The sequence below is a fragment of the Pipra filicauda genome, unplaced genomic scaffold, assembly GCF_003945595.2.
Source record: "Pipra filicauda isolate LSUMZ 115617 unplaced genomic scaffold, ASM394559v2 scaffold108_size2327098_pilon, whole genome shotgun sequence".
NCBI lineage: Eukaryota > Metazoa > Chordata > Aves > Passeriformes > Pipridae > Pipra > Pipra filicauda.
The window spans coordinates 1,126,831-1,193,791 of NW_024103529.1; the positions used below are offsets into that span (position 1 = coordinate 1,126,831).

A 66,961-nucleotide genomic window follows, 5' to 3' on the forward strand; every position below is an offset into this window, starting at 1 on the left:
AATGCAATAGGTGGGAGTGTAAAATAAAAGGGTATTGACTTTGCAGCAAGGACCAGGTAGTAATTACTGCAAGAGAAGTGTTGTGTCCACCTTGTGCCTTCCTTATGGCATAGACCTGTTCTTGATGCCTGTCCCAGGTCATCTTTGCCTTTCAAGCACATAAGAACAGAGCAAAGTCCATTAAAGCATTTGGAAAAACTGAGTTTTTAGGGAACGTCTATTCTGATTCCTTTCTATGAAGCATAATCCCTAAATTAGTACAAAATTACTCCCTGTCCAAAAATTCCCCAATAGCTGATTAAGTGTGGTTTGGACTTACAGGCCCCAAAGCATCCCAGCAGAAAGTTGAGTTGTGGCTCATGTCATTCCTCCACATGAGAACAGTGCAGTCTCTGACCAGGGAACGTCGCAGCACAATCACCTTGATAATAAAGGAAACCCATTAACAATGAGAGTGGTGGCCTCCCTTAAAATGCATGAAAAGCTTTAGTTTCTGGTCAGTAGCAGCCAAGCACTCCTGAAAGGACAGAAAACTTCAGGTTTGCCTTTCAGCATCCCAGTGGGATAGAAGGGCAGGGACAGTGTGCATGGGCAGAGCCCACCAGAGGGAAATTTGCCTGCACCAAGCAGAGTTGCGCACTTCTGCTCAAACCCTGCCTGTCTGTAAGAGTCAGTGACACTGTCTGGACTACAGGAACTGAACTATGCCATCTCAGTCACCCAGCTGAAATGTCTGCTTCATGAGTGCATCAAAGGTTTTGGGTCATCCACGTGAACCTGGGTTTTATCTTGTTTATCCAGGCTAGTGACTCCAGTGGAATAGCTCAGGATTTACTGTTGTATGAGAGCGGGTAGATGGCTGACAGTTTTCAACATCCCAGTTGTTTTGGCACATGATTTAAGCACTCGGTGTTCTTGGATTCTCCTTCTACTGGATTTATTGGAAATTAGGATAGATACCATGAATCATAAAAAAGGATTTAATTAAGATGCCTCTTTTCTATCACAGGGAACCATTCCCTACTTTTCAGGTCTTTAACCAACTTGATTTCTGGGTCTGGAGTAACCTCACTCCTCTCATTTCCCTTTAGCAGCTTCTCCCCAGCCTCAGGACATGTGTGCTGTATTATCATGAATTATCAAACACATCTGAGGGGTGTGGGAGTGTTATTTGACTCACACAGCAACTAGATATGGGCTTCTGTGGCTGAACCTTGCTTCTCTGTGACTCTTCGGGCAGAGGAAAATGGAGTAGAGAGATTTAGAAATGGGGCTCTGGGAGGGGAGGTGCCCAGCTATACACCCCCCTGCCAGTGTCCAGCTCCTCTCTTCTGACTTCAGATGTTCATATCCATCAGTAGCAGAACAAGCAGCAGATAACACCTGGGGAAAAGTGCCCTGTATTTTCTCTTTGCTCTCACATGTGATGTGGCAATGCTGTGAGATTTAACAGTTACAGCAAATCGCAACTCAAGGCCTCCAGCTGAAAAGAGCTACCTCAAATTGCTGTATTTTAGAGTGAAAAGCATGAAATACATCTTTTCTCCCTTTGTTGATCGAAGTGCACTTTTAAATAGTAGCAGTTCTGCACTTTACGTAACTGTTTCCTGCCACAGTTAGCTTTCCAGAATCTGACTGAAGTGTTCCCTGCTGCTACAGTTAACTTGCTGATAACTTACTGCTGTTTATTTACAAACACAATGTGCAGGCATCCTTTTTTGTACCCTCCACCCCCACCTGTTTCTTTTTCTGGAGGGTGTTTTTGCCACATGCAGTCCCTGTCCTCATGCAACCTTCCTGTGAGCAGCGCTGCCAGCTTGGGTGGGCTACCAAGGAAACACCGAGAATTTGTTGGACTTGAAAAGAAAGCAAACAGACTGCGAATTTGTTAGAGGATACAGGTGGTTTTGATCGGCTGAGTGGAGTCTGTGCCGGAAACATTACGGCTCCTGAGGCTCCCGGGGGACTTCACCAGACAGGGCTCTACAGCAACACTGATGACTCATGGGCAGAAACTCACCTCTGAGCGAATGGCAGTGAGGAAAAAGTGACCAAGCCAAAAATGACTAGCAGAGAAATGAAGCCTCCAGAGCAGGGCTGCTCTGACAGTCTGCTAACACACTTAGCTCTAGCAGCTGTCACTACAGTCAGCGATGCGACTGGTTGCATAACTGGTGGGAAAGTAAATCTAGATATAGCTGTAAACTTGTGGCAGCCCAGCCAAAAACTCGGCAGCCTCTGGGACTTGCTATCCAATGGTTTTGTTGTAGAAAGCTGGATGGTCAGTGATAAGTCTTGAGTGGATGGCCACAGAGAGTTTTATTAGGAGCTCAATACACAGTAAAATTTCCAGCTAAGAAAAGCATCTTCTTTGGGAAGATGCAGTGTTGAATGGAGAAATCATACCACAAAGATCTTTCTGCCTTCCTGTGCTTGTTAATGGGAATCTGTTTAGATGAACTAAAGACTTGAGACTGCAAAAACTACATAAGAACATATGAGAAAAATGCTCAAGAAACCTGCTCAGCACTTTCATCTTGAGGATGTGTCTGGAAAATAGAAGTCCTGGGTGCTGTGACCTCTTGAAACCTTCATGATCTATTCTAACCTACATAGAGTAAATTTCCCAATAATACAATTATCCGTCTGGACAGATTCATGGGTTTAATTCTGGACACGTGCAACATGAATTTGAAAACAGTTCTGCGCAAACAGGATACTCTTTCTTTGTATGAAACATTAGCTACTGGGTCACATCTCTTCCTCTGGAATCAGCAGCTGGAAAATATTAGATGAGTCACAAGAATCAGAGAGGTCTGAAAAGCAGGACACACTAAGTGACATACAGGGTGAAGGTTTTAAACCCACAGCTTGAAACACTAAGTCAGAGCCTTCAGAGCAGGACTAGAGTTAAGCTGCTCTGAAATGTTAGAGATTGGCTGGTGTGATCAGGCTAAGATACTCAGGCAGTATCAGGGATGACAAGGTAGAAATGAATGCACAAAAAGCATGAGCATCCTTTTCTGACTTTTTTTTCCCCAGGCAGTGCTGATTTTGCAGTTACTCTGCTTCCTGAGATGATTTACACCAGCTTACACAGCACTTTGAGCTCTGGCCATACCCTGACAGAGAGGTGGTAGCTCTGGATGCACTCACAAAATAGTTCAGAGGGATAGGTGTAGGCAGGCAGGATTGTCAGTATACTAGTAGGATACCTAAAGATTTTAGGTTATGTTTACATGCAGTTAAACTATAAATGCAAGATGTATTTTCTTCTTTTTTTCATTTTTTTTTTCAATGCAGCATAAGTAGGCAGGTTTTGAGTATCCAAATACTGGACTCTTTCTTCAAAATGATGCAAACTACAGCATGTCTGCTTTGTTTTCTCCTGTTCCCCTACTTAGTCTGGGATTAGAGACACAGGGTCTGACTGTGGTGGCCCTTGTCTGAACTTTTCCAGGCATGTCCTTCGTTCACAAGCAGAGGCAGTGACAGGGTCTGGAGGCCCAAGCTGGGCTAAGCAGGCATCCTGATGACCCCACAGCTGGCCAAAAGTCTCATATCCCACTGTGTCTTTTTCCAGTGGGGCTGCCTGCCTACTGCCTCTCCTGCAGCTTCTCATTCACAGAATGTGGTGAAAAAAGCCCATCAACAGTGTCTCATAAAGTCAAGTTTGCTTCCTGTATGTTTTCAGTAGGGTATTTCAGAATTCTGCATCTGTAAAGGAAAATAGCTATTGCAAACTGGAATGTGATGCTCATGTATTCTCTCTGCAAACCCTGCATCTCTGGAACTCTAGCTCAAACAGGCAAGATTTCCGACTTTCTTATTTTTCCTTAATTGCTTACTATATTGCTCTCCATCTTTCTTTCTTTTTCTTTTTTCTTTTTCCTCCTGGTCTTTCGTTTCTCTGAACTGGAATGTAACTTACCTGTGTTTTTGTGGATGCAGCAGCAAAGTCCATGTAAGTTCCTGTATTTCTGTCTCTTACTTCACCAGAACTCAAAATGAATCTTAGAAAACAGAGATATGAGGAGCCACAAAAAGGAGTCTCATGCCTTAGCACACAGACCATAGCCCCCTTGGACTCAGCCTTGAGCGAGTGGGAAATGAAAGTCTTGTGTGCATGGTTTTGCAAATGTGTGGGGCCACATTTCTCTGCATTTATCAGGGAAGATTTTAAGGAGCTATAGAAAGACAGAAATTCCTGATTCTAGACTATCATTATTTCAGGAGAGGATCGTCTGGCTTTGAGTTACAGGTAATGCACATTATAACAGCACCAGCATGCTCTGAAAGGTCTCAGAAGATGAACACTGACAGCCTCTCCCTTGGCCACTCTCTGAGCACATTCCTAGCCTTCCACTTTTGAAAGTATTTTCCAAATATCTAGGTAATGCCACAACCGTTTTATGACTCTGAAGTCCATCTTGCTGTACTTGTATGAAAGGCAATTTTTTAGCTTCACTTTGAACTAAACCAACTTGTTTCTTTCAGTCACTGCCCATCCACCATATTCTCTGCCATTGCTCACATCACACTTGCTGCTTTCCCCCGTACTCTTGCCACTGTGCACCCATCTTCCCTGAGCTTGGGTGCCCTAGTCTTATTCCAGCTGTAGCCTTGCCAATGCTGAATAGTACTAAACTATTAGCTCACTTGACTTGCTGGTTATACTCCAGATTATTCCAGTATCACGCTTACTTTTTTATTCACAGAAACATGATGCTGTTGAGACAGATCTGGATTAATTTAATGCCATTTAACTTTCTATTTAATTATATTTAAATGGAAATTTAAATGGAATCTGGCATTAACGTATTATTGATTTAAAAATTTTGTGATTCTTTTCAATATGTTTTATATGCAACTATACAGAATGTAGCTAACTTCCACTGAATAAAATTACTAATATGAACAAGTGCTCACCAGTAACAAGTTAGTTCCTAATCGGTGAGTTTATCTGTGTAGCTGAAAATGCTTTATGAAAACAAGTATCAATTATTATTTCTATTTTGTAGAATTTATCTTCAGAGGTTTTTTTTCTTGCTTGATTTGCTGAGGGACAAATACTGCTTTGCCAGATACTCCATGATATGTTATTCCATGGTTTGCAGTTAGAGCTAGTGTTTCATGAATCAATCTACTTGACCATCATGCTTTAGAAATACTCCCACTAGCCTTTCTATTGCACAAATGGTTATTTAATGAGATGGGTAAAAAGGTAGCTTTTCATGGTGTTCCACAAAAATTGTCTTGGAGACACATTCACTGCTTTTGTTTCCCAATGCTTTTAATCAACTTTCCAAATCCAGAAAGCCTTCCAATCAACCTGGGAAGCACCAACCTGCTCCATTCCCCAACCTTGCAAGGCAAGGAAATAGGTGTATTAAATCCTAGAGGCACTCCCTGAAACACCCATACCTTTTTTTTTTTAGGCATAATCACTGTAACTCTTTCTCTTGTAGCTGATGCTGATGCTGCATATGTGCCACATCCACTATTGCTGATGCAAATTATATACCATCTTAGCTTATTCAGGGAGCCACTGTTAATCATAATCTACATTAAATCATCTTTGTCAAATTTTAGTCTCTAGAGTGTTAGCATATTAAAAGCTGTTTTATCCATAAGATGTCCTTTGTGTTTATAATTAACAAAAAGACCTGCTATTTGTGGTATTCAAAAATGCCTTATCAGTTCTTTTAGTTTCATCAAACACCCTAACCCACAGATCATTATGTCTTATTAAAATGTGTCGTGTTGCTGTCAAGATTAAAAATCAGTGCCAAAGGTCAAACAATCATTATTTGAACAGCTGCAAGTTCCAAAGAACCATGACCCTTTTAAATATTTCAGATTTAAAAGGGGTTTTTTGGGTAGCAACTTTAAATACATAGTAATAACAATAGAATTGTGATCTAAAAGCCTTTTAATAACCTCTCATATGTCTTTTTGAAATGGTTCACTTACCTCCCAAAGCTAGTAGCCCACAGGTTAAAAAATAAGATCAATTAATCAATTAGACATTGCTCTGTTAAGTGTCGGGGTTGACAGCAGGTCTGTCAGCAGCCTGGCACTTATCGACGAAGCGATTGACATTGACCAGATTACAGTATACCCCTGAAAGGAAAAGAACACACAGCATGCAGAGGTATGTGGGCAACTTTCAGACAGGAAGAAGATGGAAGACAGAAATGGACTTCCTGTACTTTCTGCAAATCAGGATGACTTGACAAAACCTGTGTTTACTATTTTGCAACTAATCCTGGTGTGTGTATACATAAAAGTACCAACAGCAGGTTGACATGTGGATGGCCTGATGGCCTGATTTATGTGTACCAATAGCAGGATGACGTGTATAGCCTGATGTATGTTTACATGAAAGGCATCAATAGAAAGCTGACATATGTGATGTGTGAAAAGTATAAATGTTTGCAACCTGTTACAGTAAAGTGATTACAGCCTTCTTGTAATCCTGTCCCTGCTTTGAAAGAAGATTCTATGTCTCTCTACCCATCCCGACTTTAACAGCGACACTTAACTGTTTCTCATCATTTACATATCCTTATCGATGTATGCATATAGGTATATTGTTAGTACGAATACAGATATACTACAGATAGATGAAACTGCTTTGTAACCAGAGTTAGCTCTAGTCCAAATTCACTGCTGTCTGTTGTGTTTCCTACAGAGATATCAGTGGCCATTTGGATCAGATGCTGTATGTGCATGGTCAGTATTCTGTGATACAGTCAAACTAATTGAACCAAACTCAATCCCTGTGTAAATTCACTCGATGGGATAGACAGTCAGAGCACATAGAATTGCACTTGTTTGGTCTCATGACTGGAAAATTTCAGGGCCAGATCTACATCTGGTATTAATTGGTAGCTCATTGCTTGTGTTTGTTTTTTTTTTTAATGCCACTGTACCTGTTTTCTGTGCTATAATGAAACCAGTATATGTTCTAAACCTTAGAAATGTGTGTGTTACTTTTCCACCAATAAAAGTATTTTTAAGAGAGGGCTGTACCAACATTATTTTAAACTGTATTACATACACCAGGAAAATGACCTTTTAATCCAGTTTATCAGAGGTGGAAAATGAAACATATTGTGTTTGCCACACACAGCCCCACAGTGTCTTCCTAGGATTACTAAAATGGCATCAAGTGTCACATCTGACCCAACCTCTCCACAGTCTTGAAGACAAAGTATATGACTACCATTGTCCAGCAAGATATCATTTCCCAGATCCAGGTTTGGCATTCAGGCCACCTTAATAGCTACAGCTTAGCATAGCTACAAAAGGAATCACCTTTTACTTCACCACATATTCCTGAAACAAATCTCAGAAGGCAGATGAAGAACAGATGCAAACCATCAGAAAAGGAGCCCTCCCTTTATTGCAATAAGGAAACAAAGACATCACAGCTACCCTTACAGCTTGCGTATTTATTGAACAAATCCTACTAAAATAGCTAAAATACATTGGGTACTTATAGTGCATTATTAAAGATCACATTGTTACAAAAGCCTGCATTTTCAGCAGTACACAACAACTATACATAAATGCCACGACTGCTGAATATTACTTCTTGCTCTATATACAGCACAACAGACGTATCTAATCTACTGGAAAATAAAAGGTATAAGGAAAGGGATACAGAAGGTGGGGAAGGGAAAGAAATCTAGGAAGTGCAGTGCATGCATTGGTATTTAACAGTCAGAAGCTAAGACAGTTCAGAACAAGGCCTGCCCTGTAAAAGGAAGAGCTAAAAGACAGAATTATATAAAAAATTAAGGTGGGCTTTCAGACTGTGTCTAACACAACAACACTCCATGAGTAGATGGTACTGCTTAGTTTTGTGGTTTGTGTTATTTTGTATTGATAGTAGTCTGGGAGCAAGAACAAAAATGTAAAGTCCACATGTTGACAGGACTGTGGAAATGTACCCTTCCCCTTTAGGACTTCTCCTCCCAGAAATTTGCTGTATTTTTCTTACTATATCCCCTATTTTTTGGATTTGAAGAGGACATTAAAACTTGTCCCTTCTTTTTAAAAGGCTTGTAAGAAAAAAAGACAAAAATCAAGAGACTTTGAGAAGTTGGTGGAAAATTATTGCTCGTCTTTCTCCATAAGGTGGACAGGAGTCAGAAAGGAGATTTTATGTAAATTACAGTTTTGTGATTGCTCCCACTGTAACTGCATGTTTGTGAGTGGACACTGATAGGGAATCAGTTCCTCACTTGTATGCTATAAGTAGTTACTCACCTACAGCACTGAATAAGAAAGCCACACTGAAGACACAAGTAAACAAGTCAGTCCAGTCTAAAGAACAACATTCAGAAAAACAAAGTACCAACACCTTCTCAGAACATGGAAATAAAAAATAACTCCATCAGAGCTACCTTGCCAAGGAGCATATTTAAAGTCCAAAATAGCACCATTCATCAGTGTCTCAAATCCCGTGGCAGCATCACGATCACTTACCACAAGGAAACCATGAGTTTCATACTACTTCTATACATCAAAAGAGTACATGGATAAAATATAGAGATATACAGACAATCAATGAAAATAAACTACTAGGCTTGTTACATCTAAATGAAAAAAGGGGGACTCTCAGCCTCTGCAAGAAGCAGTTCAGGTTGGTGGAAATGGAGAGAGCTGTTAACCAGTTTCATGTGAGCTGTGGAGTTTGAGTAGTGGAAGACATTGTTGTGGTAGAACCAGGCCTGAGGGCCCACCTGTAATGTTTGTAAACATGGATTCACAGTGTGAAATTCTGAGAGCTTTCGCTTGAGTTAGAATGTTAAAAACTAGTTTTTATGGTACACATTTGTCCACTGTTATTCTCTAAAGCAAGGCTCAGAGTCCCATAGTTTCTTCTTACACTTGATGATTTACACAAAAACAATCCCCAAGATATGACACCATGACCTCATCAAACCCATACACCATATGTAATACGAATGGAGAAATAATGTTTAATAAGAGTAGAGGTAATTGATTTTGGTGAAGTGGCATCCATAGCCATTTGCTGGAACCAGGCACTCCCCTTTCACCTCACTTTTCTTGCGATTCACTTCCTTCGAGATGGGGAGATTCCCCTGTGGAGATGAAAAACTGGTATTAGCTGTGCTTCACAGAAGTCTGTTTGGTGGAGTCCCCCCTTCTCCTACCCTAAGGTTTACATAATTCCCCAGCTTTAGTTGAGAATTAAACATCTACCAAGCATGACTGAATCACCTATAAATACTGATGTTATGGAGAGCAAAGGATTGCTTGAAAACCAGGCAATTCTTGCACCATCTGAGAAAAACATGTCACTTGAGGATGAATGAGTGTGTCCTAGCAGCCAAAATGCAAGGGTTGAGCCAGGAACCACCCTCCACTGCTGAACTGGAGAATCTGGACATCTATTGCAGCTTGGGAGGCCTCAGCAATCCAAGAAAAGTCACTGGGAAAGAAGCTGTGGAGCAACAACCCCTTCTTGCAGGTCATCCTTACAATACTCCTTGGAATTACTTTTGCCCAACCAAGCCATTTCTATGCCCTTAATAACAGCTGAGGCAGCTTAGGTCTAAACCTGCACCAGCAGGTGCTGTGTGTGCAGGAGTTCTGGCACACAGCTGTGGCTGAAAATGAGCAATTATCCGTTCCGCACATGTGAAGCACAGAAGGCAGACACAGGGTCTCAATGCCATAATGTAAAACTCAGAGCCATGAATCGACAGATGGCAGGCACCAAGCTCCTTTGGAAATATGGCTCAATACCAACCAGTGTAACCAAAACTTTAATGTTAATGGTATTATCTACCAATATATTCATTTGTTTGCTTGTTTTTTTTGAGCTCCAAGTTCCCTTTTATGGATCCACTTGATCTCCAACTTGACCTCCAACCTAAAAACGCATCTTATTTATGAAAGACCATCTTAAGTGAACTTTTTACAGCTTAGACCTCTTATCTTTAAAAACCTTACTACTTAAGCAGCTAACATATACTAATAAGTCACCTCCCTATATTAATCCATTGAAAAGAGCACACTAAGGACCCTGCAGTGTGTTTCGTGTTCTGGACAAGTAAGAAGATGATGGGCCATATAAGCCAGCTGCCTCAGACAGACCTTGTTTAACAATACATATTAATTGTGAATATTCAGTCAAGCATTTAAATATATATTTCAATTTAAGCCTTAGAATGAAGCCTAAAGGCCAAGCATGTGCCTAAAGTACTTTGCTGATGTTATGCCACTATGGGTTCTGAAACAAAAAGAATTTGTTTAACTAGTAATATATTGTAAGTATGGAAAAATAAATTGGTGGGTTTTGTGTTTAAGAGATTAGAATTGTAAAGGTGTTTTATTGCTCATATGGCTTTGGACATGTCTGTGACATAAGCAGAATGCTTCTCTTTGTTAAAGAAATTGTTTTCTTCAGGTTCCATTTTTTCTGATCTGAGAGTTGTAAATTTATGAATTTTTTTGAACCCATGGCAGTTCCACAACTACCAGTAAAGTGCAATTTTCAGCAATTTTCCTTTCCTGGCTCTTCAAAGTCAGAATTTTTGCTGGGATGTCCATACTTGCTACATTTATTGTGCTGGGAATTAAGTCACCCCATGGCTCTCCCACTGCCTTTATCACAGTTTACAGGATAAATTCTGCATTTAGGTAGAAGAAATCCTCATGGAGTTCTGCACTGCACACGGTCAGGAGCAGTTTTCAGGTTGAACACAGAGCAAAATCCCTTGCTCTCGGTGACCTCTTCCTTTGGGGCATCCAGAAATGGAGAAAAAGAGCAGACTTTGTATTGCATATGTCAGTACATATGGAGAAGGACTCTGATAGCCAGGGAAAGTAGTAGGAGTAGAAATATACTTTTGCTGGAACCAAACTGGGGACTTTATAAGAATTTCAAAATGAGAAAATACCATTTAAATTTTAGTGACTGCACAAACATGTTTTCTCACAGGACTCTTCCATCCTCGTGATAATATTTTTACTTTTTTTTTAAATAAATTTGCTACTTATGCATCACTTACAGGATGTGAGAAGAAAACTAGAAACTTACAGATGCAAACAGGCGCACAGACCAAAGGTCCGGGCAAATTTCCAAAAGCATTGTGTTGGGCAGTTCCTTTTCAGCTGTAAAAACAATCTCAGTCCTGAAATTTTGCCATATAATCATGAGATAAGAAGTCCCATATGACTCTCTTAGGTCTAGAAATAAATTGTCTTTAAGAACTGTATCCTTTTACCTTTGTTGGTTGCATGAAAATAATAATTTTTAAAAAACACATCAACACTTTTATTTCAAATAATAGTTTTAAAAAATCTATTAATTTTACTTTATTCTTTTAGCAGTTGAGGTCTTTTGACATTGAGTAGGTAAAACTGTTCAGCTGAAGGACTGAAAACTTTGTGCAGTTTTCTTCAACAATTTATCCTAATTAATTTTATAGAACAAATGAAAAAAAATTTCTAAAGACATACAGATTCTGTCAAAGTTGATACTCTACTGGAAGCTGGATTGTGTGCAACTAATATTCAAGTTACTTTTGAAGGTCAGTTGTGAATTAAAATTTGGAGCTGGTTCTAAAAGCTGGTCCCTGTATAAGCACATGTCAAATATCTTTTGAAGAATTATATAAGGGGTAGAAAAAAACCACACTGTATTAAAAAGCAAGAATCCAATGATTATAAGGGGAAAAAGTATATAATACCTTTTGAATAGTTGAGAAACTCTTATCTGTTTACATAAACTTTTATTTTAATCTATGTACAGCACAAAACTGCAGCTATTCAGAAATCCTATATAATGCAGCATTGCTACTAACTATGCTGCACATAATTCACAGCTTCATTACTGTGTTTCAGGAGTAACTTTAATGATGAATGAGAACTTAGTAAAGCTGCTAATTTGAAATTTTGAATAAAACCCATCTAGTTAGCACACAGCTGATTCACAAAGTTAGCAAATTCACTTGATGCAAGTATGACCATATACAGCAAATACTCTGGCATTGCTATCAGCCTATTCAGCTGAACTTTTGGAATACTGTGGCTGTTAAGAGTGGCAGTACTGCCATATATGTTAGTTTGAAGACTGGCATGCTGGCACATGAGTCTGAAAATAGCAGACTGCAAATAGTCTAGCAATAAATTTTAGAATTTCCTTTACAGAGAAAAAGTACAGAAAGTACAGTGTTATCCAGATGCAATAACAGCAGAGTTCTGTTAACAGGGAGCTGAAGTCTAGCTAATAACTTAAACTTAATCAAAACAATTTTCCATGTGCTCTCTTCAGTTTACCACGTGATCTCTTCTTTACTTACTTGCTTCTTTTTTTTTCCCACCCCACAGATCTTGAGTCAGTAATGAAAGGGAATATGAAAATAAAACATGTACATTCTGTGGTTCTGAGTAACTGCTATACTTTTGCTATGCAGATTTCATATCATATCCAGTTTCACATTTATGAAGCCAGCAATGGTAACAGAATAAAAGCTTATGAATCCTGTCAGATCTAAAGATGTGACAAGTCACATCTTCTGCCTGTATGTTGGGGTACTCCTTGTCAAACTCAGATGAAACCTGCCATGCTTTGTATGCTTGTTACTTAACAGGTAAAGCACAAGCAAAAAACTTAACAAAAGATAAACAACACCACATGGTTCTTCCTCCTGCATTGTCACTGACATTTTCATCTGCATTGCTAAGAGAGAATTGCAAAAATTAAGCATTCAAAACTCAGATGTCAAGCCTGTAAAATCATGAGACAGGCTCAAGAAATATGAGCTCTTGAAAATTATGTTTTCCTTCTGGTGTGTAGCCAGCACAAGTCCATGTTTTCTGTAAGCCTGAAGGCTAAAAACATAATTTTAAAATGAAAGCTGAAATCTTCAGTTAACTGCCTGGAACAAGGAGCCAAGGCTTTAAGAAAAACAGAGTAACATAAGACTCATGATGAAATCATGAGAGCTGGCTACTTTCTCAAAGCAGTCATAAAATGAAATCCATTGAAGTTGCAATTTAATTTTTTTTCAGAAAACTTTCATCTTAGGAAACTGTTTGTTATATGAAAGAAATTACATAAATAACTTTACCTTTGGAAATCCCCCATCCCCTCCACTGGTTGGAAAGATTTTCTGGCTTACCCAAGTCATTGACCTTGGTTGATAAACCTGTAGTGACATAAATATATACAAGATCTTACTAACAAAGAGACATTCATTAAACGCAGTAAAGTTGTGTTCATATGACAGATCACACTACTAAAACCAAGTTTAATGTTAGTTGAGCTTGGCCCAGAGACCTAGCCATGTTTAACGCTTAGTACATATTTTTTGTAACCACAACAACATCTGTCCCTAGAGCATTACAACTCTACTGTTTATGACAATCTGCATTCAAAAGGCTGTTTGGAAAAAAAAAAAGTGTACAGGATGCAATGTTTTAAATATCTTTAAAACTTCTGTATAAGAGGATGTCCATACTTTTAAACTTACTGAGGATATTGTGAGACAACATGCCCATTCTCTTCTTCCAGAAGTCGCTGGTAAAAGGCTATTTAATGAAGTTCATTACCTTTGCTGATGACTGCAGCAGACAAGAGCAACACACCTTTGATAATCCTTTCACAATGAACTGTGAACTAGAACTTTCTAAGATCATTGAAGAAGCTATAATTCTATGTTAGCACCCTGGATTTTGCATGTTAAAAAAAAATCCAACAAATTATAAGATACATACAATAAAATAGCTGGGAGCAGGATTCAATGTCTATAGAAAAATTTTCCTATGGACAGTGGGTAAGATCCAAAGCTGTCTACTGACTACAGTGGGAGATAAGAGTGAATAAATGCTAAGCTAATGCACCTCAACTTCAGGATGAAGATCAAAACATCCTTCATCTTGGTCTCATGAAACACTGAAGTGGTGAACTACAAGTTACATACAATACTGAAGATCTTGAATTTATTTTCCTCCCGGTTCTTTCTCGTGGGCCTTTGGCATTTGGTGAATTGAACTCTTTCTGCACAATATCTGGATGTCTAACTGTCAATATTTTGAGCTGACTATTAAAAATTACACCATTCAAATTTGTTTGCACTTTAGGAATCAAAACTTGTATTGTCACTTAAATAACTGGTGGACCAGTTTTACTCACCTGCTTACTGCTGTACATATAATGAAACAAGAGGAATGATTTTATATCTGTGGAGATGTAAATTCACTATAAGTTGGCACAACTGGACTAGTTGTAGCTTAGAAAAATAATCAGAAGATTATTTAAATCATCTTTCCAACAGAACGTGCTGAATTCTACTGCTGAAAACAGAGATGGGCACAGAGCCCAAGGCAATACCTGCTTTCAGACATTCTCCCATGATTTTCTGCAGTACAAACCACAGTGCTTTCTCCCAGTTAAAGCAACAGATTTGATTTCATACCCTAGTTTTCAAGCCAGTTAAGCTCTCTGGGTATGTCTGACATAAAATAATTAATACATAGGACAGGGCACTCTGTGAATTCATCAGTTAATGTTCCCACTGAATATTTGAAACACTTGCATAAAAGACACCAAGTAACCTCTGAGTTCTCTAGTAGCTATTTATAACGGCTGATTACCCATTCTGCAAATATGTCTTGGTTTTATTGTGTAGTGGTATTTTTTGTGCAAAAACTCATGGTGGGAAGTAGCAATAGGAGTTCAGCTCTACCACAGGACATGCATGTTCAAACCAGCAAAATATACAAAAATGTATATAGGAGGACAGAATAAGCGTCAGAATACAGTATTAGTCATTATGATGGATATGACCTTTTCTATTTTCCATGGAGCCTGAGATATACTTAGATTAGTCCATAGGCCATGTTAACCCTTTTAATAATTTAGTAGGAATAGAATGAGCACTTGAAGTCAAATGACAAAATAAAAATCCTCAACCTAAACTAATAAAACTTAGAGGAACTGCAGTTTAAGGGTGGGAATGGGACAGGAGGGAAAAGCTGTAAATTGTAAGATAAACTCACAATTATGCTCCAGGGTTAAAAAAACCAAGCACCAAAACCAAACACCACAAACAAAATACCCTACACAATCCCCTGGTTACCTCTCACAGAAATTTTTTGTAAAGAAAAAAAAACATAATGTCCCATTTTCTTAATATTTCTTCAAAACAATTACTGTGGCCCATACTGGTAGATAATAATCACATGGATATATTCCGCATGCAGTAATTGTTCTGCTATGAGTGTACCAAAGTTGTGAATGGACAGCCAAAGAACTTTAAGTATCTGACTTGGGAGCAATGCTGAAAGAGAATCATGGTTTGGATCCTGACTTAGTGGAGGAAGATTCTGGAATGAAAAAAAAAATGCTGGTATAGAAAAGTCTACTTAAAACTTACTACAATCCGCCAGGAAAAAGAAAATGAAATAAAAACCAAACCATGAGGTCTTGCTGTGCTAGATGCTTTATAAATGCAGAAACTACTTAGATGTTCAAATATACTGAAAACTGGGGTGTTAGAAAAACACAGCAAGAACATTTAGTTAATTACAGCAGCTCAAAACAACTGATAATAATGTTGCAAGATGAGCTATAGGGAGAGGAGAAAGTGCAAAGCAATGTTCCATTACAGAGTAGGATGTAAGGGTTACAATATTCCAGCTGTTAGCATAAAGCAAACACTTCTAAATAAATGTTTCCATTGATACACACCAAATTGTCATTTCTTAGTACTTCCTGTGTGATTATTATGCAACTTCAGGCTTGGCTTAAAAAACCAAAACTGTCATGATTCAGAACAGAATTACTGAGCTTTAGGAGGGACTGAAAACTGAAGTTACTGCAAGTCTACGCAATGTATAAGAGTCACACTGTGACTCATATTGATGGCCTCAGTATTTGATAATCATTAATTAAAAAGTTAAGCTAGTAAACTTCATCCATAAATTATCAGAGTGGATCATCCCTAAATGTCTGACTAACAGTGTTACCCTGCTGGGATCCTGCCTTCCTGGCAGAACATGTGATATGCAAAACCATTCGCTCACAGTTGGAGAAGTTGAGGGAAAAACCCCACTGATCTGGGAAGAGCTGTTTGAGACTGTTCTACAGCAGCATGCAATTCTGCCTGGAACATTGAGGCCAACTTGAAATTGCGAATGATCTATTAAGATTATATTTTCAATTCTGTGGCCTCCAGTCTCTTGAAAGGATATAAATTATAAAATTTAGTGTTAAAGAAAAAGCAAAAGGGGAGCAAAATAAATGCTCAGTCTATTTATGAGCTCTTACAGCATCCAGGCTCCAGAACTACTTACTGATACTTTTTCTTTCAGAAACAGAAGGATCTCCAGAGTCATCTTTTCTCTTTTACCCAACAGATTGAGAAACTCTTGCTATTGCAAAGACTCTGTTTTACCAACATTTCAAAAATTCAATTCCTGTTCTTCCATGTTAAATATGTCCTATTAAAGAGCAACAGTAGGGGAGCACAGTCTTTTGCCCAGCTTTAAAACAGACACACAAAATAATTTAACATAGCTGGACTAAATATACTGTATCAGTCACATAAAAGTGCTGAAATTAATTTCTTGGTACTCACTCTTCATTCCTAGTCAGTAAGAGCGTCTTTCAAACATTCACATAGATTCATCAAGAGGGGAAAAAAAACAGATTTACAGCATGCTAAACTTAGTAAAAAGAGCATTCTCCTAATAACATTCCCGAAGTTTTTATAGTTATGAAACAATTAAGAAAGCCACTGGAATTACTTTTTCTATATTTCCCACTCATCCCCCCTGGTGGACCACAGCAGAATTCCTGTTCTCAAGTCTCATTCAAGGCTTGCAGTGGTATTGAACTGCAGACAAAGTTTCTTAACTAAAAGTTTATTAAAGACCAACTGCTCTGAGCAGATCAGCAACCAGCTTTTGCGAAGTTTCAGATAACTTCTTTGTCATATAAACCAATTTTTGGGGGCAGGGGGAGGGGGAAAATGAAAACAAAAAGGAAATTATGACAAGTAAACTAGAAATTCATAATTCCAAATAAAAGGTAATCTCTAGTAGTTCTGCAGTAGCTTGTAGGAAAAAAAAAAAAAAAAAAAAAAAAAAACACCCAAAAAAACCCAAACCTATAAGGAAAGGATTTCCTGTATGGATTAGCAGTCTAACAGCAGACACAGAAGGAACAGGGGACTAAAACAAGAGGCATGTGTGGAAAAGAAGGAAAGAAAGAGGTGTGCTCTTTCTATCTGCAGCACTAAAATGACACTTGTGCAGCTGTGAGAACTGTTGCCCTGTGTCTGTAGTGCCTAATCCGGAACAGAGAGAGGCCATCCTCTTTTACACAGTTCTCCTAAGGATGGGTTGCATAGCCAGAAAGGAATGCTACTCCTCCTTTCTGTACCTGTATTTCTTTCAAGTAGTTAATGGATTTTTGCACCACCATTGCTCTGTGTTGCAATGACACAAATCAATGAAATTGAGCTAGTCAAGGAACATTTGTAAATTATTTCCTTTGTGGCTGGTCTCAGTATCACTGAAAGTGTCCAGAAGATTTTCTTTCCAAATTAAGACACTATGTAATTTCTTTTTTGAAAAATTGTAACATAGTTGCCTGTGAAGTTTAAGCAGTTATAACTTTGCCTTTTTTTAAAAAAAAGTTTCTTTTTTACCAGCTGGTTAGAGCTGTAAATCTACTTTCCCCAGCACATCCTACCATGAAGTTCTCAATTCCCACAAATGCCTCCCACTGCAGTAAAAAGTTCTCTTTGTAACCAAGGTCCCACAATCACAATCTAAATGCATAAACAGACAATCTTACTGCATCATGGCTTGAACACCAAATCAATAGTTTTGTTAATGAAAACCTCACTAATTAATTTTAAACAAAACTGAAAGGAATTCTTTTGCTAGAATCAATGCCTTGCTTCTAGTGCTCCCATCTTCAGTAGTTTATTTTTAACACTGCTAGGAGAACATTATGAAAGCATATAATATAAATGTCCACATGTTCCAAACCTAGCACACAAGATTTAATACCTACAGCTGAATGGTTGCTGCTTCTTGAGAGTTTAGTTGGGTGGCAGTGAGCTCCTAGATACTTTTTATTATCTGAACTTTCTGCAGAGGGTAATGATAAGATCACATCAAGAGTGCTCATCATTACTCCTTGTTTCAAAGAGTCCTTGAAGTTTTGATGAACCTTTGCTGTATTGAAGAAGCTGCACACACGATCAAATGGGATAATGCTATTGTGATAAGCTGACTGAAAAAGGCTCAGTGAGGAAGCTTTCCCTGTTGAAACATCAAAAACCACAACCTGCCCAAGTTAAAATGCAAGTTAAATACCTTAGTTTAATTAGTTAGAAATGCTGTGGTTTAACAGGTGTGAGGATTGTCAATTTTGCGAACTTGTTAGCTTTTTTGACTGGCTCTGCACCAAAAGTGTGAACCTGTGGTAGACGTGCAGTGGCAGTTACCCCAAATAATCTGATTTCATGTTTTCAATACACTGGCAGAGCAGCAAGTTTTTCTGTCATCCCTGTTTTCCAAATCAGCGTCATGAACATTAAAAAATCAATGGGTGAAAAAAAAAAATTAATTTACAAGTATTTCAGTTGGTTAATTCCAGAGTAAAGAAAGTTATATAAATGGTTTGAGAGAACTGATGAAGAATTATATGATGATTCTCCATCTGGATGGGATTGTTCCAAGTGTCCCACCTTTTTGGTGAGACTTTACCTGTCATTACAGTGATAATTAATACTTGGCATCAGCAGAATGTGACAGGACAACTGTACACCTGAATTTGCCTTTGACTTCTCTGCATCAGCATCCTCTGATGTCTTTGCCTTTTCATGGGGAAAATATTAGTGCTACTTTTTATTCCTCCCCATTTGATGACTCAAACTCACAACCACATAGAGATGAAAAGACCTAAATGAGACAAGTATGCTTTTCCTTGCATCCCCCTCTCCACACTGCACATGAATTATAAAGTTTATTCATTAGGGGTTTTTTTGCAATCCTTGTTCATCACTTCTGCAATTTTTGTCAATTTCACAGAATAGAGTGTCATTTGCTTCTTCCCTACACAGCATAAGGAAGTGACCTTGAAGGTAGTTTTTCTAGATTTTAATGAAAAAACTTCTCATTTAAACCGGTCTTCATCTATCATTTATTTCATTGTTCTTAAGGTCTCTATTTTTCCATTTACACTGTAGTGTCCTACCTTGGGTCATCTGTATCATCTTCTTCGAAGAATTCACTCCTGTCCTCATCCATCTTATACAAGTTGCATCTTTTATATATGTACTTAGAGCATCCCATGACATAAAAAAGAAAATTGTCTGAGGGACTGTGCAAAATTTTCTAAATCATGCTTCTAAGACTAATGGGCTCTACTGCTGCAGAGTCCCTTGCTGCAGGAAAGGATGTTGGGTAGACAGTTTAGAACTCTGAACTTTGGTGTTCAGAGCAAGCACATTTTCCACATCTCTTACATGACCACTGGTCTGCAAAACTGGGTGAGTATGCTGTTGAGGAGGGGGACAACACAAGCTGATCAAGCTTGTGTGTAGAGTCAGCAGACTTCTGCCCAATTCTTTACCTGGTAAGAATCCTAAAATGAAATTTTAGCTGTCTTCTGGCATACATGATTGAATGAGATTAATTATAGAAAACACTTTCTAATTTTCCCTGGAGAGGAATCCATCCCACACTACCTGAACGTACTGCAATTTTTAGGCAGAGAGATCAATTTGCAATAGTCAGGATGAATCTGGCTTCTGTGCTACAAGTGCTGTCATTCTGCTTTTTTATTTCATTAATATACAAAAATCATTGCAAAGCACTGTTAATGTTTATCATGCATGCAAAGAATAAGAGAAAAAAATCAAATGTTATATTGTGAACACTGTCATAAATGCTCCTCTAAATTCTGACTGAATTGATGAATTTTAAAGATACTGATTACCAGAGTATTGCACTCCTTGGAAGAGAAAGAAATGCATTTATTTCAGAACAAAAATAATAAATAAATTTATACTATATGGAAAGTTCCATGAAGCAATAAAATGGCTGCAAATCACTTTATTCCTCCGGTAAATTTCAGTGCATGTACTCTGAGATCATAAAACATCACAGAAATTATAATAAGCAAATGAGAGCCCTCCAGAAAACTGAACTCAGAGCCCAGTACAACCCATCATATTTCATCTGTTTGCCTCTGTACTACAGTGGTCCTCTTTGTTGTTTCACTTAACATTCAACACACAGTAAAACAACAATAACAAACCTGAGAATTAAAACAATGTTCAAGTTCTCAGTCAATTGCATAGGAGTTTGTAATTTGCTCTTCAAGGGCAATAAGGTAGAGTTTAATTAGTAACTATTTGCATCTACACCTAATGGTGACTGCAGAACAAGATGCATGAGCAAGTCTCTTGCTATAAAATCAGGTGAACACACAGCATGGGAGCAAAATGCTGGACCAAAGGCTGCATAGTTAAATTTTTCAGTAGTTTTGTATTCAACATTGACAAATTACTTGAGCAACAGAGGAGGAAGAAAAAGAACATGGTCACAGGCCGAGCAAAAGGTTCATTTAGTCCAGTCTCCTCACTCCATTGAGTTTTAATCTTAATAGAAAGACCACAAAAAAGGCCATTAGGTAATCATGAAGAAAGAATAAGAACAGTCAGGCCAGAATAGTGCTTCTCCTGTGTGCCCTCTCAGACCTAGCCCTGTGGTTTTGGGGTACACAAAATGTATACACCAAGCAGACTCAGAAGTGTTTCCTTTTTTAATTTCCTATAAATTTTCTAAATTAATGGCCTGAATACTGTAGCTTACAGAAGACTCAATAGACTGTTTTGGACTGAAACTGCTTTTCTCACACATACCAGAAAGATAACCAGCAATCCAACAAGTGATGCTGTTCCCCAAGCAGTGGCAAGCTCACTGCCTCTGCCTCTGAGATGCCAGCCCCTTGACCAAGCAGCATGTTTCAGGCCAGCGTTAGGAGCCCCAGCAGTATTCTTGGAAATGGGAGACAGAATCACATTGTACAGCCAGTACTTACCTCATTAAAAGGGTTGTAATGACCACAGATGATTGTAACCAGTGCTTGAAAGCATTATGGCACATTTACCTGAAGTCTCCATATTATCAGCCTCTAGTACCATCTAATGGAACTAAGTGCTATTCCAGATACAAAACTACAAAGTGTATCGTGCGCACTGTAGGCTGAAAGTAACAAAATGTCTGTGGATTCTAGGACTCGTATAACAGAAACACACAGGGAAAGAACTTTTGCTGCCAAGTATTCTTTCTGGGGTTTTCCAAGTTGCCTTATATAATTACTTAGCTGAGAAATTAAGGGTAAGGACACAAACCAACATTTCCACAGGATTTTCTTTTGCCAGCAGGAATAGAGTTATGTAAACTCATATTCTTTTATGACAGAGATTTAGGTACAGTCATGTGAAAATGAAGAAGGAAAATTTGTTCCTCTCTAACCTGGCCTTTCTGACTAACTCTGTGGTGCCAATGTGTGCCTTCTAAACATCAGTGCTGGAAGAGTTCAGTTCTTTCTGACAATGTACATATTAAGCCAAGGCTTAAAACACACAAATTTCTTATTACTTTTTTCAACTTGGTCCCACATAAATATGCTAAGCTAGTACACAGACAATCAGATTAGTGTTAACAAAATTGATCCACAGACGCTTCTTCCTGTAGGATGAGCAAATCCTACTTATTCTGAGGGTGTGGGTGGTCTTGTGTGTTTTTGTTCTGTTTTGTTTTGTTTTTTCTTTTTTGTTTGTTTGGTTTTGGTTTTGTTGTTTTTCGGTTTGAGAGGTTTTTTTAATGCAGTATTTACAGAAGGAAACATCAGGAATCCTCCCAGCAACATGTACATAGGGATTCATTCAGTAATGCTGCTGTGAATTTGCCAGATCAGAAGTGCAAATTGAATTGCATGTAACACTCAAACAGTGACTCATACTATCATTCTACTTTAAACATTTGAAAATAACATTTTTGCATCTTTCTAGATCACACCCTTAACCAATGTGGTTTAATGAGGTGAAAAAATATTTGAAATAAAACCAAAATACAAATAGTTAAAATATTTTTTATTAAAATATCCTGTGATGGCCTTAGATCCCAAGTCTTAAAAATCAATGTCGTAACTGTAGTGTTACAAGGTATATATACTAGTTCTTATTTCTGATTTTCCAAGATTTCAGCCTTTGAGAAAAGAGTTAGTAAAGCTTTTTCCTGGATCTAGTATTATGCAAACCTCCCATTCCATGTGTCAACACAGTTCTGTTCAGATAAAGTACGCTGGGGCATAGTTATAAAATTTTAGCACCCAGTGTGTAAATGTTTGTGACTGAGTAGAAACATGTATATACAAGTTTTTTGTCTTTTAATGTACATATGAGCTGTACCACAGAACTATCCCTACTATCTATAGCTTTGGGCAAATATTACTTCTTTTTAAGCCCTTCTTTTCTACTCATAATCAACTAAAATTGTGTTTCCTGCTCAGTTGAACAGGTGACTTGATAGAAGTTTTGCAAAAATCATTTTGTATTTCTGCTTATAAATTTTGTAAGCTGGAAAGCTTTAATTCTCCTAAACTTTTCAAGAATCAAGTAACACTGAGCACACTGTACACAATGTATTCTTCATACACAATACATAAGCATAATAAAAAAGCACAATATACACATTCAGATGGCCAAAACTGCTAGCTTTCACCCCCAATCAAATTTTCTCAACCAAATTCTACCCATGTTACACATGAACAGAAGAGGGTCTGATACAGTTCTACAGGTCGTGTGTAGCTCTGAACTACCATAAAAGAGATTCCAGTTCCTGTGCCAGGTTTGGTAATAATCAACAAAGTATGAGTTTTTTGACACCAGACCAAGAGCTGCATTTGTCCAGTGTGTGCCGTGTGTGTCTAGAGACATAATGTCTCATTCTAGTATCTTGCTCTCTTTAATTTTTTTTCCTCAGAGCATATAAAAGGTTCCAAATAATGCCTCTGCCAGGCCGATTCTAGGCTCCATTCTCCACAGATAACCCTAGAGTTATGAAGAGCTGTTCTAACCAAGGTGGAATCATTTCACAGGCACAGAAATTTACGAAATGTAAAAGACATCTGCATGTAACTCCCTGGAAAAAAGGTTTATAATGACTAAACTGGGATGAAATCTTAAACATAGACTTTCTTTCATAAATATCTTCATCTAACTTAAATTTTATTATGAATTTCCCTGTAAACCCTCTACCCCCTTCTGAAAAAAAATAAATTAATGGAATTATGATTCTTTTCAACCAAATGCAGGTTGTCACTTCTTTCTCTCTGACTTAATGAAGAAGAGCTTTTCTCCCAACTGTTTTCACTCTGAAAGGTCACCATCCCATATTTCTCTTTTTTCCACAAGTAAAACTATAAAATGCAGAGAATGTAAACGACAGAATAACCTCAGAACAGATGCAGTTCAGGCAAGGATATACTACGGGAAGCATTCGGCCCAAATGACCTACTTCTGGGGCCTTTTTGCTTTGGGATGACACAGCTGTACTGCACAACACCTAGCCTGGAGATTCCAGATCATTGGTGACTAAGAAAAAAGTCATCTAATGGTAATCATCTAATGGTGGTAAGTCAGAATTAAATTAATGATCTGCTCTAGGTTATCTTTTGTTTATTTTCATGTGGGTCAAAATTAAATTATTAAGGATCTGTTGACTGATACGCATTTTTATTAGTATTGTCGGTTTAAATTCCTTAGCACCTGCAAGGCAAACCCTCAAAACTGAACCTGAAATCCAGAAGTGAACCACAATGTGAGATGAAAAAACCACACCCGAGTGCTTTAGAAGCAAACAGACTCCTTCGTTAAGTGATGGTATGATTTCTTTCTTTAAAAAAAATCATTTACCATTAATAAATAACCAAAAAACCCCACCACAAACAGTAACCTGTCCCTGGTTTTGCTAAGAGCCTTCTTTGAGGTCAGAGAAAACTGGAATTAAGACTTCCTTACTCTCTGAAAAGTTCCTTTATTTCAATGGTTGGATCACTCAGGGAAGAAAAAATTTTTAAAACTATTCTTTTTTCTTCTTTTTTAGTTAGAGTCTGTTTTTCCACTTTAAATAGCACTCAATTTTTAGTTTATATTTTATGTCATTCAGCACTTCCCATGAAGGTGGTGTACAGAAATTCTAGCATTTCAGATGGAAATAGCACTTAAACACCTCAGGATTTCACGCATTGCACATAAATATAAAAGACTCTCCCTTAAGGTAGACACTTATGGAAATACATGCACAGGTTAGAACAGATCCTCAAATGGCAGGTGTTCTTGTGTAGGATGGCTCAAAATGTCCATGAATTAATATTATAAGAAGGCGAGAAAGTACAGTCTTCTGCCTATTTCTCTTTAAATTCAAGATGTTGTTATTATACAGCTCCAAGAAAGATTGATTAATTAACCAGGTATGAGGAAATTCTAATTCCAAGTCTAGAAAAAGAAGCAGCATTGGAAACTAGTCTGTTAAATTATTTGCTTTTACTTGTAAACTGTTTAAGAACCATTTTTTGGAAAAAGAACATTAAGAAACAGTAAGACTGAAGTTAAACCAAGAATTCATTTGTTCTCACTTACCAAGTTCATTAGAGTCCTATACTCCCAATTTTAACTGTAAGCTTAACTAAATAATTAATGATCTTCCAGTTTAGCAAAGAAATAAGTAAGCCATTTCCCCCCATTTTTAGAGGTTTATCGCAGTCTGGTGACTCCAACAGCTGAATTTTCACTGACCAGTGAGAGTAGAACAGAGCCTTTGCATATGCTGTGATATCAAAAACAAAGTTAACACTTTTACCATTACATCTTTCAGCACAGAGAGTGTTGATATGTGAAGAAGAATATTTTCTGCAAATTAGTGTGGCTAGGGAGATATTTGCAATTAATACAAGAAAGATGCCAAAGACAAGTGTGTTCATTGCTGCAAGAAAACTATGTCAGTGGTCTGGTTTAGAATTACGTTCAGTGTTAGTGTGCCGGAAGTGAAGAAAAGGGAAAAAGAGGTGGTGGTAGGAGAAGAGATTCTGCCTAGTATCACATCTTAAGTAACCTTGCAATTTGGGGCAAAACCTAACCTTTCTTACATTTTAATTCTGATCACAAAAAGAAGTTGAACTAGGCCTTTTCTTGACAAATAAAAAACTTTTAGAAACAGCTAAATGAGATTTTTATTTATGTTACACTGCAAAACAAACAATAGGACTAGACAGGTGGGTAATGACATTTTATTTTTTGCATTTGGATAGCTCTAATTTGTATTTTATGTTCTAGTCCAGAGACTGGTTTAACAAAACTTATTTCATTGACTACTACAGGAACCTTGCTAGATTTATAGAACCATCTGCTGGTAAAAATCAGCAGCTATTTTACGCCTAACTAGATTTAAAATAATCTTTTGTTCCATAGATAGGCATATATTACGCATAGCAGCCTGCATAGCATCTAAAAATGTGGGCTGATTGTCACCTTGGTGTTGGTAGGAAAACAGTTGCCTTATCCAATATTCCATAGTTGTGTGAACAACATGTATTTTAACATGATTTCTATTCACAGTTTAAGTGAATAATTTCCCTTTTAATTCCCCACCCCCATCTATTCATTTATACACAGATGATCAAAGCACTTTGATGAAAGTAGGTTCCAGAATAGACTAAAACTCCAGAATTTGCAAGTTTATTTTTGCAGAGAGAAATTATATAAAACAAGGAGCCAAAAACAAAAGCAAAGCCTTTATAACGGAGTATGTATTTGCTTATTTTAATAATCCCCTCTCCCCCAAATCGAAACAACCCCAGAACCAGACATGATAATATTAATGCAAGAACCAGACAAGGATAATATTAATGCAATTAATTCAACCCAATCCTAATAAGAGTATGTCCCTGAGAACCTCACATTTTGGAAAATATTCTGTGTTAATGTACAGCCTATGCAATGATACTTCAAGCTCTTCTCCATACAAATTAACAGGTGTTTGGCCACCATATTATAACATAGCGCCCAAAACACATCACATTTATGTCAGGACATGTTTTGAGATATGCTCCAAGCAATAGTTGCACCTTCAATCAAGAATGCTACGATAACAAACCATCTAAACTAAATCTGCCTATTTTGAGCCCTTTTTCGGCAAAAAAAATATTATCTTTGTCCTGCTGATGCTGAGACAGTCCTTTGCAGAGAATACCATATTTAGATGTATAATGTTTCATCCTTAAAATTGGTTGTTTGTCAGCAGCAGTATCTCAGAGTTCAACATATGGGCTTTTATCACTAAAGACAAACACAATTAACACTGAAGGAAACGGGTTATTGTTCAATAAATACATTCCAACCAAGTGCCTGTAAGTTCACTCAGGTTTGAGGCCTAGCCATTTTTTCTGAAAGAGATCTGTGTCACAAAGAAATGTTACCCTTCTGAAAATATTACCAAATAAGAAAATTTAATTTGCCTCTTAAGTACTTCCCTGAAAGACTAACATTAAATATGTTTCATTTACTCAGTGCATTAAATATGTTTCATTTACTCAGACCTATTTATTTCTTTTTTGGAAGGAAGGTGTCAGAGTTGACATTATTGGATATTGTTTTGTCTGCATATATTGCTACATGTGTTATGATGTGTATTTTTCACAGTAACCTAAACATTTCTTGTTTCAATTAAATAAGCTTTACTGCACAAAGAAGGATTTCAGATTTTTATTCAAAGGTTGCAAGAAAATAAAAATCCAACATAAGGAGGTTTTTAGAGTACATCAGTTATTGTATGGCAAATCCCCATAGCCTCAAAAAGTATGTCTTATAAAAGTCATATTTATAAATGTGTATTGGGAACAGGGAAATAGTGTTTGTATTTATACAAAAAAAATTGATTCTGTGCTAAAGCAACTGATTCTTACCATTTTTAGATTCTGTTAAGTCTTGGGATTGCAGTTTCTCTCAAGTAGCACAAGGAGAACAATCTGAAAAATTAATTAAATTAATTTTAAAAAAAATAAAAATGGAAAAAAAAGTAACTCCAACAGTCACCATATTTAATAGGTATTTTTTTCCAGCCTAACAGTGAATGAACCAAGTATTAACTTCAGTAGTTAAGATTAAAGTCATGCAAATTATTCTAACCACATAAATAGTTATGTATCATGCGTTTCTGCACTTCAGTGGTCTGTAGGCTTAAATATAGGACAAAGGAATCCCTGGTACCTGGATTTGCAGAACTCTATGCTATTCTTAGCACTCAGTACATTTCTGAAGAGCAGTATTCCTAATGGCTAACACAGGCAAAAATCAGTCAAGAGGACAAAAAGCTGTCACTGTATGCTTACAGTAATTGCGGTCCATTGTTCCCAGGCATACTACAAAGTGTGGGTTTTTGCAATCAAGGAACAAGAATAACACAATGTAACGGCCCAGAGACTAGGTATTTTTGGAAATGGCACTGCATTATATAACCTCCAGTTTTCTCCCTCTCTCTCTGTTCCACAACCCCCCTCTATTTTAAACAGGGAGAGAAAAAAGAGTAGATCCTACCTCATTTACCTTAAATTATCACTCTCTTAATTGACTGAATTTGTAGCATACCTCCTTTATCAGTTGTCTCATAATGACAAAAAATTTAAGTCCTCTTCTACTGATTATATATTTCTTACCTTTAGCGTGTATGTATGAAATGTAATTAGGTATGAGTCATATGTGTACACAAACACACACATACATACTGGATTAAAAATTGCAAACTCTTATATCCATAAATGTACATAGAAACGTTTGAAAGAAAGCAGCACATCATTACATGTTCAGTAAAATATGGTTTGTTTTGGTTTTGTTTGGCTTTTTTTTTTTTTTCTCAGAAGAACCACCCAAAATTTAACTGCTGCAGATGCAAAAACACAGAAGGCTGTTGCAAGAATGACTGCTTTCTAAAAATAAACCCCAGCAGCCTGAGAGGAATCTAGTGTCAGGTCGGAGAAGAGGGAGATTCGTTTCACAAGGGAGAAGAAAGGAGATGATAAACCTATCCTAGAGCCTTGCATGCATGCTAACAAAGCCAAGTGCATTAGGTTCAAAAATACGTTTTGGTGTTTGCAGAGTGCAAAAGCAAGAAAAAAGGAAAACATTATAGAAAATCACTGCTCATCTCCCCTTGCATGTGTGCGGAAAAATCCACAGCCTAGAAATCCAGCCTTAAAGCACAAAGACAAAGAGTTAAAGACATATACTGCACGTTTTCTCATCTTCTTTTAAAAAGACTGTTTGGAAATGTGCATGGAGAGAGGAAAGCCAAGCTGCAGCAAAGTCCGGCTAAGGACAAAAAGAAATGAAAAGAAACAGAAAGACGCAGAGAGAGGAAGGGGGGAAGGGCAGGGGGGCAGGGAAAGAGAGAGGGGATTAATTTAAAAAAATAAAATTCTGTGGATTGGAATTGCATATACTTACAGACAAAAGCCCCCGGTCCCTGCTCACTTTCTGTCCTTTCTACATGATCTGAAACACAAATGTGGATTAAAAAAGGGCAGCATGCTACAGAAGGGAATTTATAGTTGGGGGAGTGGAGAGAGGGTAGGGGGTGTGGGTAAGAATGACTGCACCTCTTCCAAAGTGCAGCCTCGGAGAAAAAAACAAAAAAGGGGTGGGGGTGGCTGGGGGAAAGTCTCTCTCTCTCTCTCTCTCTCTCTCTCTCTCTCCCATTCCCTTTCCCTCTCCCTCTCTCTCGGGCTGGGTTTTGCTTGCCAGGGCTGGTTATACTGAACAATGAGCTAATTCTGATGGTAGCTGGCCAGCTGCCAGCTCCATTACCCCCCCCACACACACACCGCCTTACACATACACACTCCCCCTGCCCGCCCGCCCGCCCGCCTCCCCCCGCACGCTGCTGCAGCGCCAGACTGCTTAGTCTGCAATAATCCGCAGCCCCGCGGCCCGCCCTTTCCCGATGTCTGGGAGCCGCGGCCGCTCTGCGGGGTGTGAAGTCGAAGGAACCCCCGGGACAGCCGGTGACCTGCTGTCTCCAGGCCATCCCGCACCCCCAGGGCGACCCCGCCCTCCCCGAGCCATCCCGCACCCCTCAGGCCATCCCGCACCCCCTGGGCGGCGGCCAGGGCGGACGGGGAGCGGGGCCAGGGCGCTGCGCAGAGGCGCGGAGGGGCGGAGGGACGGAGGGGTGGGAGGGGGAAGGCAGGGAGCAGCCACGGACTGTAATAATAACCCTGCAGCGGCTGCAAAGGCCATCTGAGGAGAAAGGGGAGGGAGATGGAGGCAACCGCCCGCCTGCCGCTTCGCCTCGGCTGTGCCTGTCTGGGAGGGGAAAAGATGGTGGGCGGGGAGGATGGGGAGCGCCGTGGCACGGGCGGGGCAGTGCGGTACTGCTCCGGGAGCCCGGGGATGAGGGGCGGGGGGGCGCAGCCGGTGGCCGGAGCTGTCCTGGTCGTGCGGGGCTGTGCCGGGCACGAATGCGGGGACAGATGCGGGGACACCGCGGGGAGGGAGCGCAGGTTCGCCCCGCAGTGCTGGCGAGGGCACTCGAGGGGTTCTGCCGGGGCTGTCACGGAGTGGTGGCACGGGATTGGCAGCAGCGATGGCATACGTTGTGGGAATCATTCCCGCAAGCATGGGACGAGGGACGAAGGCAGCCGAGCGAAGGATATCGACGCGACACAAAAGACCCCACGAAGGCTCTCCCCACTGTAAAGGCACCTGAGAGACGGTGCGGTGTGGGCACAGCGTAATCAATCTCACCTCAAAATGCTATACGGCGATATATGGCTTAAAAGAATAGAGAAACACGTGTTGAGGTTCCCTGTTACCCTGCAGGTTATGAAGGCACCTTCCTCGGGGTTAATAATGCCCAGGGCAAGAGTGATTAAAATGGTATGAAATCATATGTGATGTGGGCTAATCGAAGATTAAACCTTGTCTATCAGGCCTGGGTTATAAGCAACTAACCTTGTTTTTCAAATCCACTTGTGTTTAAGTCCCCATGAAACTGCATTATTCTATGGTCTACGTAGGATTTCCATTTGTTGAGTGGAAGCAGCTTGCTAGCATGTCTCTGCACCTTCCTGACCAGCTACTATATCTTTGGGAATGCTTTGCAGGCCTGCCAGCTTAGGGAAAATTCAGCAGCTGGAAGGGAGAAATATGGGACATAAGCAGCCCCTGATATTTAAACCTCTGGTAAGCTGTTATAATAATTCTAAGTTTAGTGTAGAAGGATCAGATTATTCGCCTCAAAAAATACAGTTACTACTGCTCATGTCTGTTCAACTGCTTACCTCCTCCACAGATTTCACTGATCAGCTGTTAGGACCGAAATACAGTAGAGCTTGTACGTTTGAACTTTATCTTGAGATAGTGGGGGTTTTTGTTTGTTTTGTTTTGTTTTGTTTTTTCTGAATAATAAATATGGGCCCAGTGCAGGTAGCAGTCCTTCATGGTATACACTCAGGTGAAAGCAGTGGGTTTTGTCTAGTTTAGGTGTGTTGCAAAAATAGATTCTTGCACCCAGTGTGCAAAAGGCTCATCATGCACAGAGTGGAGGTATTTGATGTACTGGCAGTTCTGCACAGAAAGGGGCACTGGGTGGCAAATCCACAAAGACAGCATCACAACTGCCAAAACTTTTCACTGTTGATACTGTTTAGCAAACAAAGGCATTAATGTTCCTTGGCTACAAATTACCTAGTTCTCTTATTAAGCAGTATTCTATTTTCTGTTGGTTAATGATTCTCTCACTTCTCATGTTAATTAGTCTGCTTGCTCAGTCTTTCTCTTCGTTGGAGCCCGTGGATTTCTTGGGTTGGTGGCCGTGAGTCAGTGGTCACAATCTGCTCCTGCTGGAATTACCTTGTACCCAGTCAAAGCTGATTCAGCACAGTTGCTGGGTTGTTTTTACTAGTTTCTTCCTTATCTTAGGGGTTCTGCCAAATATCCTTGTGACCTGTAAATTCTGCCTTCCCTGTGTCCACTATCAGTGGTACAACCTTCTTCCCAAACTCCCTCTAGGTCTGAGATAATTGGAATGTGTCAAGCCTTAAGGCAATTCTACTAACAAGTCATTTGTCTTGTTAGACACCAACAGATGTCCAACACCTGGACATCACTTAGAGCTTGTTGGCTGTTTTCTGTTTCATGGATTAAACCTTTCTTGTTCTTTAGGCTTGAAAGTGCACAAAGATCAAACATCAAAGAACATCCTTTCTTTAAAAAATGTTACATATTCCACATTTTGCAACAGGTGCATCTTCTAACCTGTGGAGTATGTGTTATAGCTGGTGAAGTGTCAGAGATTCACCACTTGTAGAGAGTTGGCACTGTGAAATGAAACTAGACACCAAAGACATAACTGTTGGAGGTGGGAAACTTGCATTGCAAAGACCCTAAGAGAGTGAAGTGGAGAATGCTGTCATCCAACATGGAGGGGATGGACAGATTCTTTCAGGGATCCTTGGCAGAGTGATGATGGCACTAAATTATAGTTACAATTTAAGCTTTATATTCTTAACAGAATTCAGAGACCATTCTATATTATGATTTTCATACTGCAGAATTTATTACAATAAATAGGTAGTTTAATACAGAATTTATAATACAACTTAACTTAAAATTTCTCAGCACCTAGATCCTAACTTAGCTTGTAATTCCTATTCACCTGGACACCCTGCAGATCAGGTCAGATCCCAATGCACAGTTCACTGTATCAGTGTAACAACCATAATCAGACTTGAAAAAACTCTATAAAAGAAGACAAATCACTCAGTCCTCTACAGAGAACTGTAGAGCTGTTCCTGGCCACTGACGGGTCTGTGGTTTCACTGTCCATCAGCAGCTCTAGTCCAAATTCTCCACTTAGGACTCTTAATGGCTTGATTTTATGGACATGGTTCTGAGCGCTGTTACATTTCCCTGTCCTGTGTCAGAGTCACAGCTGATGACACGTGAGAACCTAACCACATCCTAAAATTCCCACAGGAACAACCAAGAATGGTTGTGGGTAAATGTAAACTTCCATCTGAGCCCTTACAACCTTCATTTTCTTTCCAATTACTTGGTTTTGTAGCCCAGGTAAGTAAACTGCTTTGCTACGCTGTTTGTGCTTGACTGTATGTGGAAAATTGTACCTGTTTGCTGCCTGAAACAAGCTGAGTTCCTAAGATCTGCTCAAAGTCTGCAGTCTGCATTCCTTAGTTTGGCTGCAGTGTTTTCAATTTCCTCTCCCTTAGCCAGCTTCCATTAGCAGCTCTGACAGAAACTGGAAACAAAGGTTTAGCTTTTAAGAGGAATCAGCAGGCAAGAGCCTGAGTGGGAGAAGAGAAGGAGGCAGTTTGGGCCCATTGTGAAACAGGAGGGGTTCTGCCACTCCAGGTTCTGGACATATAATTAAACATCCAACATTTGAGAGACAAAGACTAGCATGGACTCCAGACGATGAAGTAGAAAGAGAGAGGTTAAGACCCAATTCAAGCAAACTGTTAAGATTGAACTGAAGTATCTTTGAAAAACACTTTACTGTAGTTATTAGTCAAATAATACATTTTTTGATTATGTCTTTGTTAAAGTAGTAAAGAGCATTAGGATGCTGAGAAACACCAATAGGTAACCAGTCTATTACGGAAAAGTATTGCCCTTTCTAAAATGCTATATTGTGATGAAGTGGAACTCTTCTTGCATCTGCAGCTGTGACCTTCAACCTGACTGTGCCAGTGTTCCCTCTTCTAGTTTCTAATCACTCACCTAAAAACGTCTTTATTACAAATGTGATACCAGGTAAATTATCCTACTGTCCTCAGGAAAATAAGTTTAACCTCAAGCCTGATTGTTATACCCTATGGTTAACTAAACCAGTCTGACTTTGTTCTGCAGTCAATTATAGATGGGGAGAAAAAGTTTGTTCCTTTTGCTACCTCTCGTCTGTGACAATTTCTTTTGATTCCTTTTCTCTTTGTTTCTCTCTTTGGTCTGATATATAACCCCTAAAATGGATAAAGCCCTGACTTACAAAGCATTATTTTTATATAAATAGCCTAAAATGAGGTTGCAAAGCAGACAAAGCAGAATAGGCCCTTGTGGCTGAGGGGATGGTAAAAACAGCATAACAAAGATTTACCGCTAATAAAGCAGATGAAAAACTATTGCAATGAATAGACCTAAAACAGTCACCAGAAAAATCACTCTGAAGTTGTCCTTCATGATTCTGACAGGAACCAGAGAAACTATATCCTGCACTATAAACCAGAATTCCCACTCACCTTCTCACCTCTGTCCTTCAGCCATCCCATTCCAACATTGTGTAAAACACACAAAACTGACAAGACTCTGGTCTGGAAATCCATCTCACTCAAGCCTTCCAGAGCTGCCTTATCCTGTAATGAACTGATTTTGGGTTGCCTGGAGCACCTGAAATAAAAAGGTGGTAAGAAGGTGCACAAGATGCTGGGTGAAGCTGGTACTTTGCAAAATTGGAGCCATGTCATGCATGCAATTCATTGTAAAACCATCCAAGCCCCCAAATTCAGTTGTATTTATTTGCAGCTTTTGTGAATATGCAGTTTCCATTAATGATATCTGCAGCACTGCAGTACTTTCATGGATAAATCCTAAAAGCACCACATAGCACCAGAAAGAAACTCACTATGTAAACATAAAGATAGAATATACATTGACAGCTTTCCTTTCTTATAAATTCTTCAGTCACTCATGCTATTCCTACTCTTAAGTTCTATTCATCAACAAATAAATTCATAGAAGAAAGTGCCTAAAAAACTGTCAAGATATTTTAAGAAAAACAAAGGAGGCACTGTAGTTCATAAACTGGCTATGAGAAATTATGTGTGATGTTTTTGTGGCAACTAGATTGAAAATAGAAGGGAAGGCTGTCCATTAGCTGACTTTTTAAGAAGGCATAAACTCTGTGTTCTATTTTCAGTTGGATTTTCTGGGAACTGGATTCAGAGGGTTTCTTTTCCATGCTTATCTCCAAGTCTAAGAGGGTTTTGTTTTCATTTATTTTTATTACCAAACAAAATGAGCTACGCATAAATAACTGAAGAAACCAAGTTGTCTGGAAGATTTCCAGATAAGATTAACTTGTCATTAAATAAACCAAATGTTAAGGATTTTTTTACTGGTACTCCAACAGAGGACACCTTGGATGGAAGAACTACACATCAGCTGCCATATGAACATGTTCACTTTTAACAAACTGAAGTTCACTTTTCCAGAATGGATTATTGGTTCACCTGTTGCAGTTCCTCTGCAATAATGACAGAAACTGAACACTTGATAGGAAGATGTGATGCAAAATATGCATCTCACTCATGGCTAGGCTTCATGAACGAAGATTCAGGAAAGGTCTCTACCCACGTTTGTCACAAGCACGCTGGTGGCTAAGAAGGCCAATACGAGACAAGCATGTTCGATTGCAAAAGGCACAGTAGAAAGACTCCTTAGGTGGTAAATTCTGCAAGGCACGATTCTTTCTGCATTACCTTTTCTCCTCGAGAGTGATCCTGCATGCTTTCTCAAAGGCATCAGCAGCGTTATAGATGGTGTGTCTCCAGACCTCCCGATTGGAGGCCAGAGAAGACCAGTTATGTTGATCAATATGGCCAAGGCTGAGATGTTGTTTCAGGGAGTCCTTGTATCTCCTCTTCAGGGCTCCTCTCTTTGGGCAGCCGGTGGCAAGTTCACTACAAAGTAAGATCTTAGGGCGGTGGTCCTTCATCCTGGAGACGTGCCCTGCCCATCGCAGCTGTGTTCTCAGCAACATGGCCTCAATACTTGTGACTGCTGCTTGTTCTAAAACAGATGTATTGGTCACATAATCTGACCAGTGGATGTTTAGGATTGTTAGGAGGCAGCATTGATGAAAAAATATGCATAATACTTAAAAAATATGACAAAGGAAGGAAAATTGTGACAAGGCCTGTACAGTTAGACTAGTCCCCTTGAGTTCAGTGAAACTACCTACTTGTACAGAGTTAAGTACTCTGCTGAGGTTAGGCATATAAAAATTAAAGTGAAATTCTATATCTACTAAAATTTGAGGGAACTTTGTTATGGACTGAAATAAAGTGGGGTTTGCCCTTAAACCAGAGAGAAAAATAGCTTCAGAATATCGTAGGAGAAAAATCAGTGTGATTTGGGGCCTATGGAAGGAAAAAAATGTAAAAATTAGGCAAATTTCAGTCTCGAGTCATGGTGAAGTGAGCAGAGCTCCATGACCAACAGCAGATGGTTAAAAGGGCTGCTTTGGAAGGGAAGGGAGAGATACTCGTAGTGACTGTGTTTATTTTGTTTCAGTCAGTATCAATTCATGATTCCCACCTTTGCAGTTATGTGCTTGGAAAACAGCAGCCACAGTACCAGTGTGGGCCTATGAGTTCAGGTAAAGCCCTGTTTTGCACTTGCAGAACAAGAAGCAGAAAAAGGTGGCTATAGTGGCTTTCTTTCCTGCGTACTCTTCCCTGGCATGTACTCTTTCTGGATCCTAACTCAAGAGTGACACCAAGTTGGGAGGGAGTGTCGACCTGCTGGAAGGCAGGAGGGCTCTGCAGAGGGATCTGGATAGACTTGAGAGTTGGGCTGACTCCAATGGAATGAAGTTCAACAAGGCCAAGTGCCGGGTCCTGCACTTTGGCCACAACAACCCCCTGCAGCGCTACAGGCTGGGACAGAGTGGCTGGAGAGCAGCCAGGCGGAAAGGGACCTGGGGGTGCTGATCGACAGGAGGCTGAACATGAGCCAGCAGTGTGCCCAGGTGGCCAAGAAGGCCAATGGCATCCTGGCCTGCATCAGGAACAGTGTGGCCAGCAGGACCAGGGAAATGATCCTTCCCCTGTACTCTGCATTGGTGAGGCCACACCTTGAGTATTGTGTTCAGTTCTGGGCCCTGAAGGATATTGAGGTGCTGGAGCGGGTCCAGAAAAGAGCAACGAGGCTGGTGAAGGGACTGGAGCATAAGTCCTATGGGGAGAGGCTGAGGGAGCTGGGGTTGTTTAGTCTGGAGAAGAGAAGGCTTAGAGGTGACCTCATCACTCTCTTCAACTACCTGAAGGGAGGTTATAGCCAGGCGGGGGTTGGTCTCTTCTCCCAGGCAACCAACAGTAGGACAAGGGGACATGGGCTCAAGCTCTGCCAGGGAAGGTTTAGGTTAGATGTTAGGAAGAAATTCTTTACAGAGACGGTTATCAGGCATTGGAACGGCCTACCCAGAGAGGTGGTGGATTCACCATCCCTGGAGGTTTTTAAAAAGAGATTGGACGTGGCCCTTAGTGCCATGATACAGTAATGGGAGTTGGATCAGGGGTTGGACTTGATGATCTTGGAGGTCTTTTCCAACCCAACCTATTCTATGATTCTATGATGATAGTGGTCCTTTGACCACTGCCTCTTAAAAATTTTGGCTATTTGTACTATATAAAGAAAATGCTACATCTCATTTTATTTATATTACCTCCCTGAGAATTCAATTGATTATCTCCTGATTTTTATCTTGGAGTAAAACAGAATAATGATTCCCCAATCAGGGTTCACAATTCCCATAGGTTTTACAGGAAGTTGGGGTTTCTATCATTGACTCAGGCCCAGAATGCAGGAATAGACAATAATCTGAATTAGTGAATCGTGTAACTGAACCTAGAATCTGCTGATCTAATTTACCTTTTCAGAGCATTTACTTCTAAGACAATTTGTTGCATTTGCTACCAGGTTCATTCATAGAAATATTTGTATCAAAATACTAAGCACTGTAGATCAAATTCACAGCCAGTAGGTTAGATTTTTAAGGAACTTTGCACACTAACCAACAACTGCATAATTAATGTTTAGGATTTGCCTTGACCTTGACCTTGTATTTTTCGATAAACTAAGTCCTTCACTTGTACTGCCTGATTGCCAAAGCAGTATCTGCATGCAGAGAAAAGAGAATCTCCTGAGTTCCAAAGAAGACCCTGAAGTGTGGTCGATCTCAAGCATATGGCTTGCTTTGTTGTATTAAATAGACACCCCAGTGTCTGAATGTTAATGATGAAGAGACACCATTAATTGAAGTTCTGTGAGGCATGGTGTGATACGTATTTCATTGCCTAGTTTTCTTGCAAGGAAATTAAGATAAATTACCTGCACAAGACAGAAAGATTCAGAAACTTTTGAAAGAATTTACAGAATTTGGGTTTGACTCCTTGCAAACTCAGGTGCTCTAGTGTGGAAAACAATGGAAAAACATTTAATTCTGACTAAGGGTGACTGGGAAGAGCTATTTCCGCCAACCAGGATGAAGAGTTAGCATATGCTCCCTGGAAAGAGAGATGGAGAGCAGTCATGGGAGATAGAGAAAATCTTAAGCAGTATCAAACTTCAGAAGAAGAGTTAAAATACAGATCACAGGATTTGTTGTTGATAACTAGCCAACCAAATTACACCCAAAGAAGACAGGAGATTGAACAGTACGTGTGTGTACTTTTCTGAAATCAACCTGAGATCTCTCTCAAATTACACTGACACTCTCTGGATGTCTGATTTATGTACTTGCAATGTTTTCATACTTGCACTGTTTAAGAGACACGAATGTAAGTGCAATTCTCAAATTCTCACTTTTGAAGTAACATTTGCTCACACTAGTGATTGCACAGAAGATGTGTTAATTGCTGTTCCAAGTAATGGTTCAAGAGATGAGCCTTTCTATTCAAGTAAATTGAATAAACATACTGTGTTCTGTTTTAATTAATGAGAATTCATTTAATTAAAAATGCAAACTACAATTTTTCTATCATGGGCCATGCATTCAACTATTCTCAGTCATTTAGTGAGAACTGGCTAGATTACTTTAGTCAATACTTCATGAGTTTAAGCCAAATTTAAGTTTGGTTATAAAGCAGAGTTTAAGATTAAATTTAATTTGTCTGGAATGCAACAACAGAGGATCAATTGTTGCTAGTTCACCAATTCTGGAAAAGCAGGAGTAGAAGATAGGAGTTTGATTTGAATCAATTATGTCAGCTTATTTTTAAATGTCTGGATTTGGATGATTTTTTTTTCACTGCAATGTAATTAAATATATTCAATCAAGGGAAATTCATTCTAGATAGAGTACAAAAGCTCTCAGGTTCACACTGCCAATCATGCTGAAAATGTTGATGATCTGGGCAAACTGTATTACAATAAAAACACTGTGATTATATTAGAAGACAAATATCTCTGAAATTTCTACATCCAGACCTAGACCCAGTAGGGTTTATAAAAGTAATCATGAAAGGGTCAGACATGAAGATAAATGTTTGTCTTTAAGAAATACATAAAGGAAAAAAAAGTCAGTCAATGTACCCATCTATACCTAGGGAAAAAGTGAAATTACCACAGCCCAGGGACACTTTAATCCTGTATAATAGGCCATAACATTTCCTTTAGAGTGTTTCAGAACTTCTATGAAGAAAATGGGAAGCTGTGGAAGTGATGGGTATGGAATTAATTACATTTTTTTTGGCTAGCTTCATAGGCTTAAAACCAAAACTCCCTAAATTTTCCCTTTAACTGTAATGAGTTATTAAATTCCTCACTACAGAAAGAGCTGGTCAGAGTTTGCCCCACAATTCTCCTTTTTTCCATTTTTTCAAAGCATTGCACTATGCTTTTTATTATGAACTGTATCATCATTTACTTTTTCCTCTTTCTGCCTGTAGGGTATATCTGAAAAAGGTCCTGACTGTTCACCAGTAACACATCTCCCATTCATTTTGAGACTAAGCTTCAGTCCATTATCCTTCATCTGATAATTCTCTCTTTTTCCTGGCACTTTTCATAATAGTGACCAAAGAACAGGCAGTAAAAAATTAAAGTTAGACGAAGAAGATAAAAAGTCCCTTTTTAGTTGGTGAACAGAATTGCTTTCTTAAAAACGTGCTCGCACGGGGGTGTGGGTGTGTGTGTGTTCACAGAACACTTCTTATTTTACCATTTTGCTGAAGCCTGGGATTCAGCAATTCCAGCATGTCATAAGAAGAACTTGTGCATTTATTAAAAAAAAATAAATTCCAAACTCCTTCCCAGATTTAGCAGGTGAGTTCAGTTATATCATATTTTACACTGATTAATGAAAATCCAGTTCTGGCCTGGAGAGGCAGTTACTGCACCTGTCAGATATTCCATGTAGAATGTGAGACATGCTTTTCTTGTATATGCATTGTCATCCCTACACACCTCTGTTACCTCTGTCAAAGATGGTCCTGGGTTCAATGGAGTTTTGATCTGAGACTGAAAGACTGCAACTACTCTTTCCTTCTTACCTTATAATATAGACACAAAAATACAATATGCTGCTTCCTTTGCTTCCTTCAATCTGCTAGGCTTTTTTTTTTTTTTTTTTTTTTGTCTAGGAAAACTGTGGTTACTTCTTCTTAAAACTAAAACTTCCCCCTCTTGAACAGCTGCAACTGAAGTGTTTATACTATGTGCAGAAGGAGGTCTGGGGCCAGAATGTCATTATGCTCCTAGGCAGCTTCATGTTACAACCCAGAGTATACTCAACTCTGCAGATGGCAATGGTTACTTGCTATTAAGTTAATAATGCATTTTAAGTGGCTTTTAGTGGAAACTTTCTTGGTTTATATATGGCACTACTAAAAAACAACTTTGTTCATGATTGTCCTTTTGGTATTGCCTTTTTTGAACTTAGCAAGTGTGCTTTACCATTGTGGAGAGTTGTTCTAGAGGCAAATCTGAGTTCTGATGAGTGCTCAGTTTATTATTTACTATTAAAAAAACAATTTTACACAGCTGAGGGGGATTTCCACCTTAAAAAAAACCGAAACACCTTTATAAGAAAGTTTAGGGTGGAAATGAAAAAGAAAAGCCTCGGAACTGTGGAGTAATATCCTAAGCAGTAGGAAAGATCCTAGTTAAATGTTGTATGTTAATGATGTTAAATTTCATCCTTTGACCCCTTCAGTCGTACATAGCACATCTGACAAGTGTTCTGTTGTTGGGAACACTGTATGATCACATTACAGAGTTTGTATCATTTGCAAAAATGTGTATTCAGAGAACTCTCTCCAGCAGCAATACTGAAGGGTTCCAAAATTTTAAAGTGTTATTTTTTGAGCTACTAATATGAAACAGATTTGAAAACTAAGCCCTTTAAAAAACAAAACAAAAAAACCAAACCAAACCAAACCAACAAAAAACCAAAACCCTACAAAATATTAGACTTTCTTCCAAATGGGAAACATATTTTCCTTCAAACTACTAAATCTCAAAAACATGTTTTCAAATTAATTCCACTTCCTTGGGGAAATGCATTTTGGGTCAGAGGCTGCACATGAGAAAAAAGAACAAGGCTAGTGTAGTCAACATCAGGCTTGCCATGAAAAAAATTGCTAATCTTCTCTAAGAGGTTGACTGCAGAATTTTCATTCCAGCTATGGGCTGTACAGAGCTCTGCTTCCCTTGGATCTCTGGTTTTATAAGTGCCTGGGTTTAATCATAATTGATATTTTAAAAACAAAAGGCAGAACCATAGAGATGTGAGCTGGCAATAAAGAGTGGAAGTTTTTTGTTGAGGATTATCCTGGGGTGTCTAAAGGCTCTTTCTTGATTCCTCTGCTACCACCAAAGGGACACAGGCAGGACACAGGGATTTGAAGCAGCAGAGAACTGTCAGAGGCAATGGGCCTCTCCTTGAAGGACTGTGCAGAGCAGGACAAGCACTTCTGCTAAGAGGCCAACATGGTATGTTGGGTTTGCATGGCAAGGTTTTGGTAAGCACAGTGGCTTCTGTGAGAAGCTGCCAGAAGCTTCCCCCATGTCCAACAGAGCCAATGCCAGGTGGTTCCATGATGGATGTGCTGCTTGCTGGCCAAGTCTGGGCCAATCAAGAATGGCGGTAACACATCTGTGATAACATACTTAAGAAGGAGAAAGAAAACCCAGTTATCACACAGATGTAATTGTGGCCAGAGAAGAGCGAAGTGAGAACATGTGAGAGAAACAGCCCTGCAGACCCCAAGATAGGTGGAGAAGGAGGTAGAGAAGGTGCCTCAGAAGCTGGAACTGAGATTCCCTTGCAGTCCATGATGCAGCCCATGGTGAGGCAGCTGCGCTCCTGCAGCCTGTGGAGGACCACAGGAGTAGAGAGATACACCTGCAGCCTGCGGATTAGCCCACATCAGAGCAGGTGGATGCCCAAGAGAAGTCTCTGAACCTGTGGGAGGCCCATGTTGGAGCAGGTTCCTGGGAGGACCTGTGGTCTGTGGAGAGAGGAACCCACTCTGAAGCAGGTTTCCTGATAGGACTTGTGACCTTGTGGGGGACCCACAATGGAGCAGGCTGTGCCTGAAGGACTGCACCCTGTGAAAAAGTGACCCATATTGCAGCAGTTCATGGAGATAGGCTCACACTGGAGAAATTTGTGGAGAAATGTCTCCCATGGGAGAAACCCCATGCTGGAACAGGGGAGGGACTCTTCTCCCTGAGCAGCTGCAGGAACGATCTGTGATGAACTGACTGTAACCTCCACGGTGGAGGGGGAGAATATAGAGCTTGGGAAGGAGAGAGATGTGGGGGAAATTGTTTTTAAGATTTATTTTATTTCTGATTATCTTACTCTGTTTTTTTTTTTAGTAATAAATTCAATTAATAACCTAAATTTAAGTCTGTTTTGCCCATGATAATATTCGGTGAGTGATCTATTCAGGACCTTATCTCAGCCCATGAACTCTTCATTGTATTTTCTCTCCTTGTCCAGTTGTGGAGTGATAGAGCATCTTGGTGAGTCCAGTCAGGGTCAACCCACCACACATGGGAACAGCCGATTGGACTGCAAAGCAATTTTCTCAAGTGAAGAAACCAGTGGAAACAACAATGGGAGGGAGTCTGAAGTTATACGCCAACGAGATGACTTGATTTGTAAAGGCAGTGAACATATGCCATCCTTCTTTAGTTCATTAAAAAACATGGTTTTATCTCATTTTTGAAAACTAGTGTACATCTTGACCCAATTGTGCCTGCTGAAGGATTTAAGATCCTGATTTTAATTAACAACTGGGCTCTTTATACATTTTTAAAACACTTCAAGGTCGATTTACACTGCCAGAGAGGTAAACTGTTATATTGCATATAGCAGCTTGATATAGTTTTTTGACTAAGACTACAAGTTTGGCTGACAAAGCAAATAAAGTTGATGCAATGATTTCATGTTTGGCATTTGACTTGGTTCTCATAATATTTTAGCTGAAAAGTGAGAGATAGTCAAAATCCCCCCTGCCTGGCTGAAACCACCGTTCACTGCTGGCAATCAAAATGTAACTGTGCACAAATTAATGGGTGTGTATAGAGAGGCGATCTGACTGTTGGCTTTTCACTACTTAACATGGATCAGAGATTTTGTATTTAGAACGAGAAGAGGTGATATTAAAGTTCGCAGGGAGTGATGCATAATGCAGGGGAAGCATCAGTGTATCATCATTCCCCACTGTTACATCTCTAGATGACAAAGATATACAGTAGACTAGCTAACCAAGCTCACTTCTAGCGTCTGGTGTGGAAGTTGCTGCAGCCCAGGAGTCTAGTTATGTATGCAAATGTGCACCAATTCAGCCAAATACTATGGCCTGTGTAATATAAGAGGTTCAGGTGGTTGACGATAATAGCTTTTTCTGCTGCTAGTATATTTATCTCCTTTAAACCAACCTTTGTATCATTTTTCTTTTGTGCCTGATGAACCAACTGATTCCATGCCCAACCATTTATTGCTTCTAGAACCTTGGAATGACATATATAATCTCAAAGAGTCTACTTTATACTTAATGCTGAGCTAGCTGCTTGGTAAAGACTATGTCATACCTTTCTGTCATTTGCTGATTTTTGGTTTTTTACCTTGTGTTTTGAAATCTGACACCCAGCTGCCAAAAAAAAAGAAATATTTTTATCTGCTGTTCTCTTTAGTAACACCAAAATACAGAAGTAACAGAACAAAAAAAAAGAAAAAAAAAAAAAAGAAGACTGAGTTGTTAGTATCATGCTGAAAACTGATTGCATGTTTACTTTTAGAAAAAGTAATGCTCTTCATTTTTCTGTGTATTTATATTGGTAATAGAGTTTATTGCAAGGGTGCAGCTCTGGCACTGTGATCATGCTCTACTGTAGTAATGTCAGTGCCATTACTGTGAAATGACCCTGTTCCTTAGAGGAACATGTTTTGCATAGTGAACTTACTTACATTATTTTCTTCAAAGAAAACATGGTAGCTGAACTCACTCCTGAAATACTTGAAAAGTGTTTCAAACAGATCACAGAATCCTAGAATCACAGAACAGTTTGGATCGGTTTGACATTAAAATCATCTAGCTCCACCCTCCCTGCCACAAGCAGGGACACCTTTCACTAGACCGGGTTGCTCGAAACCCTGTCCAATCTGGCAACTTGAACACTTCCAGGGATGGGGCATCCACAGCTTCTCTGGGCAGCCTGTGCCAGTGCTTCCTAATTCTTTCTAATATCTAATCTGAACCTACTCTCTTTCAGTTGAAAACTGTTCTCCCTTGTCCTGTCACTACATGCCCTGTAAAAAGTCCCCTTCAGCCTTTTTATAGCTTCCCTTTAGGTACTGGAAGGTGTTCTTAGGTCTTCTTGGAGCCTTCTCTTCTCCAGGCAGAATAACCCAGACTCTCCCACCCTCTCTTCATGGGAGAGGTGTTCCATCCCTCTAATCATCTTTGTGATCTTCTCTGGACTTGCTCCATACATCCACATCTCTCTTATATTGGGGGCTCCAGAGCTGGACAGAGCACTGCAGGTGGGGTCTCACCAGAGTGCAGCAGAGAGGGAGAATCCTCACCCTTGCCCTGCTTCCCACTCTGCTTTGGGTGCAGCCCAGGACATGGTTGGTTTTCTGGGCTGCTAGCACACAGGTCCAGGTCATGCTGAGCTTCTTGTCAATCAACACCTCAAGTTCTTCAACCCAGGGCCACTCTCAATCCATTCTCTGTCCAGTCTGTGCTTGCACTTGACATTGTCCTGACCCAGGTGCAGGAGCTTGCACTTGGCCTTGCTGAACTTTGTGAGGGGCTGAGAGAGCTGGGGCTGTTCACCCTGGAGAAGAGAAGGCTCAGAGGAACCTCAGCAATGTATGTAAACACCTGAAGGGAGGGTGCAAAGAGGACAGAGCCAGGCTCTCTCCAGTCTATGCCCAGTAACAGGGCCACAGACAATGGGCATAGATAGAAATACAGGAGGCTCCTCCTGAAGATCAGAAAATGCTTTTTCACTGGAAGGGTGACAAAGCAATGCCCAGTTTGTCCAAGGAGGTTTTGGAGTCTCCATCGTTGTAGATATCCCTGCTGTGATTATGTAATATACTGCATTATAACAAGATACAAAGATGATATTGAAAAGCTACTACTGAATATTGTGAGTTTTTTCAGTATCTTTTATATCATTAAAATGTTAATTTAATTGGATATTTTTCTTTCTCACATGAAAACTGGTATAGATACTGGATCTGTTATCAGCATGATGTCTGGCACTTTTGATTTGGTATAGGTCTGCAAATCAGTACGGATGGATAAGAAAGTGCATGTCTCTTTTTCCTTGACTTATGAGAAATTAACTGTTTGTTTAATCTGCATTTGTTATTTTTTTTATCTAAGGTCTAAAATAAAACATTTTAAAGGAAATTTTGTGTCCCTGGGGAAAAAAAATAAAAAATAAAAAGAGAAAATTTGAAAGACGAGGAGGGTAAAGAGAGAGAAGGAAGAAAAAAATCAACCAAGCAGCAAAGTACAGTATGTAACGACAGGTTATGGAGGTCTTCAGTAGATTGCTCTTCTTAAATCTATCTAGACACAAGGTTAAACACTGTATGTGAAAGACTTGGTTGATCAGCGTGGTTCATAATTGATATTATTTCACCCAGTGCTTGCACTCAGGAGTAGCTGGCATTCTCAATTTCTGACATGATAAGAAGGTGCTGGACTAAAAAACATTGCAGGCAAACTGAGGAAGTCCCTCCAGGTCAGTGCTGCGACAGTCAGCTGTATGGAGGGACATGTAACAATGTGCCTTTTGCTCTTGCATTGTCTTTCATAATGGACCTGACTGTCTTGTTCTGCTTTTCTCTTACTCCACTATGTATCATGAAATGTTGTATTACTGCAATTATTGCAATTGGCATTGTTTTCAAACTTTAAATTAAACAGAGAATAAATACTATTATATGCTTTCCTTTCACTTTTGGAACTAATATTTGTTTTTAAATAAGTGCTTTTCATCACTTGTCATATTCTGCTGCTTGATCCTATGGTGAAGTCATAACTCTGAACTTATCGTAGTCTGTTGCCCAGGAAATGGCTAATGGAGAAGCTCAGACTTTTTACTCCCACACAACAGCAATTCGAAGATAGATTGTATAAATTAAAATTTCATTTTGTGTGTTTAACAACCATGTTCTCTCTGTTAAACATCTTTAGGGTGAGCAACAAAAATAGCATGTTAAGTCATAGATTTATAAGGAACATTAAAACTTCAAACCTATCACAATATGAAAATTACAATTTAATTACTTTACATCCCGAGTTAAAAGTGAGTTGCAATCTGTGTAATTTTTAAGTTCATCTTGAAAGTAGTAATAGTATAGTTGCATTTTTATGAGTGTCAAGTTCTTTCTAGGATTGCTCAGAGGTTCTGGGTAGTATTTTTAACTGTTGCTTAGCAAAACTGTACTAAAAAACCCACAAAAAATGTTAATTTTGGTTTGAAATATTGCACATCTAAGAAAATAAATTGGGGTGGGAAAGAAAGAGTAAAGAATATCTTAACACTTTTATTTTTAAACAAATTCACTGATCTCAGTTTTTCCATTTGATTTTTTTCTTTGCAGTGGTGACCATATAAGAACATCACAAAAGTAATTTTTTCCCAAAATACATCAAAGTTCATACTGACCAATTACAGACTGATTTATCACAGATTCATCCCTCATATTCATCATTTAATCCAAATTAAAATACATGGCTGTGGGAAAAGTACTAGGTGGTTTGACTACAGTACTTTTGTTATGATGGTGCTCGTGTGGCAGCTTGATTCAACACCAGCTGAACTCACTGGGGCTTTCAATCAAGCCTTTAGCAAAAAAGCCTTCAGCAAAACAACTCGAGGGGTCTATCCTCCAACTGTCTGAGAACAACAGGTGCTCAGCTGCAAGGTGCTTAGCTCAAACTCATGCTATATAAAGTGGAAGTAATGCAACCTGAGAGGTGGAGTGATACCTGTCTGCACAACTAATGAAGGGCTCAAGAGCTCATTATTCTTATCTCAAAGTCATTTGAGGGATTTTGCTGGAGTAGTTACGATAGCTTGAATTTGAGGGTAACCATGGTGACTTTCAATACTTCACTGTGTTTATGAGCCAGGAGACTGCCTTATCCAAAATGGTCACCTTAGTGCACTTCTGCAGCTCTGGCTCATCGAACTGCAATCTATTTTGCTGTTAAATAGCTTTTGAAAAGAACTGAAGGCTTCAGACAGTGTTTACCACAGCACTTTACCTCTTGTCTGGAGTGTACTTTTGGGTTTTTCTACTTAGATTCAGTGGTGTGTGTTTCTGCCTCTATGCTGTAATTCACGAATCCAAATTTCTGCAAGATCTGACTTTCTGCAAGTTTTGATTTCTTCAGAAATTTACCCTTGTCTACATGTTTCTTATATGTAGGATGATGACCAAAGTGTGTTTGTACTTCCAAGGACACAGTATATGTTCACAGCAGAATAATCATGCCATACAAACTGTTTTACTTCATACCTGGATAGCACTTTCTTAACATGTCTGTCAGGACATGGTGTGAGGCACTTCTAAGTAAACATTTATCTTACCAGCCTAGCAGGGAGAGGGGACCTGTTTGCTGATGATTCCTTCATAGGAACCGAGGCTGGAAGGGACCTCAGGAGGTCTCTAGTCCAACCTCCTGCTCAAAGCAGGGTCAGTGTCTGAGGTTAGACAGGTTCACACTGGGCTCTTTTCAATCAGGGCTTGAAACTCCCCAAGGACACACAACACATGACCTCTTTCCGTGAGCTCTGCTGCTGCTTGACTATTCTCAGGAGGAAAAATTGTTTTCTTTAATCCAGTCTGCACTACACATTTCAGCTCACATCCATTGTCTCTGATCTTCTTCCCATACACAACTGGGAAGAACCTGAGTCTGTCTGCTTTTGTCGTTGTTTACTCAGCCCTAAGACATCATTATACATTTTACAATGGGCAAGGGAAACCAGTGGTGTCAGAATCATAATTCCAGTGTGGCAGCAGCAGGAGATCTCATGCTTCTATCAACGGATACATTAAAAAATATTTTGTCAAGCAGTATTACAGCATGCCATAAATTTTACCACTGAGTTTATACTAACTCATGCTGTCTGAAGGCTATGTGATCTGTACACACTTTTAGTCAACTTGAAGGCTTTCAGTTATTTGTGTTGTTCTAGGACTGTGGAGTTCAACAACAAATCCTTCACTCTGCAGAAGAGGCAGATGCTAGTTCTAATGTCAGAAGGGAGAATGATATTTTTGGACCTTGACTAGGTGAAAAATAAAAACTCAGGTCATGCTAGACTAACCAAAACAGATAGCTTTATTCATATCTAAAGAGGAGGAAAAGAAAGGTGATTTTCAGAGTTGTTTATACAGACTACATACACCTTTGAAAAAGCTCAGTGTTGTCACTCCAGAGAATAAGCAGGTACTAATGTGACAGCTCACCTTCAGAATGAGCCAAGCCTGGAGTTCAAGGTTGCAGAGGCATAGAGAGCCATAGAGTATTTTTGGAGGTGTATACTATACTTGTGTTTCCCTGATGTAGATTCCTGTTTCTTTTCCTCTCCTCTGAGAGGAATCAATCAGGGCTAAATTAAACAATCCAGAAAAAATTGTCTTAAGAGTATATTACATTCCATTTCTGGAAGTAGTACTGGTGGTGGGATAAACGAGCTGGTGTTGTAGGAATACACAGGGACTGCGGTGCCTTCCCCAGGTGTACACCTAAAGTAAATCTGCGCACCTCCTCAGTTAGTGAATCATTTACAATTCACCTTGGAAATTTAAGACTCATTTAAGCAGGCCAAATTCGTCTACCACTTGGGATGAGACTTTGAGCAATCAATACATTTTACATACCCATGAGAGGTCTTCTTTTCTGTTACAGAACTGCAAGATAAACTGATTTTCAAAATAAGTATCCAAGTAGATACAAAACCTACCTGAAAACAGTGCAGGCTGGGGAAAACAGGGATTTCTTTAGCAGTAATATTTCTAAAGAAATATTTTGCAGGAACTTTGTAGAAATTATGTAGAAACTTTCATAATTCTATTATGAAAGCCTAATAGAAATGTATTGTTTCTACTTCTACTTCTGCTGAGAAAATATTCAAATCAGTTTAGGCTGTAATAAATCAGAATCTGAATCTTAGAAGCCAAAGAGGGATCATTTAAAAGGCTGTAAATTCAAGTGATGGCAAGTCAAATGCACTGACAAACCAGAAGTATTTTGGTAAATGCACATACACTGAGAAAAACACATATAAATATATTGTCCAAGTGAGGGTGCTTAAACTGCCATTGTATTGTTCAAATTTAGTAACATGTTGGATTCAAGGACATGCATAAGTACCTAGCAATTTTTATGGGTTTGGAAAATTCTTAGCATAGGTCAGAACTGAGGCCTTTGCATAGATGGTGTTTCTAATTTTCACAAATCAGCTTGTGAACAGCTTCAAAAGTCATAGTCTGTAGGGCCTTGATAGCAAGTTTTTAGGTATGCTGCTTTTATGTATGGAAACACATAATCCGGAATTCCCCCCCCAGTGTTCATTACTCATAATGATGGAGCTAATCCTTTAACAAGGGCATCTGTTGGTAATAATAGTGGTAGATATTGCCACATTTAAGCAACTCATTGTTGCAGAGTAGACAGATACGCCCTCAGAAAAAACAGAATGCCAATATACATTATGAAGTTACCAACCTGAGCACTTACAGTTCAGTAGGGGAACTGAAAATAATTTATTTACGTATTCATGAAGAGAACAGCCTCAAAACTTCCCAGTTTGCCCAACCCTGCTGCAGTGTATCTGAATAGGAATGCTGAGTCTCAGTTCTCCATGTGCCTACCCAGTTTTGAGATGTGAGCCACAGCAGCAAGCCCTAACTAGGTAATTACGTTGGTAAGGAGCCCAGGCAAACATACATACCTCATCAACAGTGCTGTGGCAACAGAAGGGCTTCACAGACTCAGTTGTCCTCTTGCAAAAGTTCTTTCAGTGATGCAAGTTGTACTCCTTAGAAACCTGGTTTAGGGTATGCTGGCAGAAATACTGCCTCTACTGACGTCAGCTATCCTAATTTCTACACATCTCATTCTACCTACAAGCTGCCTAATTGGTGGAAAAAGTAATCTCTAACAGAATCATGGAGTCATAGCATTATTAAGCTCGGAAAAGACCTCTAAGATAATTGAGCCAAACCATTAGCCTAGTCAGCAAACAACAAAACTAGATTTGTGAGTGGGAAAATACTGGGAGTTTATCCATTGGTACTAATAAATCTTTACTATTTTTGCTAATTTTCAACCTTCTAGGTGTAGAATATTTGTAAATATAATCATGAATAAATGGTCTAGCCCAATCTATTTTTCAGCTTGTTCCCTGAAATTTTCAGGTGATTTATAACCCCATCATTCCTTATCTGAAGTGAACCTTCCAGAAACGGTCAGCTTATACATCTCCCTGTAGAGTAAACAAGAAACACTGAGGTCAAACGTAGACCTCAGTAAGAGAAGTTTAGGACATCTGGACTCCTATTTTATTGTATTTTTGCTCCTGAAATCTGTGAGCCCACATCTGCCTGTCTCTGAAATGGAAAAAAGTTACACTCTATAGACAAAAAATTTGAGAGAAGAAATGTGGTAATTTGATATTTGTTTTAATTTGTTCTATTAGGAAAATATTCTTTCCACATCTTACAACTTGTGTACACTAACATATTAAAATATACAGCTTAACTATGCTTAATTATCTGATATAAAAGTTATGCAAAAGGGAAACAGAGAAAAGGAACTCATAAGCATGTCATTATACCATCCGAAATGCTACTTCCTTGCTTTATTACCTCTGAGCACAATTCTGTTGTAATACTTTTCAATTAAATATATTTCAGGGGTTTCAGAAGGAAATAAAAACAATCCCTTTTTTTTTTAATAGGAAACATGTCATGTGAACATTGTTCTTGGTTTCCTTTATGATGAAAAAGGGTTTATAACGGGCCCCACGCCACCATCTGTGGGACAGGAGGGAGTGTAAGCCATGGAGGGGCTGCAGCAGTGCCATGTCCCAGGCACTGCTGTGGCAGGGGTGCCTGGGAAGTGAGAGCTGCTGTTGTAAGGCCACTTTCCCTTTCTCCTCGCATAACTGGAGTGTTGCAATGGATGGCTATAAACTCTTCAGTATAGCTCTTCAGGAATAGGCTAGGAAAGAGAGGCACTGTGTGTTAGGGGATGTTTTGACTGCCTGGAGCTTAATGATGGTAATGATTAAGGTCAAATGCTTGTGGGTAAGGATTAGGAGGAATGCTAACGAGGCAGATATCCTGGTGGAAGTCTGTTATAGGCCACCCAACCAGGATGAAGAGGCAAATAAACATTCTACAAGCAGCTGGAGATGACTTTTAGTTGCTGGCCCTTGCTCTCTTGAGAGACAAGAGCCCCCATAATCCAGGAAGAAACAGTGACCTATTGCTCCACTTAAACATTCACAAATCTATGGGGCTGGATGGGATCCACCCAAGGGAACTGAGGGAGCTGGTGGAAGTGCTCACTGAGCCACTTTCCATCATTTGCCAGCAGTCCTCGCTAATCAGGAAGGACCCAGGTGGCTGGAAGCGAGCACCATCTCTGGAAGGATTCAGAAAACATGTAGATGTGGTGCTTAGACATATGGTTTACTAGTGGACTTTGCAGTGATGGGTTAATGATTGAGCTAGATGGTCTTAGAGGTCTTTTCCTGTCTTAATCATAGAACCACAGAATCATTAAGGCTGGAAAAGACCTCCAAGGTCATTATGTCTATCCTTTGACCTAATACCAATACTTACTAAACCATGAAGTGTAGGACCATATCTACTTGCTTTCTTGAATGTTTCCAGGGATGATGAGTCGACCACTTCCCTGAGGAGCCTGTTCTATAATGACTCTATGATTCTACAATTGCTGTACCTTAACTTCCTCCATGGGAAATGAGAGTTGATTTTGTTTGGGTATTATGCAATATTCTGAAAAGGAGAAAGATTTTTCACTTGAATCTTTGCAACAGTGAGAAAAATTTTGTGATTTCGCTTTGAGCCTGCCCCAGCAATTCCTGGCAATGCTGTTTTAGTGAGAAATGTTGAGAAAACTGGAGAGAACTTTCTGGGCCCATCTAACAGCAAAAAACTTTCACTTGTTAAGCTAAAACTTCAGCATAAACTTCAAATGTTAGAGTTAGAACAGTATGATATAAGGTTATGCTTTATACCAAGAAGAAGCTGAAATAGTGATCTTCATTGTAGTTAGGAGCAGTTTCGAGGCTATTTTCAAAACTCAGATTTTTCACCTTCATTGTGAATAGAAAGGTCGAGTCCTTAACCAGCTATATCACTTCCTATTTATTGCTCTTCTGGTAATAGTTAACAAAGAGTTGCTGTTTCTCATACTTCAATTTCACTCTGACATTGCCACTATATTGTGAAGAAAGTATGAATCTCCTGCTACCTCATTTTCAGCTACAAAATCATAGTTGTTCATCTCTATGGTAACGACTGCCCCAGCCCAGCTTAATAGGGTGCTTGTCTAGACAGCATTAAACATATCTGCACTTACGTGTGTCTGGTTTTAGCAGCCAGGTTCGAAGAAGGTGGAGTGAAGGGAAGAGAAGCAACAGAATAGGAACGAGTAAAAGAGTAAAAGTGTTTCAGAAGTCACCCCACTTTACATGAGAATTTTTAATTCTGGAAGCCTTTTTTGGGGTGGCTGTTAGAATATGTTCCTCAAACAGATTTATAGATGTGCATGAAAGAATTTAAAACTAATTTCTAACTGAACTAAGGGCCACCACCCCCTGCAGGCTCCTCCAGGAGCAGAGGCCTCTCCCAAGGCCAGAAGCCCATTTCACTGTTCCTATGGAAAAGTGTGACGTGTCTGAGACTGAGCAAGGTCAGCAAGTCTTAGCAAGGACCAAAGGAAAGTCTTAGTTTTGATTCAGATCTGCTGGTTGGATCAGAATAAAGCAACCCAGCACTGTCCATGTCCTTGTCACAGGAGGCCCCTTGGAAGGGGAACAGGTTCCTCTCAGGTAGTGGAACAACTGAGCCTGTAGACCAAGAGAGCCACATGACTTCAGCTGGGTGCAATCTGTATAAACAAGGTTTATACACCAAAAGATAGCACTTCAATCACCCTGGAACTTCTACAGCTCGGCTAGTACTTATCATGAAATAAAAGAAACTCATAGTTTCAGCATTTTTCATTCACTCTGATAATCCATATTTCACAGTGAAGGACACAGCCTGAAGCTGAGTTAGGACGCGAAAGACACAGATTTGATTTTCTGGTCTTTTCCCCTCCAGAAAATATCTCAAACAGCATGCTACAGCATGTTTGGAGATGCTGAACTGTCAGTGTGTATTTTTGGGAATTGCCCTTGTTTCAGTAAGTAAACATAGACTAGAGCAGGTCCAGCTGAAATCCTGCCTAAGTCTCCCCCCAGACAATGTCTAAGCAGGCATCCTTCCCCCTCTCCTTCTCGCACTGCACATGATACAAGAAAGTACTCCCTGAGCCATTACAAATTAATGTTGAGATGTTCTTCTGAAGGGGAAGCATCCACCTTCCATCTGGCACTACATGACAGAGAAATACAGAGATGTTCAGTAGCAATTCAGGAACAATGCCTGCTGACATTCAGACTGTTCACAGCAAAAGCTAGAGATGAGTGTTACAGCTGCTTGTGCTGCCAACACACTGCTTGTGTGTTGTGGGGCTGACTTGTTGCCAGAACTGCTCAAAAAGAGAACATGTCCCATTGAAGAGATGGCAATTAAGACTGTTGGTAGAGATATATATTCAGCATACTCCCAAAGCCACCTTCTGTAGATAGACTGTTACTGAATCCATGAGAAAATACTTTCTCTGTGGAAACACTACAACCAGTTCCCGTTCCTGAGTCCTTATTTGACACACTGTCTGTACAGGACAAGGGGATGCAGCTTGCACCTTCTGAAACACATTGGGCAGGTTGAGAGCAAAGGCTGAATGGGACAGTTTTTAACAAAACCAGTATTGGGTGATCATATGTCCACTGCAATGTAGTCATTTGCCCATTTTACAGCTATCCCAAACTCATGTTCATGGATCATATCATCTTCACATGTTGCATGCAAGTATCCCACCCTAACATCAGCAGATTTATACTATGCCCTTCCATGTGCTAGGCTCAGCATCATTCTCATTGAGGCATCTGATCATTCCAAAAAGAGATATTCTTGTAACACAATCATTCTTCCCACAAATATGAGGAAATTGTAAGCAAAATGCCTGCACATTATATTTTAGAGTTAAAAAATATCACTATAGTTCTAATGGAAGCTGACAATGTCCTAATTTTTGACAAGGGCAAAAACAATGACCCTGGAAACTACAGGCCAGTCAGTCTCACTTAGGTGCCTGGTAAAATTAGGGAGAAGATTCTTCTGGGAGGTATTGAAAAACAGCTGAAGGACAATGCAGTCATCAGTCATAGCCAGCATGGCTTCATGAGGGGAAAGTCATGCTAGTCAAACCTAATTTCCTTTTGCAACAAGGTAACCCACTTAGTGGATCAAGGAAACCAGCTGATGTAGTTTTTTGGATTTCAGTAAGGTTTTCGATACTGTTTCTCACAGGATCCTTCTGGACAAAATGTTCAGCACAGAGCTGGACAAACATCATGTGATGAGTGAGTAACTGGCTCATGGGTCAGGCACAAAGGGTTATAGCAAATGGGGTGACATCAGGCTGGTGACCTGTCATTAATGTGGGTCCAAAAGGCTCCGTCTTAGAGCCAGTGCTCTTCAACATCTTCATAAACGACTTGGACACAGGACTCAAAGGTACACTAAGTTTGACAACAATACAAAATTGGAAGGAGTTGATGACACCCTTGAAGGCAGAGACATCCTGCAGAGAGACCTGGAAAAGTCAGAGGGCTGGGCAATTACCAACCATATGAAGTTCAACAATGGAAAGTGCTGGATTCTGCACTGGGATGGGTCAACTCCAGGTGTACAGACAGACTGGGAAATGGGATCCTGGAAAGCAGTGCTGGCAAAAGGACCTGGGGGGTCTGTGGCGGTTTCACCCCAAAAATCCAATTTCCAAGCTTCCCCACAATTTGTTCAGGAGTGAGAGAAGTTTTCAGACAGACACAACTCAGTATGGGGGAAGGGAATTATATTAAAATTACTAACACAATAAATGCTATAATACATATACACATATATATATAAAATCTTAAGTATGAAAACAATAACTAAAGAAACTTAAACTAAAGAATAAATAAGTACACAGCATTAACACAATTTCTACCACCCCTAGACCCTCCCACATCAGCTCAGAAGAAGTTTTCACGGTGATAGTTAAAGTCTCTCTCTCTCTCTCTCTCTCTCAGGGTTTTGGGTGTCAGGCTGCACTCCCACCAACTGCTCGGCCTCCATCGAGCAGCTCTTCCTGGGCTTTGAGGGAACTCTCGCCTCACCAGGTCTTCGCCACAGTCAAGGAATTAAAACTTTTGAGAGTTTTTCCTGTCCTGCGGGGTTCCTCCTGGGGGTTAAGGTTCAAGGACTCCTCCGGATCCATTTTTCTCCCCCAGGTCGCAGGTTTCTTCTAGGTTTTGCTCAATCTTTTATATACCCCAAAATTTCATTAGAGTCTCTCTTGCCAGGAAAACCTGCTCGGTTTAGCTCTATGCCATATTCTAGGCCCTCTCTGCTCCATGCTGTGCGTTGCTGTCGCCGCTTATTCACAGGGGCTTACTCCAGGCCAGGGCCGGACAGCCCCTGGTCATCACCGCCACACCGGCGTCACAGCTGCCGCTCTAGCCCGTCCCAGTCTACTCCGTGCCTGCGGCAGGGTCCAGCCAGCTCCTCACCATCCCTCCCTCCGTGGTGGAGGAAGGCGGTGAGGCCAGCTGGAAAATTCCTGGGGAGTTTCTCTCTCACTCCAGTGCCATGCCTGCCCGCCACGGGCCCAGCTCCAGCCCCAGCCGGGGCTCTCTCAAACTATGACAGAGGGTAATGAAGATGATGAAGGGTCTAGAGGGGAAACGTTATGAGAAGAGGCAGAGGTCACTTGGTCTGTTCATCCTGGAGAAGAGGGAACTGTGGGGAGACCTCATTGTGGTCCTCAGTATCTTCACAAGGGGAAGCAGAGGAGCTGGTACTGATCTCTTTTCTCTGGTGACAGATGACAGGATGCAAGAGAATGGTATGAAGCTGTGCCAGTGGAGGTTTAGGTTGGATATTAGAAAAAGGTTCTTCCCCCAGAGCGTGGTTGGGCACTGGAACAGGCTCTCCAGGGAAGTGGTCACAGCACCAAGCCTGACAGAATTCAATAAGCATTTAGACAACAGTCTTAGGCACATGGTGTGATTCTTGGTGTTGTCCTGCGTAGGGTCAGGAGTTGGACTCCATGATCCTTGTGGTTCCCTTCCAACTCTGGACAGTCTACGATTCTATGACTGACAAGTACACTGCCTTGATAAAAATGTATTCACTGTGCAACGTGGCATGATTTTTACCGATATGTATTTTTATGTTGTATCAGCCTTTCCTACCCAAAAGATTCCCATTATTTTAACACCATAACAGCACTATGGCAGTCTGAGTATCAGTGAGGGATGGGCATTGACCATCTGTTTATGGTACTATACTAATTACAGTGTTAGGAACATCTCTTACATATTTATTGCTCTTCCAAAGCCTTAAATAAAAAGTTTCCACAGTCACTCTCATGCACCCAAGTTAATTATGTGTAGCTGTTTAAAAAGGCTTGAATTCTCTGAAACCAAATGTTATTTTGTTTTGGGGTTGCAATTAAGGCCAAGACAAGCTTAATGAGTAGCATATATGGGACTACGGTTGCTAGGCATTTGTGCACAGGGTCCTATAAACTTAGTCCTTTAAGTTACTGCAGAGAATTGGCACAATAGCTCTTGCTTAAACTTCTTGAGTTTCCTTTGTTTAAACCCTCTTGGGAGAACCAAATATCTTCCTGAGACATCAAGTGTCTAAGCTGAAGCATTACTTTTAAGAGCTTAATATTCTCCCTCAGGAAGCCACACTGCCAATAATTGATATAATGTAGAAGAGATTGTATATGAGAAAAGATTTAATCTCAGTGTTAGAATTGTCCTTAGGAAAATTGCCATCTATGTTTAATAAAGGAATATGATGTGTGTGTGAACGAAGCCTTGTGTTCAATGTTCAGCATCACTTCCACTTCTGAGGCAAACTGAACTATTCAGGACGCTTCCCGCTCTTTGGCAAAAAGTGCAGACGAAGAGGTATAATTCAGATAAAGGAAGAATTATGTCTATTATACATGTAGATGCTCCAGAAAGTTTATTGATTTTCTAACCAGAAATCATGTTCACATGTCCAAGGGTGATTTTTGGCCTAGTGTCAGCTGCTTGTCTCATGAGGCTGCCAGACATGCAGGAGAGTGCCTGTCGGTGATGGTACCTATGCTCTGATAGTGATGTCACTATGCACTGGAAGTAATGGATTCATACTGGATTGAAGCATTTCTTTTAGAAAATTAGGAGCACATAATGCTGAACTGGACTGATAAAGGAGTGTTAGATAGTATTTGTGCTTAGTATCAATTAAAAAATATGGTTTTGTTTCATATGATGTGAAATGTGAATTGCAATAGCTGCTGTTCTTCATGAGTCATAACAGTCACTGCTACTATACCTTTGAATGTGTAGTAAGGTTAATGCAATTGCAATCACTGCAGCCTTTAAAAAGGCTGTTACATTTGCTGAAAAGACACAGACAAGTAGTTTACATATTATAAAAGGAAACAAGTTCTTATTAAAAATATCTTATTATAAATTAGGGAAATGAAACACATTCCGAAGTTCTACAGCAAAACAGTATAACTTTTTTTCCCTTCAGTTCACTGTTGTAACTCCCCAAAAAAGTCAATATCCTTATAACTTTACAACATTTAAAAACTCACCAAAGCAAACAACCACTATACAACCACTTCTGTCTATTAAAAAAGAAAGTGATAATTTATTTTTTTTCAGAATCATTCTGGTTTCATGGTCCTTGCCTGAGTGGAAAGAGTTTTGTGATATTTGCAAAGAATTTTCAAGCTAGCATCTTATTTGTCTTTGCAGCTTTTCTGGTATACTGTTTTACATTTGCTACTGTTACTCTTCTTGATGCACTTGCTACCGCTTTCAGCTTGCCAGACCCTATCTAGGGAGAATCACTAAAACATGGACAAGGATAAGTGACCTAATGGAAGGAAGAAGAGAGTTCTGGATGCCTTGAAAATTTCTCTGGTGTACAGTTTTATTAAGTAAATATTGATAAACTTGTCTTGATAAAAGTCACAGGCAACACTTTTTATTAGCATACTTTGAGTTTGTTTCAGTGGGACAAGGATTTGACCCATCCATATATTTTTACTGACAATCTTGAGCATAAACACAAAGTAGAGTAGTTTTTGAAGACTGATATATTATTTTTATCAACTTTTTGCAGTTGCTTCTCTATGCCTCTCTTGTACTTAGCTTGACAAAACAATTCTCAGTTGTAAACTCAGTCATGTAAACTGTAAAAACACATGTCCTCTTTTGCCACCTGAAGTAGCAAAACAGTGCTTGGTATGGATGTTATTTGAATTGTAACTAAAAAGTAACAGAAATATAAGCTATTTCTGCTCTAACGTAGAGAGCTGCAAAACTTCCAAAGAGCAAATCTTGGGGATGGATTCTTTTTCCTGCTATAGCTTGCCAAATCCTTGGAAAGAGAGGAAGTGCTGTGCAACGGTAATTGAAAGGAGCAAACAGTTTTGGTCACTATTTAGATACAGGAGTCACTGTAGAATATTGTGGATTTGTATGGTAAACTTCATCTACGCATGTGAAACAACACAGTGGTTGTAGTTGCCTCTACCTGGTCTGAAGGCTGCCAAGGGCTGTGATAAACACAGTTTCAGGCTGTGGCACAATGCCACAGATGTTCACATGCTGGAATTGGAATGTGTGGCATTCTCACCTGCAAGCCAAATTCTAATTCAGCCTTAATTGTATAAATAGAACACACAAAATACATGCATAAGAAAATCTGTGCCATGCAGGCCAACAGCCACATAAGCCATCTGCAGTTTTCAACTCTCAGGGACATCATGGTCTGTGGGAAAGCCGAAATAGGCTTTCCCATCCTGTTATCCTCTCATGCTTCTACTACAATCTTCTCTGGAGAGGAAGGTGCTGAAGTTTAAATATTCCTCCAGTGGATTCCATAGGCTGAACAACCCTTCTGGTGTGTTGCTTGCCAGGGTAGACTGATCACACAGGGTAGAGCCTGGCTTTTATACTTCTATTTTAGTTTCAGCAACAACATTAATAAAGCGTGGCAGTTTGTCCTTGTTCTAGTTCAGTGACACATGTGGATAGAGCCTTCCCAAATCTTCGTTCGCGAAGCCTAGCCATGATGATGATGATGAGTTCAGTGACAACCTTGTTATATTACGTACTTTGATCTACAGTAGTCTTTATCTGCTATCAGAATGGAAGACAAAATCACACTGCAACACAGAATCTGATAATTTATCTCATTTTGACTTAGGAGCATGAAAAATTACATCTAAAATGTGGAATTTGGTCATTACATACTGGAGTTCTTACTGGATTTTTTTAATTGCTATTCAAAAATCTAGTGTGACAGGTTGTATTGGGTCTGGCTGATCTGGATTTCATTTCCCCACAGTAGCCCTCACAGTGCTGTGCTTTGTGTTGGCAGCTAGAAGGGTGTTGATAAACACACCGGTATTTTGGCTACTGCTGAGCACAGCACCAGCACTGTAACATTCCTTCCTTAGGTGAGGGCAAGATCCTGGGAGGGGACCCAAGTAGGCCAGCTGACCCAAACTGACCAAAGGGATATTCCATACCGTATGACATCAGCTCAGATATAAAAGCTAAGGCACAGAGCAGGAGGGTGGGCATTCATTGTCTAATGGCTGCCTGCTGAGAAACCGTCACATGTACCGAAACCCTGCTTCTTGGGAGTGGCCGACCATCACTGCTCATGGGAAGTAGAGAATAAAACCTGCTACCTTTCGCTTCTGCGTGTGCAAGTTTTGCTTTGCTTTTTGCTTAACATAAACTGTCTTATCTCAACCTACGAGTTGTTTTGTTTTTTTTTTTTCCACTTTACTCTCTCCTCTGGGAAGGGGAGTGATAGAGGAGCTGGGTGGGCACCTGGCATTCAGCCAAGGTAAGCCACCACACGGGTCTTTTTGTATTTGTATTGGTTTGTCTCTGTCACATTAGTAGCAGTTTGGCCTTTCAGCGATTTGGCCTTTCGCCACAGTATTTATGGAAAAAAGGGGGAATTGGCAAAGGGAAGAAACACTGAACTGTGAGTACAGACAGAGTAAAATATTGAGTAATGGCTGCTGGGTCTGACTGGCTTTCAGAAATGGAATCATAAGCACTGCAGTTTCTCCTGGGTCAGTGCTGTTATGGGGTAATATTTTGTTTTCAAAGTTCACAGAGAAATGGAAGACATTCCCTGACAAAGATGAAGACTGACTCCCTAATTAACTAAGCTAGTTTTTCTTGGGGGAAAATTAAGTATCCTTAAAAACAAAAGTGGTGAAAATATGCTCCTGAGTAGTGAAATCTAATCAATAGAGTTATAGAGACCACCAGGTAATTAACAACAAACTGGCTTTAGTTTTAACAGTGAAATATCTTACTCTTTAGCCTTTCTGTCTAGGAAGGGATTGGGGTGTTGTTGTGAAATTAGATCTGAATCTCCTTAGCAATTGACAACAGAATATTGTGTGTCAAAATTGAGACAGATTTATCATTTGAAGAACATCTAAAATGACTGTAATGGGAAGAAATTAGGATAAGAGAGACAGACCTTCTTTCTCTGCTGTATTACTGGAACCAGCCAGAGATGCAACCACAGGATTCTCCGTGTTCCCAAAAGGATCATATGAATTGTATGAAAAGAGTAGTGCAAAGTAAATGCTTTGCCTCAGTATGATGCAGAGAGAGCTGTGAGAATTAAAATGCACTTTTCCTTATTAAACTGCCCTGAAGGCACAGAGAATGTGACTTATCCATTAGTTTTGTTTAGGTACTCTTGACATAGAGTCATAGAATGGTTTGGGTTGGAAGAGACTCCTAAAGATCATTTTTCTAATCCCCCTTCCGTGTGTAGGGACACCTTACACTAGACCAGGTTGCTCAAAAGCCCATCCAGCCTTGTCTTGAACACTTCCAGGGACGGGGCATCCGCAGCTTCTCTGGGCAACTTGTTCCACTACCTGCCTCACTACCCTCACCCTGAAGAACTGCTTACTTATGTCTAAACTAAGCCTGCTCTTTTTCAATATAAACCATCATCTCTTTGTTTGTCACTGCAGGCCCTGGTAAAACATCTCTTTCTATCTGTCTTATATGCCCCCTCAATGCATCCAAAGAGCCAAATAATGTCTTCTCAGAGCCTTCTCTTCTTCAGGTTGAACAATCCACTCTCTCAGCCTGTCTTCATAGCCAGGTTCTTTCAGCTCTTTGATCATCTTTGTGCCCTCCTCTGCTCTAACAGGCCATGTCTATCTTGTACTGGGTACCACAGAGCTGGTTGCAGTGCTCCATGCGGGGCCTCAAGAGTGAAGTAGAGGGGGAGAAATGTAACTGAGAGAAATGCTGTTCTGTAGCACACCATCACCCTGCAGCCCTAATTATACCATTTCATCAGCATTCAGGTCTAGTTGCGTATTGTTGTATAATAGCGAAAAGGACTGCTGTGACAGTTGAGATTAAATACATGGGGAATCCTGAATATGTGAGCATAGGGAGAAACAGGGAACAGATGAGCTGGGAAAGGAGTGTGAGGCTTGTCAAGCAGCATCCCTCTCTTGCAGCCTGTTCTCCCTCTGCTACAAAAAGCTCCTGTGTATTTGATTTCCAGAAAGGGCATATGCCATATTTCGCTGACCTTTTGGAAAGGAAGAAACAGTGGATGAAATGAACACAGGACAACAGTATATGCTGGTAAGTATTTATACCTTATTTGCTCATGCAAAAGAAACAATTGGAATCATAACTCAAATCATACAAAGAGACAAAGATCTAGACTACTGTAAGCAAGCAACCATATTGGCAGCTATGATAGAGACTTTCATCTCTGCCTGGAAGCCGCAGTCTGTTTCCCCTCTGCAGCAAGAAATGCTAGTCCTGAAACTCCACAGACAGATTTGCACACCCTGAGGGAACCATGCCTTGAAGTGAGGTCCTGCTTGTCTGTTTCTAAAGAGCAGTTGCAGGGATTCTTGCAGCCAAAATTGCTATTGGAACAGTTCTGCTTACCTGATATCTTAGCTGAGTGTTAATTCACTCATTGGAACTCTGCCCTCTGAAGTCTTGCAGATTGGCTTGTCTGTGGTATCTAGTTCCTGTCTTTCGCAGAGTAGGGTGGCTGACAGAGAGGTTTTTAGTTGGGGGGCCAAATGCGGGTTACACCACAGGAGATGCATGCCAGCTGCTGCACTGGGAAACAATCTCACTTTGTCTGCTCCCCTCCCTGTACTTCTGGTTCTTTAGGGAAAAATCATACTGGATCTGTGACCCCCGAACATGCTGAGACTCTTTCCTCCACAGAAATACATTCATGTACAGAGTTTCCCATCTTTGCTGAAATACACAGGCGCCTGAGAAAACATGCAATTATGACTTGCACCCAATCAGAAGACTTCTACATGTCTTCAGGGGCACTTTGCTGTCATCCAGCACTGTGAATCCACCCACAAATTTCAGACACTGTATTTTAAGTGAAAAACTCTGTTCTGGTGACAGATGGCAATGAAAAGTCCTAAAAATTAACAATATGACACAGCGGAAAATGCTTTTGATCTTGTTAGACCTAGGCTAGAGCCTTAATGACCTGTGTGAAGCTTATATGCAGGACAATCAAGACCTATATTACACCAGTCTGTTCAAAAATTCTCTGTGGCACAGAGACTGCTTCTTTGAATGAGTGTCAAATGAACACACTTTTGCCATTGAATTTACCTTCCAGCAGACACAAATACATCATTTACTATTCTATATGGAGGAAGTGTGCTGGGGATTCATCTCATTGTGCTTTACCAACACTTGCTACAAATAAGAGGTTGTCAGAGTTGTTCTCTGCTGCTGGGCCCCTTGCTCCTCATTTTATTTCAGTATTATACAAGAATACCTTGAAACAGCAGGGACTACTGTCCCTATCAAATACCTAATTCTACAGCTTACATGCACATGGTGCACATGGCACCATACAGTAAACTGTTTAAGTAGGCAGACCAAGGAGTGCAACACCAATTATTTGATTGAACCGTTCCAGTGACATTGGTAGCTTTTTTTTTCCCTTTTTGTTTTTTTTTTTGCCACAGTTTATGAAAAGTATCTGAAAGGAAAGGGAGCAGTGGTCTGTAAAATATATTGTCAGTACAGGCTCTTATCTGCTATACTGACATGTTACTGCCAGATCAAATAATCAATGGAAGATAATTTCTTAGCAAAAAGTTATAAATTGCAGTGGGATTGCTTCCAGAGCTGAGTGTCAGCTTAATCAACAGAGTCCTGAATCCAGTGTGGCTGTCATGAATCCTTGCTGGATGATACCACACTAGGCTTTAGATTTTGAGGCGCTACAGAACGGCCAACTATTTCTTACTCACCTTCAGTGAGATTCAGTTATTCATTACTTTGTATGTTGTACTTCTTTAATCATGGATCTCAATAAAAAATTATGAGCAACTCCATATATCCATAAGAAAGTCCCTTATATTCACCTCTTGAAGCTAGTTGTATAACCCTGCATAAAAGAAGCTAGCAATGAGATCTTCTGCAAAGGAGTACTGGATCATTTCATTACTACTGGAAACATAGTCAAGGGAAGAGAAGCCCATTTGGAGTGTATTTTTGCCAACCTTCCATCATACAGTGACATACAATTACTGACATCCACAGTTTTGCTTAAGTTCTCATATTTCTTTCCTTCTTCCCCTCCATGAAATGACATCCTAAGGAAAAATCCATGCCTGAACTTCTGTGGAACAATTATGTTTAATGTTAGCTTGTGATTCTATTACAATTAGGGGTTTGTTTCCTTTGGATATTAAGAAACAATATAGCTTTCAGAAGCACACGACTACTGAGAAATAGTGAAAAATAGGGAAAAAATTATTACTTCTGGTTTGCTAAACAAAAAAACAGACCAGGTCAGACCAGGTCAGACCAGGTCAGAAAACTAGGCTTATCAAAAATTATGCATTTTGATCAAAGCATTTTATCAAAAGCTTGACCTAATAAATATATTTGTAGAGGAGGTTTCATGTCTTATTTAGTTGGCAATCAGAGGTGAGAACTTACCAGTTCAGCCAGTGGTTCACATGGAGCCCATTTATCCAAAATATACATGGTGTTCAAGAAAATGGAGTGACTGGAACATGATGGTCCCAGTTTGGTGCAAATTTAATGATATCTGAAGTCACTATTGCCCCTGAAGTGAAAAGGAAGACATGGGTAAGGAGATCTTCAGGACCTAAAGGCCTGACTCTGCGATTAGTAAGGGAGGAAGAAGGAGAGAGACTAATGGAAGCAACAACAGGAGAAGAACAGGAGGCAAGGCAAAGAGCCAGTTCACAAAGAGCCAGTTCCTCCCTAGAGGAAGGTCGATCAATCAGAAATCAGGAAAGTGAAGTTACCCAGTCCCTGATCCCATCAGACCTTCAAGATTTGCAGAGAGATTATAGCCGCCAGCCTGGTGAACAAATTCTCACCTGGCTGCTACGATACTGGGACAATGGGGCTAGAGGCACCTGTTAGAAGGTCATGAAGCACAGCAGCTAGGATCTATTGCCAGAGATCATGAAATTGAACAGGAAATTGGAAGGGAGAGATTTATTAGCAGTCTTTGGCTCCAGCTCCTCTGTGCTGCGAGAGAAAGGTACCCGTTCAAGGAAGATCTAATGAGTTCTCCAAGAAGGTGGACTACTGCAGAGGAAGGCATCCAGTACCTATGAGAATTGGCTATGCTGGAAATCATTTATTGTAACCCAGGTAATCACCCCTTCCTAGATCCAGAGAGTGTCCCTTGCACACTACCTATGTGGAGAAAGGTAATTAAAGGTGCCCCTGCATCATACGTTAACTGCTTGGTAACAATATATTATCCAAGGATGACTGAACCAAATGTGAATATGATGTGTGCCTGGATACGGAGTAAAGCAGAAGGCATGAAAGCCTTCTCACTCTCCCAGGCCAGCAAGTTAGATTTCGGAGAAAGCTCCAATCTCCAACACCGATGTACCCACACTGGGGAGAGGATGGAGAGGCCTTACAAATGCCTCAAATGTGAGAATTGCCACAGAGACAGACTAAGAAAGTGGCCTCGGTCTCCTCCTGCCCCACTCAGAAGGAAAGGAAACCCCAAGAGTAGGCCACATGGTGAGCTATGGTTCTTTCTGCATGACCAGGGGGAAGACATGAAGAAATGGGATGGTGAACCTACCTATCAACTTGAAGCCTAGGTATGATAATTAAGAGGGAAGAAACTTAGTAAGAAGGCCATCCATGTAGTTGATGCAGAGGCCCCAGAAAGAGATCAGCAACCTCTGAGATGCAGAAAGACTGAGGTCAATTCCTGTGACCCCAGTGAGGGGACCCCTGGCTGGGCAATGCAAGGGTCTGTTGCCTAAAGAAAATTCAGGGACAAAAAACGCCAAGGTAATTTAGTTTTGGAGGTGAGATAAGGAAAGGGTTTTAATTTGTGCCTAAAGATTACAAGACGCGTGCACCCATGTACAATTGTACACAAGATGGTACAATTTATAACACTGCTTGTCCAATCCCACGTTTTGTCCACCCTGTGGCTTTTGCCCTGGACTACCCTTGACCCTCCTCTCGGGAATTGAGGTGAGGGGCTTTTCGAGACCCTCTTTTCAACAATCATCATCTTCTTCAGAGTACAGGGGGTATATATTTACCCAGTTGTTGACTGTACTTTTGCGATTTAGGCCAAGGTACAAGTGTTCTCTAAAGAAAATAGGCCTACTTTGACAAGAGACTAAACATTTTCTAATGGAATTCAGGGGTAGAATTGATATGGGGAGCATGGAATGGGGTAATAGGGTTGAATATCTATGTTGCTTCTATGCTTAAGGGTAAAGGAATAAAGGTTGCTGCTTCTAAGTCTACTTCTGCTATATAACTACTTTTAAAGCTTATAAAAATCAGGAAAATAAAAAAAAACAGAGGGACCTTAAGGCATCAGATTCGGCAGTGAATATTCTGACCAAGAACAATAGAGAGGCCCTGCCAGGCCAGGAGAAGGAAAGGGACAATAGGGTTTACTAGACTGTGTGGGTTCAATGGCCTGGCACATCAGATCCTCAGAGATACAAAGCTTTAGTAGACACTGGCGCACAGTGCACCTTGATGCCATCAAAGCATAAAAGCACAGAGCCCATCTGGATTTCTGGAGTGACAGGGGGACATCAAGAATTATCAGTGCTAGAGGCTGAAGTCAGTTTAATAAGAGACAAATGGGAAAAGCACCCCATTGTGACTGGTCCAGAGGCCCCTTTCATCCCTGGCATTGATTACCTCAGGAGAGGATATTTCAAAGACCCAAAGGGGTATCAATGGGCTTTTGATGTAGCCACAGTGGCTACAGAAAAATTTAAACAATTATCTACCCTGCCTGGCCTATCAGAAGATCTTTCCATTGTGGGATCGTTACAAGTCGAAGATCAACAAGTGCCAACGGCCACTACAATAGTGCATAAACGACAACACCGAACAAACTGAGACTCTGTGATCCCCATCCAAAAAATGATCCGAGAGCTGGAGAGCCAAGGGGTGGTCAGTAAGACTCACCTTTCAATAGCCCCATCTGGCCTGTATGTAAGTCTGATGGAGGATGGAGACTGACTGTGGACTATCGTGGCTTAAATGAAGTCGCCCCACCATTGAGTGCCACTGTAGCAGACATGTTAGAGCTCCAGTACAAACTGGAGTCCAAGGCAGTGAAGTGCCACCATTGATATTGCAAATGCGTTCTTCTCCATCCCCTTAGCAGCAGAGTGCAGGCTGCAGTTCGCCTTTACATGAAGGAGTGTGCAGTACACCTGGAACTGACTGCCCCAGGGGTGGAAACACAGTCCCACTATCTGCTGTGGACTGATTCAGGCTACACTAGAGAAGGGTAAGGCTCCAGAACACATACAATATATTAATGACATTATTGTATGGGGGGACACAGTAGAGGAAGTTTTTGAAAAAGGAAAGGAAATTATCCAGATTCTCCTCAAAGCTGGTTTTGCCATCAAAATGAGTAAGGTCAAAGGACCTGCTAAAGAGATTCAACTTTTAGGGGTGAAGTGGCAACATGGACATCATCACATTCCAATGGAAGTCATCAACAAGATCATACTGACGGCTCCACTAACTAACATGAAAGAAACACAAGCTTTCCTGGG

The 66,961-nt window shown here is 40.0% G+C and overlaps 1 long non-coding RNA gene across 4 annotated transcripts; it reads right to left on the reverse strand.

The window, feature by feature from the left end:
- Positions 1–7,388: 7,388 nt before the first annotated feature.
- LOC113983465 lies at positions 7,389–29,261 on the reverse strand. 4 transcript variants are annotated; one of them, XR_005563335.1, is made up of 5 exons: positions 29,219–29,261; positions 28,575–28,622; positions 27,038–27,100; positions 13,116–13,193; positions 7,389–9,116 (listed from the first exon to the last, which is right to left on the reverse strand). It is a non-coding gene; the product is annotated as an uncharacterized LOC113983465 (long non-coding RNA). The 4 variants fall into 4 exon arrangements; XR_005563337.1 differs by lacking the exon at positions 29,219–29,261 and adding an exon at positions 29,200–29,218; XR_003539111.2 differs by lacking the exon at positions 29,219–29,261 and adding an exon at positions 28,727–28,835.
- Between the last annotated feature and the right edge of the window lie 37,700 nt (positions 29,262–66,961).